The sequence below is a fragment of the Coffea arabica genome, chromosome 7c (assembly GCF_036785885.1).
Source record: "Coffea arabica cultivar ET-39 chromosome 7c, Coffea Arabica ET-39 HiFi, whole genome shotgun sequence".
Classification (NCBI taxonomy): Eukaryota; Viridiplantae; Streptophyta; class Magnoliopsida; order Gentianales; family Rubiaceae; genus Coffea; species Coffea arabica.
The window spans coordinates 17,154,823-17,226,911 of record NC_092322.1 but is presented as its reverse complement, the minus strand read 5'-3'; the positions used below and the strand labels follow the sequence as shown (position 1 = coordinate 17,226,911).

The 72,089-nt window shown below is 33.9% G+C and overlaps 3 protein-coding genes across 17 annotated transcripts; all 3 read right to left on the bottom strand.

Annotated features, from left to right (window-relative positions):
- Positions 1-18,489: 18,489 nt before the first annotated feature.
- LOC113699413 (uncharacterized) lies at positions 18,490-24,428 on the bottom strand. Of its 15 annotated transcripts, XM_027219777.2 has the most exons (7): positions 22,079-24,428; positions 21,357-21,571; positions 21,097-21,230; positions 20,290-20,379; positions 20,151-20,197; positions 19,001-19,438; positions 18,490-18,921 (listed from the first exon to the last, which is right to left on the bottom strand). In XM_027219777.2, the coding sequence occupies exon 1, from the start codon at positions 24,301-24,303 to the stop codon at positions 22,375-22,377; it is 1,929 nt and encodes a 642-aa protein (XP_027075578.1). In that variant the 5' UTR covers positions 24,304-24,428; the 3' UTR covers positions 18,490-18,921; positions 19,001-19,438; positions 20,151-20,197; positions 20,290-20,379; positions 21,097-21,230; positions 21,357-21,571; positions 22,079-22,374. The 15 variants fall into 15 exon arrangements, with proteins under 15 accessions (XP_027075578.1, XP_027075575.1, XP_071914432.1 ...); XM_027219774.2 differs by having other exon boundaries at positions 18,490-19,438; positions 20,137-20,197; XM_072058331.1 differs by having other exon boundaries at positions 18,490-19,438; positions 20,137-20,197; positions 21,188-21,230.
- Positions 24,429-37,214: 12,786 nt separating this feature from the next.
- On the bottom strand, positions 37,215-47,121 carry LOC113698400 (ammonium transporter 3 member 1). The gene is made up of 3 exons (XM_027218211.2): positions 46,351-47,121; positions 41,771-42,056; positions 37,215-37,926 (listed from the first exon to the last, which is right to left on the bottom strand). The coding sequence occupies exons 1-3, from the start codon at positions 47,002-47,004 to the stop codon at positions 37,406-37,408; spliced, it is 1,461 nt and encodes a 486-aa protein (XP_027074012.1). The 5' UTR covers positions 47,005-47,121; the 3' UTR covers positions 37,215-37,405.
- Positions 47,122-57,260: 10,139 nt separating this feature from the next.
- On the bottom strand, positions 57,261-70,184 carry LOC113697744 (ammonium transporter 3 member 3-like). The gene is made up of 3 exons (XM_027217320.2): positions 69,419-70,184; positions 63,313-63,598; positions 57,261-57,921 (listed from the first exon to the last, which is right to left on the bottom strand). Exons 1-3 carry the CDS (start codon positions 70,070-70,072, stop codon positions 57,410-57,412), a joined length of 1,452 nt encoding a protein of 483 aa, XP_027073121.2. The 5' UTR covers positions 70,073-70,184; the 3' UTR covers positions 57,261-57,409.
- Between the last annotated feature and the right edge of the window lie 1,905 nt (positions 70,185-72,089).

The window sequence follows — 72,089 nt, the reverse complement described above, 5'->3', positions numbered from 1 at the left end:
ATCATCAAAAAGGGGGATATTGTTAATTTTAGTCCCTAACTTTTGATGTTTACAAAACAAATGGATAATATTAATATCTCTTCAAGAAATACTTTCAGTTATGCAACAATTTGATTCTAAGAACAAGTGCAATTGAAAGAATACAAAGGTTACTGAAAGCTGTCGGACGTTTGGATCGGACATCCGATAATCATTGCGCAACTTCGGACGAATGAAGAACTCCACCACCGGACGTCCAAAGGAAATAAAACATTTTCTTGGCTCACTGACCTCGATCGGATGCAAGTATCGAACGTCTGATAAGATCGTTCAAACTCGACGAAACCTGTCAGACGCTCACAAAGATAATACCGGACGTCCGATAGAATTGAAGAAGATTTTGCAAACTTACTACCTGCTATCGGACGCATGCTTGGGTAGTACCGGACGTCCGATACTCCAACGGCTAGTTGACTGTTCAGCTACTTTCTATTCGTTGGAAGCATTAATAAAACACTTTCTTGGTCTGCTATAAATATAGCATGGTCAGAATCTCTTTGCATACCGAAGATACAAAAGATCTAGAATAATTTTAGTAAGAAAACACTCTCCAAGAAAGATTTGTAGTTTTAGTGGTGTGGATTCATTGTAAATTTTTTATTTGTGAGTGAATATTTCATGAGTGTAATTCTGTGAGGGTTGTCCTGAGAGATAGTAAAACTTCCTACCTTGACCGAGTAGAGTTCGGGGTAAGGAGGAGGTGAACCTTCCTTTGTACACAAGAGTGATTGTAATTCATCAACTTAAAGAAGTTTGTTTGAATTAATCTACAAACTCAAGAGGAGTTGGGTATTTAATTGGTTTGCAATTATTTCCTTTTTATTTACTTATTATTACGTTTGTGATTTTTACATTGCTTATCTCTTCTATTTCTCTCAAGTGATTTTATTTATTCTTTAATTAATTCATTATGTGATCACTTAGAAAAGAGGGTAAATTTCATATTGAACAAAAAATACCCATAACTTAATTAGGTTTTTAATCAACCTAATTCACCCCCTCTTAGATTGTCTTCAATCCTTACACCAAAAAATTCATATATAATTCAAAATTTAAATAGAAATCAAAGTCAAGTTCCAATGCTGTATTGTAGAAGGGTAGAAAATAGAAAAAATACTCAAGCAAGAGTTAAAACAAGTTCAAAAGAAATTCATGTATAACCGTAATCAAATCGTAATAAAATAATAAAAACAAGAAATAAGAGTACATAGGTACAGGAGAAATAAAACAAACTATAATACTAGCGCCTTAACCTTCGCAACGATCACAAATCTAGCTATCATCTACAGAAACCCTAACCAGACGTACACGAGACTAATCCACGACAACACTCACTAATCCACTTTTCTTAATAAATTCAATCTCAAATCCATTACTAGAACCTTTCACATCTTAAATTTTACTATCCAATTTTATCTTAAGTTCAATCAAGATATCGACCCTTATTCTAGTATTCTCCAATTTTGGTACTCAAATACAAGAATTCGAAACTAGGAGAATTCACATCACCACCCCCAAGTCCCTATCCAAACTTATCAACATCATATACTAGATAAACAACCATAATCAAGACTGAAAATTGCAAACCCTAACTAAACATTTCACTATATCATCACAACTAGGAATTCAACCATCAAAATCCAAGATTAAGAACTTCTATCTCCAACTTTAGCAAAATTAACAAGAGTAAAGTAAAGTCAAGCACGATACCTTCCCAAAGCCCCTTGTAAATGAGAAACAAATCACTTTCTCCCCAAATTTTTAGCACCCCTAGTTTTCCAAGCACCAAAAGGAAAGGTTAATCGGTTTAGTTTCGTCGATTCTGCTCAAACAAGCTTGATTGAAGGTAGAAGTTGCTAGTTTCTCTCTTGTTTGTTTTTCTCTTTTGAAGCTTGGCCACAAGAAGTTTCTATCATCTACAGAAACCCTAACCAGATGTGCACGAGACTAATCCATGACAACACTCACTAATCCACTCTTCTTAATCAGTTCAATCTCAAGTCCATTACTAGAACCTTTCACATCTTGAATTTTACTATCCAATTTTATCTTAAGTTCAATCGAGATATTGACCCTTATTCTAGTATTCTCCACTTTTGGTACTCAGATACAAGAATCCGAAACTACGAGAATTTACATCTCAGGCCGTACGCTCCCAAGTACAAATCTTCTAAGTTTAACATTTCTACCTAACATACATATTTATTTACCTTAAGTATTGTGATAAAAGTTTTACGCCTATTAATTTCAAAATTCACAACTTATGCTCATGAAGAGCACTTAGTCCTTTATACTTATTCATATAATTGGGACCATATCATCACTTGGCCCAATCTCACCTCGCACAGAAACCACGCAAAACAGCTCTGATACCATCTGTGACGACTCCTCCTCGCCCTAGGGCGTACTCTAGGGTTTAGCGAACCGTCTGTACAACTCTCGCCAGAACTCATTCATTTACTGGAAAAAAAAATAACTTACAACCATAGAAAGGAAATAAAATAACAATTTCTAAGCTTAAAATATACATCAGTATTTAAATCCAGCTCCAAGGTTCATATATGCCCAATACACAAAATATTTCAAAATCCAAATACATCCAACTCTAGTTAAGCACTAACACGAGTACAATCGCAAAAATTTAAAAACTACCAGACTTTGATAGCCTTTACCAATCCCCACGCCCTTGCTCGTATCCCCTGTAAAAAAAACAAATATCATAGAATGAGCTAAAACTCAGTGAGACTCCAAAACATCATGTAGACGCAAATAACAAGTTGACTAAGATTTAAAATCACATGTATTAAAATAGCAAGCTCATGAAGCCAAGAAATTGAGTAATAACGCTTTGTAAAATCAATCACTGGATATTTAACATGTCACGTAAAAAGATACAGTCGCTATTTCAAAATAGCTCTACCATAACTTGATCAAATAGTAGTTGACACTCTGTCAACTTTCAAATAGAGTAACCCGTCCAATAGAGCCCCTCTTGACGCCAACTCGTCCACCATTCAACCCCCTTACCAGGCCCGAACGTTCAGATAAACACGTGTGGTAATACTCGAGCATACCAATTAGTCGGGGAGGTATCACTCCACTCGACAAAACAAGAGACCCAGGGTTTGTTATCTAATCGACCAGGCCCTTGCCGGCTCGATTCGATTAACTAGTTTCAGGGTTTGGAATTCCAGAGTGCTCACGCATATACAAGTATATCAAATCACGTGCACTCAAGGTACATCAATAAATCATGTTTTGGACAAGTGCGATAAAGTACACCCTTGTCCGTTTAAACAAGTCAAATGTTGTTCAAGCATATTGGTAAAACATGTAACACAAGTATCAAGTACAAACATGTACTTAGAAGCACTCACCAAAGATCTAGTGCTTTTCAATGTCACGTTCAGGTGCAACTCCTTGGATGGAGTCCGAATCTGCGATAAAATATTATTCAAGAGTTTAAAATCAATTGGAATTTGAAACATAGGAGTTTCGCTTTAAGAAAATCAAGTAAATGAAACTCATTTAAATAGTATTCAAGTTTCTCATTAAACTCTAGAAAATTCATGCTCGTCCGTTTAGTTTCGATAAAGAAGTGATTTAGACTTTTGAAGTCTCACTTGGTATAAAAGATCAAGAAAATCATATTTATTTGGGTCGCTACTTTCACTTTTTAAAGGGTACGAGTTTCGGTAAAATATCAGCTTATATACCTTGACTAAAGGAAATTCGACTACTATAGATGATCCAAGTCCAATTCGACCTCAAAACTCCGCTCAAGTCGCGAGTACCTAAGACTAACCGTCAAGGGAAAATTTGGGCGGCATGCCCTTTGTATTTAGTTATTTTCCAACCATTTATGGCTTCATTATTTTTCTCAATTGAGCCCCAAAGTCACACATAAGCAATGTTAACACAATAGCATTTGAACTAGGCTCAATGTCCTCCAATTACAAGATAAGTGTAGCAATACAACTATCAAACTCAACGATAAAACTAGTATTAAAGAGAAATAACTAAGTATCAGGTTTGACATCTTCCGGCATTTTGGTCACAATTGAAGCTACGCTTATCGGATTGGGGTACACTTTATGCCGTTTCGAAGCTGAGACAGAGAACTACATTTCTTATGAAGGCATCAACATCTAGTTCATGCATTTTTAGGGTCAAAATGTGCAATTTCAGAGAAAATATAACACTGCCTGCGCAGTAGGGCATTTGGCAGTCAGGATATTTTAGTCATTTCATATGCTACAGTGCTCCCGATTGAGCTGAAATTTTACAGGCAGATTTTTAACTCCATTCCCTACAATTTTCATGTTTTGACCTAGATCTGATTCGGCCTCTATCATGGATGAACATGTAGGTCAGAAACATGGCAAATTCTACTACAATTGCTGGAATTTGATGATTAAATACTTAAAATAACATTCATGGCTTCAATAACCATCCCCAAGTCCCTATCCAAGCTCATCAACATCATATACTAGATAAACAACCATAATCAAGGCTGAAAATTGCAAACCCTAACTAAACATTCCACTATATCATCACAACTAGGAATTCAACCATCAAAATCCAAGATTAAGAACTTCTATCCCCAACTTTAGCAAAATTAATAAGAGTAAAGTAAGGTCAAGCATAATACCTTCCCAAAGCCCCTTGTAAGTGAGAAACAAACCACTTTTTCCCAAAATTTTCAGCACCCTTAGTCTTCCAAGCACCAAAAGGAAAGGTTAATCGGTTTAGTTTCGTCGATTCCGCTCAAACAAGCTTGATTGAAGGTGGAAGTTGCTAGTTTCCCTCTTGTTTGTTTTTCTCTCTTGAAGCTTGGCCACAAGAAGTTTCTATCATCTACAGAAACCCTAACCAGACGTGCACGAGACTAATTCATGACAACACTCACTAATCCACTTTTCTTAATAAGTTCAATCTCAAGTCCATTACTAGAACCTTTCACATCTTGAATTTTACTATCCAATTTTATCTTAAATTCAATCGAGATATCGACCCTTATTCTAGTATTTTCCATTTTTGGTACTCAGATACAAGAATCCGAAACTAGGAGAATTCACATCTCTGGCCGTACGCTCCCAAGTGCAAATCTTCTAAGTTTAACATTTCTACCTAACATACATATTTATTTACCTTAAGTATTGTGATAAAGGTTTTACGCCTATTAATTTCAAAATTCACAACTTATGCTCATGAAGAGCACTTAGTCCTTTATACTTATTCATATAATTGGGACCATATCATCACTTGGCCCAATCTCACCTCGCACAGAAACCACGCAAAACAGCTCTGATACCATCTGTGACGACTCCTCCTCGCCCTAGGGCGTACTCTAGGGTTTAGCGAACCGTCTGTACAACTCTCGCCAGAACTCATTCATTTACTGGAAAAAAAAATAACTTACAACCATAGAAAGGAAATAAAATAACAATTTCTAAGCTTAAAATATACATCAGTATTTAAATCCAGCTCCAAGGTTCATATATGCCCAATACACAAAATATTTCAAAATCCAAATACATCCAACTCTAGTTAAGCACTAACACGAGTACAATCGCAAAAATTTAAAAAGTACCAGACTTTGATAGCCTTTACCAATCCCCACGCCCTTGCTCGTATCCCCTGTAAAAAAAACAAATATCATAGAATGAGCTAAAACTCAGTGAGACTCCAAAACATCATGCAGACGCAAATAACAAGTTGACTAAGATTTAAAATCACATGTATTAAAATAGCAAGCTCATGAAGCCAAGAAATTGAGTAATAACGCTTTGTAAAATCAATCACTGGATATTTAACATGTCACGTAAAAAGATACAGTCGCTATTTCAAAATAGCTCTACCATAACTTGATCAAATAGTAGTTGACACTCTGTCAACTTTCAAATAGAGTAACCCGTCCAATAGAGCCCCTCTTGACGCCAACTCGTCCACCATTCAACCCCCTTACCAGGCCCGAACGTTCAGATAAACACGTGTGGTAATACTCGAGCATACCAATTAGTCGGGGAGGTATCACTCCACTCGACAAAACAAGAGACCCAGGGTTTGTTATCTAATCGACCAGGCCCTTGCCGGCTCGATTCGATTAACTAGTTTCAGGGTTTGGAATTCCAGAGTGCTCACGCATATACAAGTATATCAAATCACGTGCACTCAAGGTACATCAATAAATCATGTTTTGGACAAGTGCGATAAAGTACACCCTTGTCCGTTTAAACAAGTCAAATGTTGTTCAAGCATATTGGTAAAACATGTAACACAAGTATCAAGTACAAACATGTACTTAGAAGCACTCACCAAAGATCTAGTGCTTTTCAATGTCACGTTCAGGTGCAACTCCTTGGATGGAGTCCGAATCTGCGATAAAATATTATTCAAGAGTTTAAAATCAATTGGAATTTGAAACATAGGAGTTTCGCTTTAAGAAAATCAAGTAAATGAAACTCATTTAAATAGTATTCAAGTTTCTCATTAAACTCTAGAAAATTCATGCTCGTCCGTTTAGTTTCGATAAAGAAGTGATTTAGACTTTTGAAGTCTCACTTGGTATAAAAGATCAAGAAAATCATATTTATTTGGGTCGCTACTTTCACTTTTTAAAGGGTACGAGTTTCGGTAAAATATCAGCTTATATACCTTGACTAAAGGAAATTCGACTACTATAGATGATCCAAGTCCAATTCGACCTCAAAACTCCGCTCAAGTCGCGAGTACCTAAGACTAACCGTCAAGGGAAAATTTGGGCGGCATGCCCTTTGTATTTAGTTATTTTCCAACCATTTATGGCTTCATTATTTTTCTCAATTGAGCCCCAAAGTCACACATAAGCAATGTTAACACAATAGCGTTTGAACTAGGCTCAATGTCCTCCAATTACAAGATAAGTGTAGCAATACAACTATCAAACTCAACGATAAAACTAGTATTAAAGAGAAATAACTAAGTATCAGGTTTGACATCTTCCGGCATTTTGGTCACAATTGAAGCTACGCTTATCGGATTGGGGTACACTTTATGCCGTTTCGAAGCTGAGACAGAGAACTACATTTCTTATGAAGGCATCAACATCTAGTTCATGCATTTTTAGGGTCAAAATGTGCAATTTCAGAGAAAATATAACACTGCCTGCGCAGTAGGGCATTTGGCAGTCAGGATATTTTAGTCATTTCATATGCTACAGTGCTCCCGATTGAGCTGAAATTTTACAGGCAGATTTTTAACTCCATTCCCTACAATTTTCATGTTTTGACCTAGATCTGATTCGGCCTCTATCATGGATGAACATGTAGGTCAGAAACATGGCAAATTCTACTACAATTGCTGGAATTTGATGATTAAATACTTAAAATAACATTCATGGCTTCAATAACCATCCCCAAGTCCCTATCCAAGCTCATCAACATCATATACTAGATAAACAACCATAATCAAGGCTGAAAATTGCAAACCCTAACTAAACATTCCACTATATCATCACAACTAGGAATTCAACCATCAAAATCCAAGATTAAGAACTTCTATCCCCAACTTTAGCAAAATTAATAAGAGTAAAGTAAGGTCAAGCATAATACCTTCCCAAAGCCCCTTGTAAGTGAGAAACAAACCACTTTTTCCCAAAATTTTCAGCACCCTTAGTCTTCCAAGCACCAAAAGGAAAGGTTAATCGGTTTAGTTTCGTCGATTCCGCTCAAACAAGCTTGATCGAAGGTGGAAGTTGCTAGTTTCCCTCTTGTTTGTTTTTCTCTCTTGAAGCTTGGCCACAAGAAGTTTCTATCATCTACAGAAACCCTAACCAGACGTGCACGAGACTAATTCATGACAACACTCACTAATCCACTTTTCTTAATAAGTTCAATCTCAAGTCCATTACTAGAACCTTTCACATCTTGAATTTTACTATCCAATTTTATCTTAAATTCAATCGAGATATCGACCCTTATTCTAGTATTTTCCATTTTTGGTACTCAGATACAAGAATCCGAAACTAGGAGAATTCACATCTCTGGCCGTACGCTCCCAAGTGCAAATCTTCTAAGTTTAACATTTCTACCTAACATACATATTTATTTACCTCAAGTATCTTGATAAAGGTTTTACGTCTATTAATTTCAAAATTCACAACTTATGCTCATGAAGAGCACTTAGTCCTTTGTACTTATTCATATAATTGGGACCATATCACCATTTGGTCCAATCTCACCTCGCACAGAGACCACGCGAAATAGCTCTGATACCATCTGTGACGACCCCACCTCACCCTAGGGCGTACTCTAGGGTTTAGCGAACCGTCTGCACAACTGTCGCCAAGACTCATTCATTTACTAAAAAAAAAATAACTTACAACAATAGAAAGGAAATAAAATAACAATTTCTAAGCTTAAAATATACATCAATACTTAAATCCAACTCCAAGGTTCATACATGCCCGATACACAAAATATTCCAAAATCCAAATACATCCAACTCTAGTTAAGCACTAACACGAGTACAATCGCAAAAATTTAAAAAGTACCAGACTTTGATAGCCTTTACCAATCCCCACGCCCTTGCTCGTATCCCCTGTAAAAAAAACAAATATCATAGAATGAGCTAAAACTCAGTGAGACTCCAAAACATCATGCAGACGCAAATAACAAGTTGACTAAGATTTAAAATCACATGTATTAAAATAGCAAGCTCATGAAGCCAAGAAATTGAGTAATAACGCTTTGTAAAATCAATCACTGGATATTTAACATGTCACGTAAAAAGATACAGTCGCTATTTCAAAATAGCTCTACCATAACTTGATCAAATAGTAGTTGACACTCTGTCAACTTTCAAATAGAGTAACCCGTCCAATAGAGCCCCTCTTGACGCCAACTCGTCCACCATTCAACCCCCTTACCAGGCCCGAACGTTCAGATAAACACGTGTGGTAATACTCGAGCATACCAATTAGTCGGGGAGGTATCACTCCACTCGACAAAACAAGAGACCCAGGGTTTGTTATCTAATCGACCAGGCCCTTGCCGGCTCGATTCGATTAACTAGTTTCAGGGTTTGGAATTCCAGAGTGCTCACGCATATACAAGTATATCAAATCACGTGCACTCAAGGTACATCAATAAATCATGTTTTGGACAAGTGCGATAAAGTACACCCTTGTCCGTTTAAACAAGTCAAATGTTGTTCAAGCATATTGGTAAAACATGTAACACAAGTATCAAGTACAAACATGTACTTAGAAGCACTCACCAAAGATCTAGTGCTTTTCAATGTCACGTTCAGGTGCAACTCCTTGGATGGAGTCCGAATCTGCGATAAAATATTATTCAAGAGTTTAAAATCAATTGGAATTTGAAACATAGGAGTTTCGCTTTAAGAAAATCAAGTAAATGAAACTCATTTAAATAGTATTCAAGTTTCTCATTAAACTCTAGAAAATTCATGCTCGTCCGTTTAGTTTCGATAAAGAAGTGATTTAGACTTTTGAAGTCTCACTTGGTATAAAAGATCAAGAAAATCATATTTATTTGGGTCGCTACTTTCACTTTTTAAAGGGTACGAGTTTCGGTAAAATATCAGCTTATATACCTTGACTAAAGGAAATTCGACTACTATAGATGATCCAAGTCCAATTCGACCTCAAAACTCCGCTCAAGTCGCGAGTACCTAAGACTAACCGTCAAGGGAAAATTTGGGCGGCATGCCCTTTGTATTTAGTTATTTTCCAACCATTTATGGCTTCATTATTTTTCTCAATTGAGCCCCAAAGTCACACATAAGCAATGTTAACACAATAGCGTTTGAACTAGGCTCAATGTCCTCCAATTACAAGATAAGTGTAGCAATACAACTATCAAACTCAACGATAAAACTAGTATTAAAGAGAAATAACTAAGTATCAGGTTTGACATCTTCCGGCATTTTGGTCACAATTGAAGCTACGCTTATCGGATTGGGGTACACTTTATGCCGTTTCGAAGCTGAGACAGAGAACTACATTTCTTATGAAGGCATCAACATCTAGTTCATGCATTTTTAGGGTCAAAATGTGCAATTTCAGAGAAAATATAACACTGCCTGCGCAGTAGGGCATTTGGCAGTCAGGATATTTTAGTCATTTCATATGCTACAGTGCTCCCGATTGAGCTGAAATTTTACAGGCAGATTTTTAACTCCATTCCCTACAATTTTCATGTTTTGACCTAGATCTGATTCGGCCTCTATCATGGATGAACATGTAGGTCAGAAACATGGCAAATTCTACTACAATTGCTGGAATTTGATGATTAAATACTTAAAATAACATTCATGGCTTCAATAACCATCCCCAAGTCCCTATCCAAGCTCATCAACATCATATACTAGATAAACAACCATAATCAAGGCTGAAAATTGCAAACCCTAACTAAACATTCCACTATATCATCACAACTAGGAATTCAACCATCAAAATCCAAGATTAAGAACTTCTATCCCCAACTTTAGCAAAATTAATAAGAGTAAAGTAAGGTCAAGCATAATACCTTCCCAAAGCCCCTTGTAAGTGAGAAACAAACCACTTTTTCCCAAAATTTTCAGCACCCTTAGTCTTCCAAGCACCAAAAGGAAAGGTTAATCGGTTTAGTTTCGTCGATTCCGCTCAAACAAGCTTGATCGAAGGTGGAAGTTGCTAGTTTCCCTCTTGTTTGTTTTTCTCTCTTGAAGCTTGGCCACAAGAAGTTTCTATCATCTACAGAAACCCTAACCAGACGTGCACGAGACTAATTCATGACAACACTCACTAATCCACTTTTCTTAATAAGTTCAATCTCAAGTCCATTACTAGAACCTTTCACATCTTGAATTTTACTATCCAATTTTATCTTAAATTCAATCGAGATATCGACCCTTATTCTAGTATTTTCCATTTTTGGTACTCAGATACAAGAATCCGAAACTAGGAGAATTCACATCTCTGGCCGTACGCTCCCAAGTGCAAATCTTCTAAGTTTAACATTTCTACCTAACATACATATTTATTTACCTCAAGTATCTTGATAAAGGTTTTACGTCTATTAATTTCAAAATTCACAACTTATGCTCATGAAGAGCACTTAGTCCTTTGTACTTATTCATATAATTGGGACCATATCACCATTTGGTCCAATCTCACCTCGCACAGAGACCACGCGAAATAGCTCTGATACCATCTGTGACGACCCCACCTCACCCTAGGGCGTACTCTAGGGTTTAGCGAACCGTCTGCACAACTGTCGCCAAGACTCATTCATTTACTAAAAAAAAAATAACTTACAACAATAGAAAGGAAATAAAATAACAATTTCTAAGCTTAAAATATACATCAATACTTAAATCCAACTCCAAGGTTCATACATGCCCGATACACAAAATATTCCAAAATCCAAATACATCCAACTCTAGTTAAGCACTAACACGAGTACAATCGCAAAAATTTAAAAAGTACCAGACTTTGATAGCCTTTACCAATCCCCACGCCCTTGCTCGTATCCCCTGTAAAAAAAACAAATATCATAGAATGAGCTAAAACTCAGTGAGACTCCAAAACATCATGCAGACGCAAATAACAAGTTGACTAAGATTTAAAATCACATGTATTAAAATAGCAAGCTCATGAAGCCAAGAAATTGAGTAATAACGCTTTGTAAAATCAATCACTGGATATTTAACATGTCACGTAAAAAGATACAGTCGCTATTTCAAAATAGCTCTACCATAACTTGATCAAATAGTAGTTGACACTCTGTCAACTTTCAAATAGAGTAACCCGTCCAATAGAGCCCCTCTTGACGCCAACTCGTCCACCATTCAACCCCCTTACCAGGCCCGAACGTTCAGATAAACACGTGTGGTAATACTCGAGCATACCAATTAGTCGGGGAGGTATCACTCCACTCGACAAAACAAGAGACCCAGGGTTTGTTATCTAATCGACCAGGCCCTTGCCGGCTCGATTCGATTAACTAGTTTCAGGGTTTGGAATTCCAGAGTGCTCACGCATATACAAGTATATCAAATCACGTGCACTCAAGGTACATCAATAAATCATGTTTTGGACAAGTGCGATAAAGTACACCCTTGTCCGTTTAAACAAGTCAAATGTTGTTCAAGCATATTGGTAAAACATGTAACACAAGTATCAAGTACAAACATGTACTTAGAAGCACTCACCAAAGATCTAGTGCTTTTCAATGTCACGTTCAGGTGCAACTCCTTGGATGGAGTCCGAATCTGCGATAAAATATTATTCAAGAGTTTAAAATCAATTGGAATTTGAAACATAGGAGTTTCGCTTTAAGAAAATCAAGTAAATGAAACTCATTTAAATAGTATTCAAGTTTCTCATTAAACTCTAGAAAATTCATGCTCGTCCGTTTAGTTTCGATAAAGAAGTGATTTAGACTTTTGAAGTCTCACTTGGTATAAAAGATCAAGAAAATCATATTTATTTGGGTCGCTACTTTCACTTTTTAAAGGGTACGAGTTTCGGTAAAATATCAGCTTATATACCTTGACTAAAGGAAATTCGACTACTATAGATGATCCAAGTCCAATTCGACCTCAAAACTCCGCTCAAGTCGCGAGTACCTAAGACTAACCGTCAAGGGAAAATTTGGGCGGCATGCCCTTTGTATTTAGTTATTTTCCAACCATTTATGGCTTCATTATTTTTCTCAATTGAGCCCCAAAGTCACACATAAGCAATGTTAACACAATAGCGTTTGAACTAGGCTCAATGTCCTCCAATTACAAGATAAGTGTAGCAATACAACTATCAAACTCAACGATAAAACTAGTATTAAAGAGAAATAACTAAGTATCAGGTTTGACATCTTCCGGCATTTTGGTCACAATTGAAGCTACGCTTATCGGATTGGGGTACACTTTATGCCGTTTCGAAGCTGAGACAGAGAACTACATTTCTTATGAAGGCATCAACATCTAGTTCATGCATTTTTAGGGTCAAAATGTGCAATTTCAGAGAAAATATAACACTGCCTGCGCAGTAGGGCATTTGGCAGTCAGGATATTTTAGTCATTTCATATGCTACAGTGCTCCCGATTGAGCTGAAATTTTACAGGCAGATTTTTAACTCCATTCCCTACAATTTTCATGTTTTGACCTAGATCTGATTCGGCCTCTATCATGGATGAACATGTAGGTCAGAAACATGGCAAATTCTACTACAATTGCTGGAATTTGATGATTAAATACTTAAAATAACATTCATGGCTTCAATAACCATCCCCAAGTCCCTATCCAAGCTCATCAACATCATATACTAGATAAACAACCATAATCAAGGCTGAAAATTGCAAACCCTAACTAAACATTCCACTATATCATCACAACTAGGAATTCAACCATCAAAATCCAAGATTAAGAACTTCTATCCCCAACTTTAGCAAAATTAATAAGAGTAAAGTAAGGTCAAGCATAATACCTTCCCAAAGCCCCTTGTAAGTGAGAAACAAACCACTTTTTCCCAAAATTTTCAGCACCCTTAGTCTTCCAAGCACCAAAAGGAAAGGTTAATCGGTTTAGTTTCGTCGATTCCGCTCAAACAAGCTTGATCGAAGGTGGAAGTTGCTAGTTTCCCTCTTGTTTGTTTTTCTCTCTTGAAGCTTGGCCACAAGAAGTTTCTATCATCTACAGAAACCCTAACCAGACGTGCACGAGACTAATTCATGACAACACTCACTAATCCACTTTTCTTAATAAGTTCAATCTCAAGTCCATTACTAGAACCTTTCACATCTTGAATTTTACTATCCAATTTTATCTTAAATTCAATCGAGATATCGACCCTTATTCTAGTATTTTCCATTTTTGGTACTCAGATACAAGAATCCGAAACTAGGAGAATTCACATCTCTGGCCGTACGCTCCCAAGTGCAAATCTTCTAAGTTTAACATTTCTACCTAACATACATATTTATTTACCTCAAGTATCTTGATAAAGGTTTTACGTCTATTAATTTCAAAATTCACAACTTATGCTCATGAAGAGCACTTAGTCCTTTGTACTTATTCATATAATTGGGACCATATCACCATTTGGTCCAATCTCACCTCGCACAGAGACCACGCGAAATAGCTCTGATACCATCTGTGACGACCCCACCTCACCCTAGGGCGTACTCTAGGGTTTAGCGAACCGTCTGCACAACTGTCGCCAAGACTCATTCATTTACTAAAAAAAAAATAACTTACAACAATAGAAAGGAAATAAAATAACAATTTCTAAGCTTAAAATATACATCAATACTTAAATCCAACTCCAAGGTTCATACATGCCCGATACACAAAATATTCCAAAATCCAAATACATCCAACCCTAGTCAAACACTACCGCGAGTACAATCGCAAAAATTCAAAAACTACCAGACTTTGCTAGCCTTTACCAATCCCCACGCCCTTGCTCGTATCCCCTGTAAAGAAAACAAATCTCATAGAATGAGTTAAATCTCAGTGAGGCTCCAAAACTTCATGCAGACGCAAATAGCAAGTTGACCAAGATTTAAAATCAGATGTATTAAAATAGCAAGCTCATGAAGTCAAGAAATTGAGTAATAACGCTTTGTAAAATTAATCACTGGATATTTAACATGTCACGTAAAAAGATACAGTCACTATTTCAAAATAGTTCAGCTATAACTTGATCAAGTAGTAGTTGACACTCTGTCAACTTTCAAGTAGAGTAACCCGTCCAGTAGAGCCCCGCTTGACGCCAACTCGCCCACCATTCAACTCCCTTACCGGGCCCGAACATTCAGATAAACACGTGTGGTAATACTCGAGCATACCAATTAGTTGAGGAGGTATCACTCCACTCGACAAAACAAGAGACCCAGGGTTTGTTATCTAATCGACCAGACCCTTGCCGACTCGACTCGATTAACTAGTTTCAGGGTTTCTGGAATTTCAAAGTGTTCACGCATATACAAATATATCAAATCATGTGCACTCAAGGTACAGCAACAAATCATGTTTAGGACAAGTGCGATAAAGTACACCCTTGTCTGTTTAAACAAGTCAAATGTTGTTCAAGCATATTGGTAAAACATGTAACACAAGTATCAAGTACAAACATGCACTTGGAAGCACTCACCAAATGTCTAGTGCTTTTCAATGTCACGTTCAGGTGCAACTCCTTGGATGGAGTCCGAATCTACGATAAAATATTATTCAAAAGTTTAAAATCAACTGAGATTTGAAACATAGGAGTTTCGTTTCAAGAAAATCAAGTAAATGAAACTCGTTTAAATTGTATTCGAGTTGCTTATTAAACTCTAGAAAATTCATGCTCGCCCGTTTAGTTTCGATAAAGAAGTGATTTAGACTTTTGAAGTCTCACTTGGTATAAAAGATCGAGAAAATCATATTTATTTGGGTCGCCACTTTCACTTTTTAAAGGGTACGAGTTTCGGTAAAATATCAGCTTATATACCTTGACTAAAGGAAATTCGACTACCATAGATGATCCAAGTCCAATTCGACCTCAAAACTCTGCTCAAGTCGCGAGTACCTAAGACTAACCGTCAAGGGAAAATTTGGGCGGTATGCCCTTTGTATTTAGCTATTTTCTAGCCATTTATGGCTTCATTATTTTTCTCAATTCAGCCCCAAAGTCACACATAAGCAATGTTAACACAATAGCACTTGAACTAGGCTCAATGTCCTCCAATTACAAGATAAGTGTAGCAATACAACTATCAAACTCAAAGATAAAACTAGTATTAAAGAGAAATAACTAAGTATCAGGTTTGTCATCTTCCGGCATTTTGGTCACAACTGAAGCTACGCTTATCAGATTGGGGTAAACTTTATGCCGTTTCGAAACTGAGACAGAGAACTACATTTCCTATGAAGGCATCAACATCTAGTTCATGCATTTTCAGGGTCAAAATGTGCAATTTCAGAGAAAACAGAACACTGCCTGCGCAGTAGGGCATTTGGCAGTCAGGATATTTTAGTCATTTCATATGCTACAGTGCTCCCGATTGAGCTGAAATTTTACAGGCAGATTTTTAACTCCATTCCCTACAATTTTCATGTTTTGACCTAGACCTGATTCGGCCTCTATCATGGATGAACATGTAGGTCAGAAACATGACAAATTCTACTACAATTGCTGGAATTTGATGATTAAATACTTAAAATAACATTCATGGCTTCAATAACCACCCCCAAGTCCCTATCCAAGCTCATCAATATCATATACTAGATAAACAACCATAATCAAGGCTGAAAATTGCAAACCCTAACTAAACATTCCACTATATCATCACAACTAGGAATTCAACCATCAAAATCCAAGATTAAGAACTTCTATCCCCAACTTTAGCAAAATTAACAAGAGTAAAGTAAGGTCAAGCATGATACCTTCCCAAAGCCCCTTGTAAGTGAGAAACAAACCACTTTCTCCCCAAATTTTCAGCACCCCTAGTCTTCCAAGCACCAAAAGGAAAGGCTAATCGGTTTAGTTTCATCGATTCCGCTCAAATAAGCTTGATTGAAGGTGGAAGTTGCTAGTTTCTCTCTTGTTTGTTTTTCTCTCTTGAAGCTCGGCCACAAGAAGAAAATGGAGCAGAATGGAAGCCAAGAGAGAGATAAGAAGAAAGAAAATTGGTTTAGTCAAAGTTGGGTAGATTTTTGCCAAGTGTCATTGTAGGATTAAAGCTCAATTTTTTTCTTTTTCCTCTTTTCTTTGGTTAAAGATTGTGGCTGGTTTAAGGGATATTTTAGGGTTAATTAGCTGAAATAAAAGCAAGGATATTAAGGTAGTAAAGTAGCGTTCAAGTGGTGCACTCAATCGGTAGCAAACGGTGCACGTCGGTTCGAGCCGCTTTTCCCTAACTTGCGCATACTAGTGGTTTCATTTAGGATTCACTCACTTATTATTAACACTTCTAATCACACACTTTTTCTTATATAAAACTCACTCTTAACCACCAAAAATTTAGTATACACACCTCACCAAGTGATCACATGGTCAAAATACGCGAAAACCCTAATTTACCCGAACTCTAAAACTAAGGGTAACACTCTTAAATCTCTTATTCATTACAACTATTGAGGGAGTAAATGAGTAGTACAACTATCATAAGTAATTGAGTCGAAATAAAAGGGAATTTTAAGAAAATATGAGGGATTTATAAGAAAATATGAGCAAATTATCGAGTCGTCACACTCTCTTCTTCTTACACAAAATCCGGGGTGTCGCATGACTTGCTCCAAGTGTCACCAAAAAGGCCACACTAAAAAAAGATGTAACTGAACAATCAAGGAGATGATAGCGGTCAAAGAAGACCACTTACAGGTGCGAAAAATGTAAGGTGCTTGGTCACAATGCCAGAACCTGTCCAGTGGTTGCTAGAGAAAGTGAAAATGCTCAGGAAGTTTCTGGTATGGTTTTAACTCACTTCTTTAGGATTGCACATTACTTGTTACCTCATCTACTACTAACCTTGGATGTTTTTGTAGATCCTACTATGATTGGAAACACTAGCATACCACAAGAAAATGAGATAGTGCAAGAATCTGTCAAATGTATGTTTAGATTGCTTATTTTGTAATCTTAGTGCAATAACGCCTATTTCTTTCTTTTCTCATATTAGTACTAATGTTCTTGTTGTTTATTTGGTTATTGAACGAAATGCAAGTTGCTGAAGTGTCTGAACCTTTCAAACCTAAGGCTAAAAGCAAGTCTAAACGAATCGGAAAGAGGTATGTCCGGCATTGGTTTAAAAATTAAAAGGAATGTCTGAATTTGACTTGTGTTTGAAAATTTTTTGAAAGAAACTAATAGAGTTTGACTTGAAATTTCAGATGTATATTAATGAAAAGTTTGGCTTGGCTTGTTAAAGTATCGGGTTCAAGCACATATCATTAAAGCTTGGCTTGGCTTGAAATTTTAATTTTATATAGAGATTTTCACCCTAATTTGTTACTTTTTCCCTTTTTGTTCTCTAATATCCAAGAAATCCATTATGATGAATTAGGGATGTGATTAAAATCAATTATATTTATTCAAGAGACAAGACTATTATATGCTTGCTTTTTTAGAAGATAAACAATACAGTGGAAGGAAATGAACGGAGTTAAAGAAGAAAAATATAGGTATATTTTTATAAAATTTACTTGCCTGTTCCTAAACATGTCAAGTTGGACAACATAAAAATCATGATTGGGTCATTAATATTTTCGAATTTGAAATAATGTTCAGATTTATATTGATACCTAAACAAACAAAGCTTGAACGAGCTTGATTCAGGACGAATTCAAGTTGAATACCATGCTGCTTGGTTCGATGTACAACCCTACTCAAACCTGTTTCTCCTACTTTTGTCCAATTTTTGTATGGGTCATTAGTTGTGGAATTCTTCCAATTCAGTCAACAATGACGAAATACATTGAAATTGTCACCAAAAACTTTCTTAACTAAACTTCGAACTCATAACTATTACAAATACTGAACAATCCAAATCCAAAACTTATCATTACCTAGATGAAAGGTCAGGAATTACTTCATTTTAAAAGTATGGCATTACAACTTCCAGAACATATGAACCGCAAAGTTTTATACAGTGTCCAAAACAAGTGCAACATCTTCAATTCTAGCAAACCTTGCTTTGCTTACCTCCAAGTATAACAAGAACCAAAATGCAGCAACAGACACAAGCCAAAAACAATATTTACACTTTAGCCTTCAACTTGTTGATTTCAATCTTCAATTATGCATTTTCTCTCTCAACACTTCTCAAGTCTCTCAAAATTGCGTCCATTATAATCTTCATTTTTTGGGGTATGGGTAGATCATACCACAAAAAACATTTATGGGCACCATGTTTCTGCATTCACTACCATTTCATAGTCACAATTCAACCAATATTTCAACAAATCCTAAACTTAGCACACACAAAAAATTACCCCATAATTTCTGCATCCATGAAACCTTCTTGATGGGCTTGCCTCCATACATGCAATCACAATTCCACATTGTTCAAAACAGTGGCATCACACAATTTTGTCTCCGTTGTAGTATTCCTCATTTCCTTCATTAATCAAGCTTCCTCTTTTTGAACCATTTGAGCCAACGACGACGATGTTTAAAACTCAATCGCTAGTTGAGCTTGAGCCTGCTTTGTCCCAACTCCTCAGATGCATTTAATTGCAGTCATTTTTGTACAGAGGTTTGAAAAATTGGGCAGATCTCCCTTTTTTGGGTGGAATTAGGTTTTTTCATTGATTTACTTCTTTTTGTTACCACCCCAAAACTGAAGTCCCCAAAATACCCTTCTTGGTTGCTCGATTAAGAGCCCTATCAAATTTATGCAATAGTGCCACCATTGAGATCCTTGATTGGAACTGCAATATAAGTTTGGGGATTAAATAGGCTAAAAATAATAGTAGGGACAAAATCAATGGAATAAAAAAGTTAAAGAGACTAAATTGGCCATTTTCCGAAAAAGTAATTGTGGTATAAACAGGCCTGCTGAGCATTATACAAGCAAACAAGTTAGTATTTTTCTCCGTCAGCAAAATAGAAAATTGAAATAAGGACTTAAATAAACTAGATCCATACAGCATTAGGAAAAAACCAAGACGGCAGGAGTTTTAGCGACGTGAGTGAGGCATCACTTTAGAATATGTGGACAAATTCATGCTATCACTAACAATTCCATGCATACCTATGTTCCATCAATCATTTCTAAACAAGAGAAATATTATATAATTCGTACAGATTTGCTGTTCTCATGAACATTGTTTAATTTCCCGTATCGGTACAAGTTACTGATCAACAGTTCAAGATCAAAGACATTGCACAGCAAAATTGGTCATAAAACATAAATGAATTCCAAGAAGTAACAAACTAACAATTGGAGCATGGAAGTTCGTTTCCCAATGAAGACATCAAAAACTTGGCAAGCAAAATTACTTGAGAATAACATCAGTGTCGATAAGATTCCTTTTATCCTTTTTAACTTTAAGATCTTATACTCAACTAACATACAAGCATTTAAATGACAGTTATTAAGGGAATCAGAACCAAAAAAGTGGGATACTTTATAATGCTAACTTTGGTCACTTTGAGATATCGTTGAACCTTTATCCTGGCTGCAGGGCCTGTAACGCAATGTGGATGACCATCAGTATCACCATTTGCTCTCAGATATATCACGTCCTTTTCTTCAGAAGATAGTTTGTACACAACCAACCTTGTGTCATACAGCATAAGACAATCGCACCCCCAGCTCCACAACAGATTAGCCCTGCCTTTCATTTGCTGTTTTCAAATTCTATAAAACCTGCATCTCATATACCAGAAAACAGTTAATAAAAAATGAGCACCCATATTCCATAGGCAGTAAAATTAACGTGTCAAGCAGTAAAATGAGGGGAAAAAATCCCACTAAATCTCTCGATTCATAAGACTCAAAGAGCATTCTCTTGCAGATTAATATGATGGCATGTGAAAATAATCCAGCTTAGCAGTAACTACAAGCAACTAATAAACCATAGCTTTAGTTCCTAACCATACTTTGTTCATAAGCTCATGTCATAGACATACCTTCCTCTGAAAACATGATCTAATCACCCAAGACTTATGTGTAAGAACAAGTGACTAAAAATGCAATATAAATCACACAGACAGCAAAAAATTAAAAAAAAAAAAAAAAAAAATCAAACTAGTACACACACCACAAAAAAAAAAAGGCTTCTTCTAAATTTAATCAGGAAAATGCAGCAAAGTGAGAAAATAAATAGCATCCAAAACAGCTTTGCAAAATATATAAACCTGTAAAGACAACAAGAACCAGATATGAAGGATCAGCAATAAGGTTTGATCGTTGCAGGAAAATCAATAGCAGCTCAACAGAATGTAAGCATCAAGGTAAAAGCACATAATGTAGGGCAAAGTCTACATTATTTTCAATTCTAGAATGCAACCCACGCCTTTTAGTACACCAATATTACTTCAAGCAATGGCTTAATATTGCTTTCAAAGAGGTTGCGAATGTTACATTGCAACAACTTGTACAAAACAGGGGCCCTCTTCTCTCTTCTCTCCCCCCAACTTTTACCATCATTGCTGCCAGTTCATCCTGCTCATACCTTTTACTTGTGTCATTGCTTCCCACATCATTACAGAGGAGTACTGTATATTAAAGAAAAAGGAGATAAAAGTCAAACCGAAGAGGATCTAATGCAATTTGTTTATTTATCATGGAAAAAACTTAATTGTGTATATATTGCATTCAAAGTTCTGCATCCTTGTTCTTACCAAAAGCTCATGCTCTTTGGTCTAAATAGCTCATGCTTTTCCAGAGGGGTTTTAGCTCCCCTCCAGTGGAGAATAGCGAGCTCTACTTCACCCGTCTTATATGTAGAGGCCACTTAATTGTCTACTCCACCTTGGCCTCTTAGCTTGAGTGAAACGACACTTGACAGGCTCTGTTTCATGTACTCTGTAGTTGTATGACTCCACTAGTGTTGGTTCTAGTGTTCAGAAATTACTTACAAATCAAAAGCTAAAGGAAAAAAAAATTGTAGTGCAACAAAATGCAGATATGATATGGTATACACAGAAGAATAGCAACGTTAAGTATTAATTACTCACCCTCTTTTTACTCCCTCAAAGCTAAAGATTGACTGAAAACTGATTGCACAAATATAAGTAATTATAACAAGCATTCATATGTAACCACAACTATCCATGGGACCTCAAAGTTCAAATCGAAAGCAAGACAATGGTCTAAAAAGTTTTTACACTTGTAAATTGGCTGCTTGGTTCCATTTAGAAATTGAAATGAAAGTAATAATTTTATCCTACTTACAAGAAAACCCTCCAAATTATAAAAGTCTGAAACTTTTCTGTAATTTCAAAATCACAAACTATATTTTCAGATGTAGTTTCATTTCATGTTTCCAATAAATTCAAACATTACATTCAAGCCAAAGTACCAAAACCCATTGAAAAAGAAGAAAAAGGCCTGCACAAGTTACCTCTAAAGTGATATGCCACATGGAGGTTCTCCATGAAAGGATAAACAAGAAGTCTCTCAGAAGAAGTGTTAGCAATCCAATTAACAGCAGCAGATTTCTGTAAACTGCAACACTTATCAATTGGACTTTCCGAGGGACTTTGGCTTCTTCACCAGGACTCAAGATCTTTGAGAGATTCCACAAAATATGACCAACATAGCTCCTCCAAAGCCCAGTTCAAAAGTGAACTCAAATAATGTTAGTTCTAGCAAATTAAAGTTTAGGGGCCAAACATTAGCAGGATCAAAAAGTTGCAACTAATGTGAAGGTCCTCTATATCCCGCATCCCCGAACTTCATGCTATCTGGATCAATCTTCAGCATCGACATAAGTAGAGAAGGATTGTTCTGTTTTCCAGCAGATGAATCAAGCAAAATGGAAAAAGTAGTTGAATCCATCAAGAAACCTTTACGAACCATTTCTTCGTGATAGACTATTGCGTCATCATAATGGCCCCCTTTAAGGAGTTCCTGCAGAATTACATTGTACATAACACTATCTGCCTGGCAACCACTCTCTTCCATTTTCTCAAAAAGCTCTTTAGCTTCAGAGATGAAACCTTCTAAAAGTAGGCCAGCAATCATTATGGTGTATGTTTTGACATCAGGGTCCAATCCTTTGAGGGAGAGCTTATTGAAAAGACCTCGAGCACTAACGAGCCTACTGCTTTTGCACAACCCATCAAGGATAATATTGTACATTTTTATACAAATATCTATTCCATCAGCTTCCATTGCGTGGAATAATTGTAATGCTTCATCGACATGTCCAGTCTTGCACAATCCATCCAACACCACACAGTAAGTGTAAAAATCAGGCTTCATGCCAGCAGCTTGCATCTCATCAAAAATTTTTTGTGCAATAGGATACCTTCCTGCACTAAATAACCCTTGCAGGACAGTGCTATAAACAACGATATTAGGAGTTAAACCTTTATGTCGAATCTCATGGAAGAGATTCATGGCTGCTTCCACTTCCTTGTTCTTGAAATAGGCATTTATTAGAATAGCATAGCTATGGAGATTCGGAGTAAGGCTGCCAGCAACCATCATATCAAAAACTCTCCTTGCTTCATCTATTCGGTGCTGTAAACAGTACCCATCCATTAAGGAATTGTATGTGACGAGGTCGGGATTCTGACCTTGCTGAATCATGATACGCACCACCTCTTCAGCATCTTCTGCATATCCTTCCTTGCACAGAGCATCCACCACTATACTAAAAGTAAAAACATCTGGAACAATTTTATAATCCTTCATCTCAGAGAAAAGCTCTTTAACCTCCTTCCATTTGCTTAAATTGCACAAACCCTGAATCAAAGAACTGTAAGTGACAACATTTGGGGGTATGCTCTTTTCAATCATCTCCTGGAAGAGGGCAAGAGCTTCATCGACCATTTTATCCTTGCACAAGGTGTCAATGATAGCGTTGTACATAACTGTATTAGGTTTACAAAATCTTCCTTGTTTTTCCAATGCTCTGAGCAAGTCAATGGCTGTTCGAGTGTTTCCCTCTTCACAAAGTCCATGTATCACAATCCCAAATGTAACTTCATCGGGCTCACAAAGCTTTTCATATATTATCTTTTTGAACAATTCTTGTGCCTGGGGAACCCTATGTTTTTGAAAGAGTCCTTTGAGTAGAGTATTGAATGTGAATACATTGGGCATAATGCCACGCTTAAAGAAGCCAGCCAACACAGTAAACCCCAAATCCACTCGGCCCACGAGGCAGTAACAATTAATCACTATAGTAAGGGTGTACTCATCAACAGGAATGCCCTTGACACACATATCTCTAAAAAGGAAAATAACTGAAGAATAATGATTCTTCATCTTAACAATACGGTCCAGCAATTGAGTGAAATCAATAACGGAAGGCAGAGGACTCATCCGAGCCATCTGCTTGTATAAGCTCAGAGCATCATCGAGACTGTTTATATTAATAATATCATTCCTCAATTCCGATTGTAATTTCAGAGCTTTTCCAGAAGACGACCTAATTTTACTACTACTAGCAGAGTAAAAAGCTAATTGAGGTTTAGGGCTTGGGAATGCAGAGAGAAATAAAGCAAGAGCAGTACAACTAACTGTAGCAGCAGTACCTAACGAAGCAGCTGCTTCCTCGGACTGAGCAATGGAAGCAATCACCGCAGAAGAAGCTCTTCTCTTCATCATCATCATCATCGTCTTCTGGTCTGAAATGAATTAATCACTGGGATTTTTCGTGCAAAATCTGAAGCTGGGTTGTTGAATTGTATTTTCAGAGCTAACTTCAGGCAAATGCACTTTTTTCGCTTTTTCTCTGTTTCGACGTCGTCACAGTGTTAACCAATTTTTTTAAAAAATTTTTTTAAGGGATAATTTCAGAAACCTCCCTGAGGGTTTGCCTTAATATCACTAAATACCCTAATGGTTTTTTAAAAAAAATCCCTCTTACCTCCCCTTGATTGTCACCCCTTGTACGTTAAAAAATTCATGGCAGTGGAGAGATAACAATTTACTTCCATTTGTAACATTGTCACACCTTGTGTGAATTTTAGTTTTTCATTTTGGGGTTTTTAGTATGGTAATATCGATAATTTATCACACATTTTGTTTTATCAATCTAATATGATAGAGGAAATAAGAGAGATTTTTGAAATTATAGAAGTACTAAGGGATATTAAATCAAACCTTAGGAATGGTTTGTGAAATTATCCCTTATTTAATTGCTATCCTGTAAAGGCGAGAGGGATGCATGTAGTTATTGAACTCGATATTACTTAATTACAGTTGGTTACGATGATATTGTTGTTAGTAATATAAGAAATGCCACCCTATGTTCTTACTGATTTGGAAAAATTACTACTCCCTTCGTTCCTTATTAGATGTCCTAATCCATTGTTTCTTTTTATCTATCATTTTATGATATCAAGAAAGCATTTATGAACTTTTTTCCAAATTTACCCTTGCTTACCCTTTCAACTTTCTTGAATTGGAACTCTAAATAATTTTATCTATCATTTTATGATATCAAGAAAGCATTTATGAACTTTTTTCCAAATTTACCCTTGCTTACCCTTTCAACTTTCTTGAATTGGAACTCTAAATAATTAAATGCAGTATTTGTAGCATTAACAATAAAAGTAGTTGAAGAGATGAAGAGAGATAAAGGGTAATTTTGAGAAGTAAAGTTAAACTTTTGTTGACTTTTAGAAAATAACCAACTTTTTTAATTTAAGAGAATTAGTTATTCAGGCCATCTAATAAGGAACGGAGGGAGTATGATTTACCATTTGATATTACAGTGCAAATGGCAATGAGAGTTTGTACCGTTAAGATGAAAAAATGAAATTACGGTGATGAATATTGTATTTAATTATTGCGTCGTAACTTTTCTACTTTTATTAGTTTTTTTTTATTTCAACTGTAATTTTGAGTTATATTGTAACGTTAATGATAATGATTTAAGATGAATGGTGAGGATTAATTAGAAGCAGCAAAACTTTCTTTTTACCTGTTACTCTAGAATAGATTTGGGTCAAAAGGCCTCGAAGCCAACGTTACAACAATTATCAGCTGCATTTTTCAAGATTCACGCGTAATTTTCTAAGAATATTATTGTTAAATTCAAAAACTATCTCAATTTTGCTGTTGTATGGGAGTTAATTCTCTCTTTTCGATTGCTGCATCTCGAATATGTGGCTACCAGCCACCACCTAACTTGGTGGGGTGGGAGGCAAGGGTTCAAACCTTGCCTTCCACTAAAAATGCCACATTTAAGTGGTTTGCTTCAAAAAAATTTAGGCAGATGTGTTGTGCATCCGTTTGGTCCGATGGTAGTTCAGTCTCCTCCGAGTTATTCCTGAGTCTTCTTAGATCCGTCCCCTCCCCCTTAATGTAGAATAGAGTAGACTATACAACGTCTCCGAAGAAAAAAAATCTATGTGGCTACCACGAAAAAATATTTTCATTTCCATTTTTTTTCATTTCAGACGGACTAAAAAATTTTTTTGTTTTTGCAACGAAATTGAGCTGTCCTCACATCCACCTTTTCATAACGAAATTGGAAGCTGCGACAGACGTGTCAACGACACAAATGAGATAGCAGCAGTTGCCTTGTACAAACGAAGAGAATTGTTTTTTTTTTTTTTTGTCGACACGATAGAATTTCTATAACCTAAGCTAGCCTATTCTAGGGGGAAGAGAATTGTATTGAAATGATAGAATAATGGTCTATCTGTTTCTTCTCACCGTGATTTCATTATTCTTTTTTTTTCGGAGACAACAACAATTGTATAATCTAATTTATGTTACATTAAGGGGAGGGAGCGGACCTAAGGAAGCCCAGGGATAATGCGGAAGGGACTGAACCACCACCGGACCAAACGGGTACATAACACACTCGTCTGAATTTTTTTGAAGCAAACCACTTAAATGTGACATTTTTTGTGGGAACCCAAAGGCTGGTGGTTTTCACTATTCTCATTATGGTGATTTCACCATTCTCATTGTAACTTCTTTTCTTGTAAAGATTGTTCCGTGTGAAATTATGCATAACAAAGATTAATATCTACCATTAATCTTAGCTGAGGCTAATTAATAGTAGAAAGCAACACGTACGTTTAATTTAGCATCTAAGAAATATCCACAAAATTATTCTTAGTAAAATAAGAAAACTTTAAGAAGTCATTCAAATGAATAATTGTTAGATTAGTGTACATTTTTTTGCAGAGAATCAATATTTGTGTATCAGATTTTAGTCATGATTTACCTAAAAAGAGAAGTACCCTTTTGTCTAATAATCAAAGTTGTTTCATTTCTGTGATAATGCTAATTATATAAATGAAATGTTACCAACCGATTCAAAAATGTTAGTAATTAAAATGAAAACTGAAACATTACCAACTAATTCCATTTAAAATTATTTACCATTCTTTACACTCTATCACCCATTATTTCTTGTGCTTAAAACCTCTTGCTCAAAGCAATGGTAAAATATTAAATAGTCACAGTTTTAAGATGGTCGAATATCAATGTCAAAATATACATGCTCTTGTGACAACTGAAAACATGCTATTAGAGTAGGATTAATCAAAGCTGAGCTAATTCGTATTTTGTACATTAAATAGTTAATCTAAACTTCTGAAATAATAACTTGAATGAAAAATAGAGACTTGAAAATTCTTGGCTTGCACAAAACGGAGACCGGGATTAATTTAGAAATGCTTTTATCAAGAAATTGATCCATGCTTGCAAATAAAGTACTTGTTTGAGATCGTGGTCTGGTCAAGATTCCTAGACCAAAAAAGTAAAATGAAGAACTTGGTGAATATCACTAGACCAAAAAGCATTAGTGATTAATGTGGCGACAATTTCGTGACAATAAAAAAATATATTTCACAGTCGTCACATGTGGCGACCGTGAAATTCTCTGAAAAATATCCTTTTAAAACAAGAAAAAGAAATGAAAAGTATACTTTGTTGTCGCAGTAATTTTTAAAATGCAGCGATTCTAAGTGGAGAAAACGGCTCTACACAATGCCAAAATTGAGATTTTTTTTAATTTAACAATATTTCTAAAAATTCGCCACTATATGGTTTCAGAATTGAGATGGTAATTTCAATGGATGCCTTTAGAGTTCATTGCAAATGCGTTACAATAATTACTTGTCATTAACATTGTAAAGTATTTGTTAGCAATGCACTTTTAGGGTTTAAAAAGGAAACACATACGTGTTTAGGGTGTAAAGAGGAAAAGATGGGGCAAAAGAGGATTCTTTATTTTGCCCAAACAAGAAGAATATGCAATGAACACAGCAACTCACAATTGTAGCCAACGAGGTGGATTAATCTTATAAAGCATGATTAGATTTATGGTAACATATTGGCATTCTTTTCTAGGAATTCTCGATAATCTTGAAACATTCAATACTTGAATCATGTAAAATATGATTGATTTCAGACTTACAAATGTTCTTTCTTTGGCATATTCGTTGAGTTTAAAGTATTCAAAATTGAAATCAACATTATATGTATATAGAACAGTAGACACTGAAAACCACCCAACTCAATGACTGAATAGTATACTTATGCACCAGACAGTTACAAGTTTATTATCAAGCTTAAGAAACAACTTCAATTGAAGCTTTTATTAACTTTTACTAGTAAGGGTTGATGTGCCCGCCTTGAATCGTTTAAGGTTAGCAAAATTTGATGGAATGTTTGTTAGTAGAGTATCATGTGTGAAAGTATATGTAAAGTATGTATATTACTGAAATGGAGAGAAATTGGATATCAGTACTTAAATTTGAACAAATGAACTTTGTCATTTTTTTGTCAATTTTCTTTTGAGTGATTAATACATTAATATTTAATTAAAACATGAGTCATTAATGCTAACTGAAATTACCACCAAGTATAGCATGCAAATTTGATGAGAAAAATATATATGTATTTATTAAATTTCATTAAGATGCTTTTTTTTTTCCTCTTTTAATGATAGCTTTCAAATATACATTTTTTTGTCATTGTCACTGGATTTATAATTGTCTACATTTTCATTTTACAAATTTAATTTAGTGTACAAATTAATAATATATTTATATACTTTTTTGTTTTAAAATTATATGTATAATTTGTACAGCAAATATACGCAGAGAAATTGAAAAATAGTAGCATTAATAATGGTTAGCATTTTTGCAGAAGTTTTTTGTGCTTGATAGAGGGACATCTATATATGAATTGGATTTGTAGTTTATCAGTAAATTTGCTTTTCAAGGCAAAAGAGATTAAATTGAAGTACATTAACATAAATGAAAGACAAATACAAGATAACAGAATTAAAAACACATGTAGTTCAGTTATGAAGCACATAAGCATTATATTGTTGGAAACTAATTTTATGCATAATCATTGTGAAGGTTCATTTAAGTCTGCTGGCCAGTTGGGACTTTGTTCAACTTCATAGCTTGTGACAAAGGTAAAAGTTGTTCTTTTGATTGCTTTTTCTGTTGGAGTTGCTTTCTTTACAAAGCACATGAGTCTCTTTCCTTAGAATATATTAAGTGGCAATGTTAGTTCAACTGTATAACTTTAAATGACAATAAAAACATGAATAAACATAAAGTCAAATATTACTAAATATTTGAACATGAACAAATCAAAATAAAATTGACACAGAAAAATATACATTGCATTCAGCAAAAATAATAATCTTGTTCTTTATAATAGGATATGATAAATTTTAAATAATCTTTTATTTTACATTAACTTTAAATGATAACTTATTTTGACAAATATAATTTTAAATGATAAGGTTGAAAACTCGAATAGAAATAATTAAATCTGAAGTTAATTTGTCAAATATAAGTTGAAATGTTAATGTAAATAGTAATAAATATAAATTCTAATTGAATTACATATGTTCAAAATATAGAGATTGAAAAGTCTACTCAAAATAATTCAACCTTATAAAGAAATGATAAATGCAATATAATTTGGGTCATTGAGCACATTTAAAGCAATGCAAGTCCATAAAGAAAGCAGCCCCCGCGTGAATGGTCCAGCGGTAGCGCCTCTCACCGGTGACCCTTAAGGTCCCAAGTTCGAGTATTCGCTCCGCTGGGTTCCTCTGCGCACTTATCGCATTCGGGTGGGGTTGGGGCGTCGGGCCCGAGCCGCAGGGGATTAATCGGACCCCGTAAACATTGACCCGGACACCCTTGTGTCGACAAAAAAAAAAAAAGTCCATAAAGAAAGCAAAAGAGAACGCTCAAAATTCAGACAATAAAAATATGAATAAACATAAATGACAGTTGTCGAGTCTGTGCAATAATAAAAACCTACTCAACGAAAATATAGGTTTGCATATAACGATAAGCAAGATCGATTCCACAGGGACCGGGGAAAATTTGCTCTTCTTCAAGTTAAAGTGGAGTGGTGGGGGGGGGTTTTCAAGATTTAATGACTAGTAAAATATCACAAAGGTAATAAAACATGCAAAAGAATTTAAGGCAACCATTAAAGCAACCAAGAATTTAAGGCAAATAAGTTCAAATAAGAGTTATAAAGACAACTAAAATTTCGGGACCTCATAGAATCACTCTTCACGCTGATATTACCACAAATCATTTTGGGCAACGGCACCAAAAATATGATGTGCGCAGGGTATGCATACAATAATAAAATTCAATCAGCAGTTCAGTTTTAAATTTATGATCTACAAAACTACCCTACACGTGATTTTTCACAAGTATATAAGTCATGAGCGAGTATAAGGCAATTAGGATTGAAGCCACACGAAAGATAGACAACTACCGGCACTACTAAAATTTCTCTATTATTTAAACTATCAACAAATTAAACAAACAAATCTAAACTACTAATTGATAGAAAAGTACAAATGAAAGCTCCTCAGGCATTGGAATCCTTATCTACTCTTATTTGTGTAATTTTTCGACTAAATCAGTATTAAAATTTTGGTGTTATGGCGTAATTTTCTTATGTAGGTGATACCCGCTTTTGTCGGTATACCAACTATATCTAGAATTAAATCATACCTACTTTTGTGGTTATGAAATTAATTACAAACTCATTTACTTCTATTAAATTACTACAAAATAAGTCACAAAAGTGTACCTCTACTTTCATGAGTATACTCCCTATATTTAACACTCCAATAAACTAGTGTCAAATTCTAATTTTTATTGCAAATCTAACACCTTGATATTATCACAATCAATAACCAATTAATCATGATTTTGATATCAAAAGTGCTAAATAACTTAATCAAAATAATATGTCAAAATAATCAAGAAATCAACATATAACACTCAACCAAATACCCAAGGCATAAATTTTAAAACAAAATCAACAATATAGCATCCAAACTAGTAGATTCACTAAATATAGAGTTAAATATAAGATAAAAAATTTGAAAAAGAGAATGACCCCTGTCACTAGAACCTTCCACTGTGCCCCTTTTTCATCCCAATCTTTCTTTTTACTTAGCTTTTATAAGAATGTATACATAACACAAGTTCTAAACTAATCCTACAAATTAAGAGAAATAGAAAAAATTATGGATTCAGGCAAGACACAACATCTTTGTCCCTTTTCTTTCTTTCTTTTGCTCCAAAGTTCTTTCTCTCTCTAAAGTAACTAGAAACTGAAAACTCTTTCTAAGACTAAAGGCTCCTCCATTTATAATTTTCAAATCTTCTCCAATCTTTTACAAAAATTTTCTTTGTGTCTTGAAGAATAAAAAAGGTGCAATGGAGTGACATAAAGTTGACAAAAATTGATGTGTTGGATCCAAAAAGAGACTACAAAAACGTCATGGGTGCTACAAAAAAGAAAGATGAAAAGCTAGCTGCAAGTTGTACAAGTTGCATAACTTGTAGATTTTTTTCGCTCAAGTATACGATGCTGTATCCGAAACGAATTTAACTATTCGGCCCCATATACTGCTAAACACCTTTCTTCAAAAAGCTCGCTGATGAGTATCTAGCACAATTGTCTTGTTTGACTCGCTCAATCCAACGTCGTATATTACTTAATACTTTTTCTCTTGCAAAATTTTCTAGCGGGTATCCAATTTGGTATCTGATACAAAATTCATTGTCCGGCCCTATATATTCTCATTCAATCCGGTGATGACTTTTTGTAACTGGTTTCGGATTGTCCTTGCTCCTTCATCCCTACCAAAAATGATAAACTCTAACAAGTAAAACAGAATGAATTCACAAGTTTTCTCAAAATTACTCAAGAATATCAAATATTGTCAAAATAGTCACCTATATTGTCTTAGGAACTCAAAATTAACTATAATTAAATTAAAATATGTACAAATTATTGGGTAAAATGGACACTTGTTGCTACACAATTACAACCCTTATTTATAAAATTAATAAGAAAACTAGTAAAAAGACTACTAAAACTACTACTAAAAATATTATGACTACCCAATTATTCAACCTAATTAACTTTCTAGGCACCACTATTGATACGGAATGATGGATTGAAAAATAAAGGATTCTTCGAACTGTATCATACTCTCCCATTTAATAAGAACTCGCCCTTGAGTTCTATAGAGAATTTCAACACTAGGATGGGATAATAAGCCGATGATTCTCCCACGAATCTTGTAAGGCCCGAACAATAATGTGATCTCCAACACCTAGTCACGAACAAAAGAAATTGCAAACAATCTCAAGAAAACCTCGAACCCAACAATTTCCCCATCTTCCATCGTTAACACAAATTTCACTATTTTTCCCTTATCAATAAGGAATTGAACATGTGTGGCCTTGATAGGAGAAATCTTGACAAAAGAAGACTTATCAATAGTAATTTTTTCAACAGGAATAATAATTTCCTGACTTAGGAAAGCATCTACATCCATCAAATTATTGGACAACAAATCTTTCGGGTTGAAGGTGTTGATGGCTCATCTGGGAAAATTTCATCTCCATGTCTACAAATTTGTCCAATCCCATAAGGTCTATGATTGTTGCATATTAGTAGGAAAAAATGGAACAAACTCGGCTTCTTCACTATCAAGTTCATTGTGGGGGTCTTTACCGCTTAGTAGCAGCGGGTCCAATGGGCTTGGCCCCTGTCGGGGTTTCTATCCCACATCGGCTTTGGGGGGGTTGGGATTTGGGTAGTTAAGTCCCTGGGAGCAATCCAAGAGTTGCCGGCTTTTGGGTTGACTTCTGGGATTAGGTTTAATTTCGTTTCTCGAAAGAAAAAAACTATCAAGTTCACAAATGAATTTCTCCATCTTTTCCTCCTCAAACTTGGGCTCCGGTGTTTTTGGTTCAAGTTTTACTATAACGATTGCTGTTGTAGTTGGATGGATCTGATATTAATGTTGAGCGTGTTAGGTCAAGTTCCAGAAAATTGATAAATGAAAATAGTAGATTTCTTACCAACTCAATAATGACAATAACAAAATAAATAAACCAAACAGAGAAACACGGAAATTTACGTGATTTGGTCCAATTGACCTACATCTACGGCAAAGGAGTAGCAAATTTACTATAACAGAAAGAGAGTACAAAACCGTAGGAAATAATTCCTAAGTCCAAAAGGCACCTAAAATTGAAAACACAAAAATGCCTAAATAGCACTAAATGCTTGATGGCTCAAAAGCCCATGACTTGCTCTTTTGGTTTGATGCCAAACCAAAACCTCTCCTAAATTGGGGCATGAGTTCCCTAAAAAACTTTCTTGGGTTGGTGCATATGGCACTTGGGCTGGTGCCTTGAGCACTTTTAAACTCACTTAGGTCCATTATATTTATAACTACTAAGAGGAGATACTTCTTTATAAAAGTCCCGATGTGGGATACAAAGACTAACTCAACAGAGGGATCTCATATCAACAACTCTCATAGATCTGACAAATATGAGAATTTGCTGACTGCATGATCACCAATGTTGTCAGGAGTGAATCTCCCGATTGCACATCTATGACATATAGGTCTCTTGAAGTAACCCTTCACTTCAAGTCCAAGATATAGATCATAGAGAAGATGTACCATACAATCCCTATGTATTTCGATACAATCTATGGTAGACTTGAGGCGATCCAGGCTAGCGCTAAAATGATCATAGTTAGGGCAAAGTGCATCAAAGGTCATCACAGAAGAAGTCTACTCAAATACCACATGATGTTGTAGCGAAAGCGTGTAAGAAGGATTCGTTTCATGAATGAAACCCATAGAAGAACAATGGGTTGAATCTCGTTCAAACTCCAGAATATGAATCAAAAATTCGATGATATCGAGAGAAAATTCTCAATAATCGGAGCAACCATTCAAAGTTTCATTGAAATTTGATAAAAGAGGAATCAATTACAAAAACTCTAACTACACCTAATTATAGACTACAACAAGTCCTACTCTAAAAAGGGAACAAAGCATAGGTAAAACCCTAAATGAATACATTGTTTGGCTAGGATGATGCCCAGTAATGTTTGGCTTTATGTCAAATCCAATGCTCACCACCCATCTTAAAGGCTCTTCAAGTTAAATAGGAAGCAAAATATGATGGGCCTTATGACAGGTTTTATGTCTGGTGTTCAACTCGACTTGACTCAGTTTCATTCACAACCTTTCTCTTTTGCCACACAATTACAACCCTTATTCATAAATTAATAAAAAAAACTAATAAAATGACTAATAAAACTACTACTAAAAATACTATGACTATCCAATTATTCAACCTAATTAACTTTTTTAGGCAGGCCTATTGATACAGAATGATGGATTGAAAAACCAAAGGTTTCTCGAACCGTATCATAAGAGGGTATCTATAGGTGTAGCTTAACTCTAAAATTCTCTTAAGAAATTGTTGTGGGACTTACGGGATTTCTCATCCCCCAATCTTTCTATAAGCTTCCCCTCTCCATATCCTTTCCATCGCAATACTCTGCGTACCCTATTTTTATCCTAAAACAAGCAATGGTTCAAAGATTAACCAAATAAAGGAAAGAGCCTGTAAATGATAATGGAGATGAAAGCATTGAGTTAAAGGAGTAAAATAGTCAATACAACTAAAAATTTTGGTTCTTACTTTTTTATGTTTCTTGTTGAAGGAACTAGATGGACTCAAAATATATTTCAATATAATCTAGAAATTGCTAAACATACCACTTGGTTCATTCAAAATAAATAGATTGTAAGTGGATTCTTAAAGAAAATAAAAGTTGGTCAATTGTTGACAAATATAAGGCCAGGTTAGTTGTCAAAGTTTTCATACGAAAGGTAGGAATTGGTTGTTCTTATACAGTCTCCTGTGGTATGAATAGCCACAAAAAAAGGACTACTTACACTAGTTTCAATTCAAAACTTCATTCACTATGTGGATGTTAAAATAACATTTTTAAATGGTGATTTGGAATAAGAAGCATAAATGGAACAACCTGAACAGTTTGCGATATCTAGACAAAAATATGAGATGCCAAAACTTGTTAAATCCATTTGCAGAATTAAATAAGCACATACATAATGGTATAAAAAATTTGACTTAGTTATACTTGCTTCTGTTTTCAAATTCATTGAATAAATGTATGCACCGCACAATTTAATGAAAGTAAAGGTGTCATTATATTCTTGTTTGTGGATGGCATATTATTATTTGGAACAGGCTTGAAGCAAGTCAAAATTTAAAAAAGAAAAGTGTTTTAGCACGTTTCTTGTGAAAGATATGGGAGAATCAGTTGTCATCCAACGAATAAGAATCTCAAGATATAAAGGTAGTGTTGTGCTATCACAGTTTATTACATTGAAAATTTTTTTGAGAAATTCATTCAAATTTGATTATATAGCTGCCTCAACACACTTGGATCCCAAAGTGAAATTTGTGAAAATTGTTGGGTATTTAATTTCTCAATTGGAATGCGATAAAATAATTGAATTTTTGATTAATGGCATATAATGGAGAAAACATAGCATATGTTCTTGGCGTATAGGGTAGATACACAAGCAATCCAAGTAAGATGTATTGTATAGGTATAACAAAAATTTTAAAGTACTTGAAGGTCACAAAAGACTATGGTATATGCTATAATAGTAATCCTTTTGTTTTGAAAGGATACTTTCATACAAGCTAGGTAGCAAATATAGAGATGGCGGCTCATTGCAAGTGATTGGATCTTTATGCTAGGCGATGAAGTTGTTTCCTGGGATTCAAAAAAAACATGTACCATGAAAGGTGGAACCTCAATTAAATGTTAGATACAATGTCTAGTCCTGAAAATGAGTGAGAAGCACATCATCCTAGTGGTTGAAGTACTATATCTTAATCCATAACAAGGTAAAATAGTGCTTAGTATATTCCTACAGGCTAGAAAAGGTTGAGTCATTGACACTTGACAAACCTTGGAAATGCTACAAATAGCAGGAGCATGAAGAGTTTGCCTATATATAAATATGGAAGTAATACATCTCAATAGCTGAAGGGTTTGGCCTTGAAACATTCATAAAAATGATAAGGCCTATGAGGCCTAAAAATGTACCGTCATATAGAATTACTAGTTATTTATGAAATACATATGTGATATGTTTATGTAGCATACTCAGTCCATGTATAGTTCAAAATTTTTCTAACATATCATACAGATTTGTTAATAGAACTTTGTCTAAGGTTTTGGTTTGATTAAAAAGATCATTACTTATGCATAAGATTTTTAGAATTTGCTAAAGATCTTTTAAAGTGCATTTTCAACCGTTGAAAGTGGCAAGAGATTGTTCGATAGTTTTTAAAAGTGTGAGTTGCGACTGTTCATTTTAGATTGGAGTGATGCACTACTCTTGGCAGTGAATAAGTATGACTAGAAATGGTTGTAATTTGTAACCACCGTAACCTATAAAATATCAATTGAGGGGATGAATTGCTATAGAAAATCATTCTGTCAATACTACGAAATTATGTAAAAATCCTACGAACACTTTTTTCTTGGGATCTTGAAACAACAGTTCAAAGTGTTATCATGACCATTTTATTTTATTCTCAAAGAAAATTATCCATTTTGATTTACACTAGCAAATTTAGTCTAAAGGAAAAGTGAAACTAAGTTATGACTTGAAGCCTGATTCTCATATTTTCCTCACTAGTGGTCATCCCTCAAGTGTATACACTCACCTAAAGTAAATATGTAAAAGGTGTATAAACAATTGCAAAATTCATGTTTCTTCTATACTTGCAAAAATATCAACATGCCTTGACATGGGACGGAATAGTTTCATTGACATAACAAAGACAAAATTCATGTTTAAACAATTGCAAAATATGTAAAAGACAAAATATGTAAAAGGTGTATAAACAATTGCAAAATTCATGTTTCTTCTATACTTGCAAAAATATCAACATGCCTTGACATGGGACGGAATAGTTTCATTGACATAACAAAGACAAAATTCATGTTTAAACATGTGTGTAAAAGGTGTATAAACAATTGCAAAATTCATGTTTCTTCTATACTTGCAAAAAAATCAACATGCCTTGACATGGGATGGAATAGTTTCATTGACATAACAAAGACAAAATTCATGTTTAAACAATTGCAAAATATGTAAAAGACAAAATATGTAAAAGGTGTATAAACAATTGCAAAATTCATGTTTCTTCTATACTTGCAAAAAAATCAACATGCCTTGACATGGGATGGAATAGTTTCATTGACATAACATAGACAAAATGCTAGTTAACAATCTAAAAATGATATATAAATATAACTTGAGTAGTTAACATAGACTATTTGAGGTTTCAAATTCTAAACTATCTCAGTATTTATACTATCAAACAACTTGAGTAGCACCACTAGATGTTTTTCCGTGCATTGTATCATCTGAAGAGAAACCATGCCTCGTCATATCATACTTCTCCCCATCACCCCACAAAGCATATGCTTCTTCTCCATGGACTGCATCATCTCCAATCTTCAGTTGTTCCTCAGACATGCGTAAAGGTATAACTAAGCTTATCAAGAAGCAAATGATTGATGTGGCTACAATGTTCCACCCGATGACGAAACCGCCACCAACAATTTGTTTCAAGAATTGGACACCACCAACACCTCTATACACTGCACCCCTAGAGTTTGCAACAGGTAGAAAAAGGGAACAAAGTGTAGGTTCTGCAAAGAGTCCAGTAAGAATGCCTCCAAGAAAGCCAGCCACAGCATGAGTGTGAAATACAGCCAGTGTGTCATCAATTTTTTGAAGCAAAGTCCATCTTTTGTGAACAATCATCATGGTGAACCATGGAACACTGCCTGAGAGAATACCCATCACTATGGCGGCCCATCCTTGAACAAGGCCTGTAACACACATTTTGGTATGTTAGGGCATGACTCAAAAAGACACAAGGGTTTTTTTCTAAACGATATTCACTACTCGTTAATGCATCTAAATCAAACTCAAAATACTATATGAATGCACAATTAATTCTTCAAATTACATTTATACACTTTTTCAATTCAAATCTACATTTTTAAAAATTAAATACTTGAACTCTATCTTAACAAATGTCCACTAGACACTTCGTTATAGGGTATAACGCAAAACAATTTGTTCATAAAAAGAGTTTAAAATTATCATTGCTTGGCTTAATTACAGTACTAAACTTCCCTACAATTAGTGGAGAGTTGCAAATTGTTCGGGGCTAGTTCAGTTAATCGGCAACTAACCTTTCCAAAACTCGCGATCAATTATTGTGAATTAAATTTTCCAGTCAAGAATACAAAAAGAATCATCCCTTCAGTTATGAGCTAGTCTTTCCTTTCTTTTTTCTTTTTTCTTTTTTCCTTTTCCTTTTCCTTGTTTTTCTTGTTTCTTATCAAATCTATTGTGCCATCACTTCCTAACTCTCTTATGTCTTAATCTCACTTTAACATTTCTTTATTTATTCTAATTGGTATTTCGCTATTCATAATTTTTGGAATTGACTCATCATATGCTCTGCTTTATTGTATGTTTCATCAACATTGTTATGTTTTATGTAATTACTATAATCTTACAAAAGTGATTGATACCAGTAGTTGGTGGTTACCAATTTCAATCACAAAGATTCTATTTAAAGGCTTAAAAAAAGACATAAATTATTTTTTCTGAATTTTGCCTTGCAGGAAACGTGGTTTTTCTTTTTTCCCTTTGGAATTTGGAGTCAGGGGAGAAGTCTTGATCAACTTAGATTTATGTGGACTAGATAATAATGCTTACCTTCTAAAACTTATTAAATCAAGTAATTGAACTATTTAAGTACTCACTGATGAATCAATTATTAGCCAAGCTGTGGCATGTCGGGATAGAGAAGAAAAGGAAAGAAAAGAAAAGAGGAAAAGAAACAGTTGGGCAATTAAATTAAAGTAGAATAGAACCTACTGTTATAACTGCTGATGAACTCAAAAAGGAATAACCAACAACTCCCTGGTTGTGAGGGAGTTTGTGTAATTAAGGCCCTTTGCTTTGATTGTGCAATTGACAAACTTTTACAATGACCTATATGTGAATGTCAACATCTTCTAGTCCTAGCAAGTTATGTATTTTCCCCTTGAAAATATAAAAAAATTTTCCAAAATATTCTCAATAAACCAAACTTTTTGCTCCATAGAACTTTTCAAAAAATTTGATATTGACTCTAAATTTTACACGTATATGAAGTTCATCCCTTCAAAGCAAATTATCTGGGCCGTCCTTGAATAGAATAATAAAAATTAGACTCAAGAATTGCTCAACTACAGGGGCGCTTGGTTCTTGGTTTGGATTTGAAAAGGGAAATGCAATGATGGATAGAGGGTCTACTAATGAGGGTTTTGGTCAACTCCTCCTAATTTGGTCGGGAATTATGAATGATCAAAATTTAAGGCATGATTTCAATATTTCAATTTCCATTGCATTGGACCAAACGCGAAGTATTAGAATTATTGTAATTTCAAGTACCAAAACCCCTAAACCAAGCAGCCCCTAAATCAATCTAACTAGTAACTATGAACACAGCCACATGATTTGTGAATTTACAAACTGTGGAACAATTTCATGTGCATTTGTATTTGCAAGTACATAGATGTATAGTTTCTGTGTACACATACATACATACATATATGTATATATATATAGAACATATTTCTAAAAGATTTCAAATTTGCTTGTTCATATTACTAAAACACAAGGTATAAAGCAATGCAAATCCACTTATGTACACATTGAGATTAGGCAGTCCAACAACCATCTTGCTGCAAATAAATAGCTTTCACATATACCTTAAAAAGCTTTTTGGGAACCCTTTGAATGTCTCCTTCAGTGTGTAATCGAGAAATATCTTAAATTTCTATGTAATCTCAGCATTACATAACAATTCAGTGTATTTTTACTGTTTTAATGAGTGATTTTGTTTATAATAAAGTCATTGTCCAAAAGATGGAATTACTAGGCATTCTTGAATTGCCTTTATTCATCATGACCTCTAGAGAACATTGAATTGGTCAACCTATGTTATGCTTGGTTGTTAAGCCACTCAAAGTAACATCATGGAGATCTTAACATAGCAAGAAATCTGCAAATTGGGGTTTCCATCCCACATCGGTGTTGGGGAGGGTTTGGGGTTAGGTTATAAGTCCCCTGGACGCCTTCAAAAGTTGCCGGCTTTTGAAGGTTGTTCGGGGATTAGGGTTTATTGCCGAAGCACTGAGTCTTACTCGGTAGTTGATAAAAAAGAAATCTGCAAATTCAACTTGTCGTGATTACTAGTCCACTATAAAGCGGACCAAATTCATCATTGATTTAAAAGGAAAAAACAATTGACAATTAAATGAATAAGCTAATTTTATCTAGAAGTACTTACAGCCTCCAACTTTGACTTTTCTTCCCAAATTCATCATGCAAACCTTGGACTGCCCACCTTTCAAAGGGTTGGACACTTTGCCAATAAAATAAGGGGAAACATGGTGGAGCCACATGGATCTAAGTGGCAGCAAATTGCCCCCACTTAAATTCGAGAAAATCAACTTTTAGGTTCAGAAAATTTAAAACTTCTAAAAATTACTTCTTATTTTGACCCCACTAAAATTTTATGTATTCTTTTTTCTTTGAATATATAGTAGTCCCCAAACAATTAAAAATTCATAATTATTACCGTCAACATGAATTTTGGATCTCCTTAAAATTAGTTATGGAAGTTATTTTAAGAATAAATTCTTTCAAAGTTTTTAAATTAAAATAGAGAGAATGATTTTCACTTCTAAATTCAAGAACAATATGAATTTCAAAACCTATTAATTTTAAAAAGGGAACATATGTTTAACAAAAACATCCATTAATTTTAATTACACTATTACTTCATTTCATGTAATATCGAAAATTTACCCTAGGGTTTTGACTCCGCCATTGAGGAGAATCAATTTTCAAACGCATATAAAAAGTTACATCTAAGTGAGCTTTTTCAGGGTAGTTGCTTCATTTGTTTTCATTTCCTGTGCGAGCACATGGTTTGGTTTGATTTGATTTATTCCAGGGTAGAATCCGTGAAGGGGAATTTGAGGACCCTCCAATTTCATAACTTTAGAAAATTATATCATAACTTCAGATGTATCAACCCCAATTTCTTAGACATCTAGTTTTCTAAAATTTCATATGCGATTTTTATTGTGTGTATAACTTTTAAAGCTAAAGCATATTTTATATTGCTACTAGTCAAATATTTCCTCCCATCTCCTATCATTACACCATTTGATCATTACAAAGCTATGATTTGAAAAAAAAAAATTAAATATTTTTATTAATTAAATGACCATGTTGAATGAAAAAAATTTAATGACCAAAATAAAGAATTTTAAATAGTTTAATGTCCATTTGCACAAACGAATTTCGCAAACTTTTTAAATTTAGATTTTTCTTCACGACGTGCACATGTTGACCAATTTTAGCCTTAATTGGAAAGTAAGAAATGCGAAATAAAAATCCAAAATCTCTAATTTCTGAAATCTCAACGTTAATTGTTAGACAAAGGCTTTCTCGACCTAGAAACTTTTTTATATTTACGTCTTTCTTCACATGAACACGTCGCAGAATTAACCAATTTTAGCCTTAATTGAAAAGTATGCAGTGTCCAAGTGCGAAGTAATGCTCAGAATAGTTGGAGAGGAAATAAAGATAGGGCAGACATACCTGCACCGGGAGTAATACAAACAAGGCCAGTAATCATGCCTTGAACAGCTCCAATTACGGAGGGCTTATTGAAGAATATGACATCTAACCACGTCCACACTAGAAGGCTTGTTGCGGCACAAATGTTGGTGTTGAGGACGGCCATGGAAGAGTCAATATTGGCACTATACGGGTCTCCTCCGTTGAAACCTGCCCATCCCATCCACAGTAACCCTGCCCCAGCTAACATTAGTAGCACATTGTTTGGTGGAAACCTCTCCCTGTCATTTTTTGATCTTGGACCAACCTGTAAGAAATATATAAATATATATATGATGTTATTTTAATATTTTCATATTGTTTACTAAATTAACATTTTTTAACTAAATTATCAGTCAAGATAAGATGATAATTAAGGTTGAGGCTACAGAACGTATAGGTTTTGAGTTCGAATCCTCCTTTCCCCTCCCCGTTTCTTAAATCGCACGTCTCCCGTGCTGGAAAAAAAAAATTAAAAGAAGGATGATAGTTCAATTGTAGTTTGATTTTGGATTATGTTGTTCATTTCTGACATGCGCAAGCCAAATACATTCACCAATTTACAATCTGTCCACACCATATGAGAACCAAACTAAAAACATGAAATCCACGCTTTCTTAATCATATCGTGCTTAACTTCTATTAATCATCTTTCATAAATTGACGTTCTTCCTCAAAGTTAGAAAAAATTCTTTTCTACATCTATTATCCACATTCCATCCTAAATAAAGAAAAAATCTGAAAAAGGAAAAAGGATTTTGGGACCTGAAAATACATCTAATGCACACCTAATTTGCTACTTCAATGTAAGCACTCACATTTATTGTCCCCCTTGCAATATCTCTCAGATAATGATTGAGAGTTGAAAGCGTGTGCCCATGAAAAACATTTAAAGTAAAAATGTAGAATAAGATTCAAACTTGTTTGGAAATTCATTTTTCCTCAAAAAAAAATTTATATTTTTTAATTACCTTTTTATCTTATATATATCAAATTATTACAATATATTTTCTTACAAAAACTTCAGAAAATACATAAGTGGTCTCTAGTCGAAAGCGTGGACCCATTATATAAGGTCTTTCTCTGCAGGGAGACAAGTCAGAAAGTCTATTTCATGAGAAGGAATGTTAAACGCCTAATTCTGTGGAATGACTAGAGACGACTCATGTATAGAAGCTTCTATTGGCCCTTCCTGTCATCGTACAGAATAATGTGATTCTGTCAATGCCCACATTTTTCACTGCCTCTAATGGACACCAAAATTAGACTATGGGACAGAAAAGTCAAAATGTCAACTACACAAATGTGAACAAAATAAAGAGCTATCTTCCCACCACCATGAGTTAAGAATTCCTAATGGGTCGCGGTTGTATCTGGTAATTTATGATGTTCAATTTAGGTTTGAAGGACACAAGATTCAATAGGCGTGAAATAACCTTTCAAACTTTTCGGCTGATTTGGTAGAAGGATTTAGACCTCAATAAAGTGAAAAAGATATAATAGTTAATAGAAAAAAATGTGTCAAGTTCATATTGTAATTAAATCCCTCCCAAGCATTGGCTGTAGTGTATTTGTTTAATAAGAATTTTTTTATTAAAAAAGTTTTCAACAAGGGAGAGGTGGGATTTAAGAAGTAAGGAAGGGAAAGGGTAAGGGAATTTGAATCCAAAATCTTTAATTTCTGAGATCTCAACCTTTAATAAGAATTAATTAGTTCTAAGTAAAAGTATCATAGAGAAAACACTTACAAATACTTTATAAGTATACCAAGTGTTACTACCAGCTGCATAGACTTATATGTTGATTCATCATCCCAAAATATATAATAACTCCATTTCAATGGTGTGTTTTTGAAGAGATTTTAGAAAATAATATCCTAACAATTCTTCAGATAAATGGGTACATGACATAAAAATAGGCTAAAAAATGGGGAGTTTTCAATAAACAATTTTTTTTAGGGATAAAATGTAACAAAAGAAGTTTTTCTCCTCTCCATGCTATGTACCTCCTACTCAACATTTTTTTTTACAAGAATTATGTCAAAAATCTAATCTTAAGAAAGAATAGTCAAACGTCAATTGATAACCATCTGTTGAAATAATCAATTAGTGACCTCAATTAATTTTGTTTCACAAAGAAAGGGTCTGACCCACTCAAAATTTCCTCTAGGTCCAAATCCTTCTAGTCTATTTGACGTTAGTATACAGCATATGGCTTTACGTAGTGCAGCGGGAAAAGTAGGAAGCATACGGGGGACATCGTCCATTTGTCATTGTCGGTTGTCTTATTCATAGTCAAAGTCTTCATGAAAAGCTCCTGAATAGTGGTGGAAAAATTAATTGCAAGGCCTTGGAACCTAGTAACCTAGTATATGAGCAACTTGGAAAATAACAAGAGGATGGTGACTGTCTCAAACTTTTCTCTTTTTTTTTTTTTGGCATAATTTCAGAAACCTCCCCTGAGGTTTCTAACTATTTCACTATCCTCCCTCCAATTTTTGAAAATTACATTAACTTCCCTTGAGATTTATTGTCTTGTAACATTTAAGTCCAACCAATAATTAAAAAGTGATATTAGAAGAGAGAGAGAGATAATATGATTCCATCATTGTCCTTATCTACAAAATTGTTTAATTAATCTAATAGCATCCCAAACATTCAAGAAAACACTAGAATTTGTTGTTGATCATGAGGAATTAAATCACATACGGTATCAAAAATAGTATATCATTCTATATATTTCACTTAATGTGAGATTTAAAACGCTCTTTTTAGTTACAAACCCATTGTCAAATAAGATCAACAACAAATAATTAAAAAAATCTGTAACCAAAATATTACAAAGAGCGAACTTTAATACCTAAAAATCTCAACAACTAACCTTAATATGTTGACAAGAATATTTATGATGTCAAAGTTTATTCTTTGTAGTTTTTGGTTGCAAATTTTTTAATTATTTGTTGTTGATCGTGTTTGACAACGGTTATATAATTGAAAAGTGTAATTTGAATTTTATATTAATTGAAAAATATAGAATGATATACTATTTTTTATGCTATATGCGATGTGATCCCTAATAATAAACAGTAAATTTTAGTGCTTTCTTTAATGTATCAGTTGATATTGAATTAATTAAATAATATAGTAGAAGAGGGGCAATGATGAAATCATATTATCTCCTCTCTCTTAATATTATTTTTTAATTGTTGGTTGGACTTAAATGTTACAAGATAATATAGTAGAAGAGTATTGACTGGTTTTTTGGTGGTCTTAGAACTCTTCCCCCGCAAATTAACAACCCCCCCCCCCCCAAACAACAAAAACAAAAATAACTTTCTTTTGTTGTTGTGGTAAATATAGCGGTAAAAATAATAAATTAAACCGAAATTTTATAGTTCTTATATTCAGAGATTTAGTAATTCAATTTCAGGATAGCCCTCCCAAGCTGTTGCATGGCCTTTTGCACTGTTATATGAAGTTGTGATCATCACTCAAGTAAGTATATATGATTTAAATATGATAAAGTCCACACATAAATTTGTCTTTGCAACAGAAAAGAAAAACTCACACGCATGTAAATTGTTTTACATTGTAAATTCCAAGAAAGTTTTGACCGCTATTGATTTAGGAATTTCAACATAATCACTTAACCATATAGTATGTGATTTAGGAATTCCAAGAAAAGGCAAGGCCTCATGATGCAGGAAACATCAAGGAAGGACAAATGACGCATGTATCACCATAGAAAAATGTTCCAAACACGTTACTATTGGCAGCCTTAACTTTTCTCTTGCCACTATCGATCAATTTCAACTAAAAGTAAGAAGTTGGTGAGATGTATCTCAACTTAGGAAGTCCTACAGGGAAAATTAATCTCAGATTTCTTCCTAGGAAACCTTAATAAATTCCTTGCCACAGAAAGAAACGTGCATATTGCTGGACCTGGACCACACAAGGAAATGTTTATAAATAATGGCATGTTTTGTTGGTTATGAAGTTTATACTAAGCAAAACTTGACCAAATATTCCCTAAAATATTTTATGGAAATGGACATTGAGCTATTGCTTTTGTATGCCTTAAAAGATAAAAATTCTCCAGTTCCACTATATGAAAAGAATAAAAGACTTGAGAGAATCTGATCCTAAGCTAGGGATGGATTAATATTCCAAGATCCAATGGGTTTGTATTGTGTAATTACTCGTGGTTTAAATATTTTTACTGCCAGTAAAATGAGATTTTGAAAGTTACCGACCCACCTAACTCTTTTTTTTTTTTTTTTTTTTTTGGCATGTTTAACCACGTAAATCTAAAGTTATTTAAAATCCAACAAAACCTCAATTTATATTTTTGCTTAATTCTGAAATCTGAGACATTTTTATAGACTTGTAAGACCAAAATATATCTACATACCAGCGCCAATAATTACAGTGTTTGTGATACTGTCAAAATTCCGGCATCAAATGTATAAGTTTATTATGCAAATTCGGTCATCGTTGCTGAATTCAACAGTAAAAGGGGGGGGGAAAACAAAAAAGGCAAAATCAAGAGAAGAAAATACTAACCCAATAAGCAGCAGTAATGCCGGCAATCCCTGAGGAAAGATGAATGACATATCCACCTGAATAATCAATCACACCCCATTGGAACAAGAACCCTCCTCCCCAGAGGCTAAATGCACCCACAGTATATGAAAATGTAAGCCAAAGAGGCACGAAAGCCATCCAAGCCTTGATATTCATCCTCCCAAGAACAGATCCCGCAAGAAGTATCACCGTTATGGCCGCAAAAACACACTGAAACCACACCATCGACGCCATGGGATAGTAAGGAGTTGCCATCGCCGTCTCAAGAGTGCCATTTTTATGGTAATGAACAGTAGCCGGAAGTGCAGCTTGTTCGATGAGAAACTTCTGACCCAAAGCCGGTCCAGCTTTTCCCCAAAAGGGCAGGAGTTTTTCGCCGAAAGACATCTTGTAAGCCCACGTTACCCAGCAGATGACCACGGCCGCGAAGGCGTAAAGGGCCATGAAAGCTGAGTTTACTGCCCATTTCTTCTTGACTATGCTGCCGTAGAGGATGACCAAACCTGGCACGCTTTGGAGGCCAACGAGCGTGGCCGATATCATCTGCCATGCGTTGTCACCTTTGTTTAGCCAGTCAGGAACCGCCAGCGATGTGTTGGCCTGGTAGGCTCCGGGGACTACTGTGGCAGCCATGGCCGGAAGGATTGATGGGTGGAATGTGGTTTTGGTGGAAAACCGAAGAGTTGAGATTTGGTTTTGCTTATGTCAGAAGTAGACCAAGACTTTAGTTTGCTTGGTGCCTTGGTCTATATGCTAACTTCATCACATATAACTTCAGATATTAGAAATCTAGAATAATAAATGTATTTCTGTACTATCACTCTAGTAAGTGCACGTGAGAAACGACAGATTAGTCTCCCCTTCTTTTCTGTAGAACACAGGATAGATTACATTATATAAATATTATCATTGTCGAAAAAAAATAAATACACTCGAAAAACGAAACCACTATCTTTGGCTTAATGATCATAAAAAAAAAGACTAAATTTTGCTTTGGACTGTAGATCACGGATTCAAACCTCATTTATAGTAAAAAAAAATTCAAAGAATGTATCAGAACACCCCTTTAATCTAATCAAATATGTATATCTGTTAGTCCCTTATACAAGCTCTTTATGCTCCGCTCCCTGTAAAATAGGATAGATTATATTATATAAATGTTATTGTTATTGTTGCCGGGAAAAAAAAAAAAAGGAACACATGAGAAAGGAATAAGTGGTTGAAAAAGGAGTTGAAAAGGAAGTAAATGTCATTAATTAAGTCATAGATCCTGGAAGTGATGAGTGTGACATGGGGAACTCGTTATATGACGCCCGGTTGGCAAATTACTCCTATTCAAGTTGACTTGTAAGAATCGAATGGCTATGGATCCGGAGCTCTCGTGTTGAGATTCCATCTAGTTCTATAAACTGAAATAATTTTGGTATAAACTAAGGGTTTATTTGATAAATAAGTTTTTGGCCAAGTTTGTCTTCTACAAATTTTTTAATAACTTTAATTACAGTAATTTCTCAAAATTTTTAAACTATACACTTTAAAATACCCAAAATTTTACATATTTCAAAAATTTTTCCTACAACTTTTATAGTAAATTATAGTAAAGTTTTAAACAAACAGCAAAAAAAACTCATTTACCAAATGGGGATATATTTTTGATGTAATTGTGAGCTTTACATCAACTTAGATATAGTTCATATTTACGCTAAAATTGTACTAATTTACATCAAAATTCTATTGGTTTATAAAATTGGAGAGAAATAGAACTGGAGAGACCCCATTTCCCCTATAATTGGGGCTTTATGCGAATAAAGTTTCTAATTGTAAGAATTGGAGATGAGGGCTCTTACTTTTTACATGCACTATTTTGTAATGAGTTTATGATTTGAAATAATATAGATTCAGTCGTTTTGTTATTAAAAATAAAAGAAATGACGAGACTCTTCATCTTATTTTTCCAAAGGAACTAAAATAGTAAATTTTGTGAAGTAATAAATGAAAAATGTAAGACACATTTTGAAGCTAAATAGAATAAAAAATTGGACTCACAAACAAATTAGTTAAAAGTTTCTATCGAATATCACTCCGTAATTTAATTTTTTTGCTCACCCTAACCGCAGGGGTAAGGCAACATGTACGAGAGCGACGTATATATTACAATACATGGCTACCTTTTCTCCAAAACAAAAAATAAAGAGAATGAATCAATAAGCGAAAACATCTAAAGGGAAACAAAAAGCTATCTGAATCAACGCCATGGAAACATCGTTATGAAAAAAGAGGTAATTGACTTGCATCGCCTATATTGAACTTAATTGGTTTTAAATGAAAATTAGCAACTAAAGGAAAATGATTCCCATAGTTCATTTCAATGTCCAATAATATGGAAGAAATTTGTCGGTCTTGCTAATTTACTGCACAAGCCCTCCATCTTTAATTTTTTTCCGAGTTGAGTGCTAGAACTATGGTAATTACTATTGATAAGTCTTCTGGCATAAACAAAAAGAAAAAGAGTTAGTAGGACAAAACGGGTAAGACTATTTCATTGATTCAGGCTTCTTAACTAGTTGATTGATTCTTGGTAACGTTTTATGTAAATAAATTTTTATGCATTTTTCCCTCAAAACAAAAAAAAAAAAAAAAGAAAAGAAAAGAAAGCAAAAGAAGTAGTGGATTCATACTCGTTAGATACAAAATGATGTGGATTGTTAATTTGTTGCATTTATTGGCGATGATTGATTTTTGAACACAATTCCCAAAATCATAAAAAGAATACTACTATTGTTTCACACTTGTTTAATTCTATGATTTTGTACTTCTTGTATTTCGATTGGTAAAATTTGAACATATTTTGCACCCTACGGTAGTCAATTTTTTGCACTAACAAATTGTCAACTTTGTGAATCTAATAATTCTTTGTACATACATAGGTTGCATTCTACAAAGTTGACAGTCCATTTGGCAAGTAGAGACGAAGCAAACGAGTTTCCATATGATGAGGAGGTGAAGATTCTTGAAATTCGGCAGTAGAGATCTAATCATAAGTATTGGCATTTGGCAAATAGATAGAAACTAAACTTGTGTGTGATATTAGGGTTCCAGATTGTAAGGAGAAGATTCTTGAGGGCTTCAAAAAGTCAGCAAAAATGACAGAATTTTGGTGAGATTCCTACTCTTATATAGCAATAAAAAAAAATGGTTTTGTACGGATTGGAGTCACAAATCACCAACAACACACCTCATCCAGATCACAAATTAAACATCGAAGATTTTTCTGTCATTTCTTTAATCCAGCTCATGCGTTGAGGATTAGTAATGCTAGTAAGATAGTTGTGCTTGAAAGTCTTTAACTTATGACTCCGTTGAATTTGCTGAAGTTTCATAATAAAGCTGGAAATATTTAAATGAATCGCCCGTTCTTTTTTTTTTTTTTTTTTTCAAAATTTCATAGGCGGAGAAGGGATGTCAACCCTATCTTTATTAATTAAGAAAATATTAAAATCTTAGGAGGAAGACTTTAGCCTTACCTCTAGTTTAAGACAAAGAAAAAAAAAAAAACGTAAATAAGGAGTACTGTTTCCTTACAAGCTGTGACCTAATGTAAGGCATACTATTGCTTTCTAAATCAATAAAAGCTCTAAGTTTCTGAGGGAGCTGCAAGAATTATGATGTTTTTTTAGCAAAGTGTAAAGGTGTCCAAGACAAAATTAGAATTTGTTTAAGATGTGCACAATATATGTTTAGGAAGGTGCTGTTTGCTGCCACTCGTCACTAATAAAAGGTATCAGCTGGTTATTTTGGTTGATGATACACTCCTTCATCTGATGGTAATATAAGGGGTTTTTTTTTTTAGTGTAAGTAGGAGAAATCGAACCCGAGACCCGAACCCAAGCCTCCCCCTAATAATATAAGGTTTATTAGGGCAAACCCTTAAATTAATCCTTCAAATTTTGTACTAAAACACATTTAGATCTTCATCTATTTTCTCCGACTAATTTGACTAACTGATCAACTGTCATCATTTGTGTCAAAAACAGAAGTTCGTTGTTTTTTTTTTTTTTTTTTGGCTTTTAAGCAAAAGCAGAACTTCCCAAAAAAAAAAAAAAAGCAAGATGGTTTCACTTTTTTTTGGTGTAAAAGTTCCTAAAAAATAATTTGGGTCAACTTTTCAGAATTTATTCAACCATTTTCTTAGGAGACTCATTGTCTATATTTTGACATAAATTCCCTTGATAGATTGTTCAGCAGTGGTATAGAAGTTTTCCTACTGGAGACTAAAGGACTATTTTAGTGCCAAAAGTAAAATTTTCAAGGGCCAAATTGGTGACAAAAAGGAAAAAAGATGAAAGATGAAGAACCTTTTTTTTTTTTTTTGGAAATATTTTAAAGTACTAAAATGACTAAAACTTACTGATTTGTTAACTGCGTTATAAAAGTTCTCCTTTTTATCTATGGTGCAAAGCTGAGTCAGCTGTGTGTGGTAGGGAGAACCAATGAGATGAGGACAACACATCTCTGTGGACCAAGGAAGGGCCAGCAAAGAAAAGAATTACTTAGAACTGGGCAGACCCAGTATTGAGTGAGGACCGACTACATAAATGGGACCGTATGATTGGGAATAAACATCTGAGCCTGGAGGCCCTGGACTACTTGTGGGCATTAGCTACGTACCCAAATTTGGAAGTAATTTAGGAGTAAACTCCTGCAAATTTCTGGAAATATTATTGAAAAAAAAATCACAAAAGTGGAATTCTATGGGAGGCTTTTCTAAACTTAAAGTCGCCGCATGGGTCAGATACAATGGCAAGGTGAATTTTTTTATTGTTTTAAAAGAATTATCCTCAATGATTTTTTAAAAAAATCTTGTATCGCCGCATCTTACTGAAATAAAAATTTCTTTCGAGACAATTTTAAAAAATTTAAAAAAAATCACCCTGTCGCAGCATTTGATGAATGCAGCGACATGAAGTTTAGAAAAGCCCCTCACATAACTCCTCAAGAGTGAATCAAAATTGAAATGTTGTTAATGAAATCGAAGTTGAGATTGAAACAGATAATAAGTAATGATTACAAGTGTAAACTTTAGTTTAGAATAGTAAATACAGAATTGAAATAGTCTTAATTAAAATTGAAATCAAGAATTCTATTTTGCAAATTCTAAATTGGAATCGAAATTGATTAAGTTGGTCGATTATCATAGATGAATGATCATAAACATAATTCACATATTCGAAACTAAGATAGATATCATAAAAATTTTTTTTTGGGGGGAGGGGGGTTTGTGTAGTGCGGAATTGAATTTTTTACATTGAAAATCATAAAAGTTATGGATGTTAGATTGAAAAGATTTGAAAAATTGGCAATCAATTAATCATGAAAAATGTTGCAATCAGCCTAGTGCATGAAATTCTTGGAGAATAATTTCAAATTTGAAAAGAAAAATAAGAATATGAGTAAATGTGAGTTGATTGAACAATAAATTTGGCTATTTCATTGTTAACCATTTCCTTAGTTTATATTATCTTTGTATGTCAACAATTTCATTGTTTTATTAGAAAAACAATTTGATTTCATATTCACCAAATCAAAGTTGAATTGAATTGAAATCGAAATTCAATATGAATCTTTTGACAAAATTTATCGATATTGAAATTTGGTTAAAACACCAATCTTGGTTCTAGTTAACCTTTGTATATTTTTTTCTAAGTAAAGTTAGTAATTGATAATAATGTCATAGTGTGTTCATGTGTGAGTAGCTAGCTATTAAGTGACTAGGCTATTAAGTATTGTGATTTTAATTAGAATGTAAAAGATAATTAACACTATTCATAATCCACAGTACTTATTTTTTTTTTGGCAAAAACCATGTACTATATTGTGGATAATATAGTATTGTGTTGAGAATATTTTGGCATTCAATTTACACAAAATATTTGAATGGAGAAAAGATTGACTCGCTAATTTTCATATATCCAAACCATAAGATAATGCTTTTGTATGGGTTTTACTACGCATGCATTACACTAATCTTTTAGAACTACATCTTCAATGTATTATCCTACTCAAGTTTTGATTAGTAGTTATAGTAAGGGTTAAGATAAATTAATGTTGCAAGGTTTGACAGTGTTCTAAGGTAAATCTCGAGGTGATACATTCTTTTTTTTTTTGGGTTAATTACAATTTATCCCCTTAAGGTATATCCTATTTTTTTTAACTTTTTGGTCTCTCTTCTCTTTTTTTTTTTTTCAAAATTAGTTGTCTTTTTTTTAATTTATCCCTTTAAGTCAATTGCCCATTTTGACAATCATGTATTCTTTCTTTTTGCAAACTAGAGGGTGATACTTATCCATTATAAATAATGTTTTTTTTTTATTATTGTCACTTAAGTCTGTCTAATAGTGAAGTCTAATTATATCAATCCAAGTAATTTTGGGTGAAATTTTGTAGGCTGGTAGTTGGCTGACTTTAGTTGACTTCCGCAATTTCACCCTTCCACCAATACCCGTTGCTGAATCTTGAAATTTTTGATTTGCATGTACCGCTACTATTCGGAGAATTGTAGTTGGCGGCTTCATCGGTGGGGATTTCCAGATTCCATCCCCCACAAAAGCCTTGTATTTGCTGTTCACTCCCTCATACTAAACCCCAATTTTTCTTTTAGTTTTGGTCGTGGGTAGCCATGCTGAATTGTCTTGTTAATATCCTTTCTGCCTAGGGTGGAAAGTAGAAAGAAACTTCCACTCTAGAAGCGAACTCAGAAAAACTTGTCGGGTATGACCAACTTGGGTCCAAGTAAAACTTACCACTTCAATAGAAAAACTAGTCAAATTCATAGCAAAATATACAACCACCGTATTGGCTCTCTTTAGATTCTCCATTTTTTTAAAAATAAATTTGTTATATACAATATTATACTAATACACAAACAAAAACAATTTCAAAAATATCATATTCATAAAATATATCAAAAATAATTTCAAATAAATTAAAAAAATTAAAAAATAAAATCTATATCATCTTCTTTTTTCATCTATCACCACCACCATTACCCACCACCGCCAACATCACCTCCGTCCTGCTCTTTCCTCTCCCTCCCTCTTCCTCCTCCCTCCCTTCTCTCTCCCTCCCTCTTCCTTCTCCCTTTCTTTCCTCCTACCTTCCTCTACTCCCCTTCACATCCCCTTCCATGCCATACTCCACCTCTCCCCTCCCCCCTCCCCATCTGGGCTTGACCTGCATGCAGTTTACACCTTGATCTGGTCAAGCCCAGATGGGGGGGGGGGGGGTGGGGTGTAGCGAGAAAGGGGAGGGAAAGGGGAGGAGAGAGGGGGTGTGGTGGTTAGTGGTGGTAGATGGTCGTATTATTTTTTTAAAAATATTTTAATTTTAAAAATATCTCAAAATATATTCCAAAAACACCTCCAAAAATACCATCAAAAACATCTATAGTGAAAATTTTTTATATAAGTTGCTATAGTCATGAAACTATTTTATTTTCTAGTTCAGATGTGGAAGAATATAAGAAAAATAATTGGTTTTTGGATTCTGATTGTAATAATCATATGTGTGGTGATAAAAATATGTTTGATGATTTGGATGAGTCTTTTAGATCTTTTGTTAAATTTGGCAACAATAAAAAATTGCATGTGCTTGGTTTTTATAGCATGAACAAGTTGGTCCTACCAAAATCCATTGTGATAGCAAGTCTGCTATTGAGTTGTCAAAGAATTCAGTATTTCAAGAGAGAAGCAAGTACATTAATATTAGGTTTCACTTCATTCATGAACTAGTTCAAGATCGGGAGATCGTCATTCACTACTATAAGAGTGAAGATCAACTGGTGAACATTTTCACGAAACCATTGAAGGTGGAGCTGTTTCTTAAGTTAAAAAAGATGCTTGGTATGATGTGATTTGAAGATATTGGTTTAAGGGAGGCAATGTAGGATTATTATTAAATCAAGTCTTTTTAGGATTTATGTATTTGTTCAGGAAACTACTTATCTTGTTGTTTAGTTGTGATTTCCTATAACTAGTATGTTTTAGTAGTTTCAATCCCAATAGGATTTTGGTATTTGATAGTCTATATAAAGACCATAACTTTTGGTCTATTGATGTAAGAGAGAAAGAAAATATTCATATTATAATAAAAAAAAAAGACCTCCTAATCGTCTGTTTTGTGTTCTGGTCTGAAGATTTATTTTGTCTTCTTGTGGTTTCATTCCATCTAGAAAGTCTTGTGGATTATATTGAATTGTTTGATTAAACATTATTTGCGGGCCTACAATTCTTAATGAAGGACTTACTAGATTGTCAGTAATGCTGCTTTTATTTAAGAAGAAGTCACTACTAATCATTACTCTTAGAAATCTCCCGTCACGCTCAAGATTCAAACGTTAATTGGATCTGACAGTTGCGTGTAGAAAGGGTGCGGGGAAAGATACCAAAAAAATTGATAATACCCTAGCAAATTTATTACTAACTAACAGATACCCTTGCTACTATCTTTGTAAAAAGAACTTTGCAATTTGCAAAGCATAAGAAATTCAAATTCCAAGGAAAGTAAAAAAAAAAAAAAAAGAGTCTTTAAACTACGTGAAACTTGAAATTCGCGATCTCAATGCTCCATAAATACTGCATAAATTTCCATTATCTGAGAAATCACTAGGTTTCGCTAGAAACCTACTAAAAGAAGATTCTTTACAACTAAAGAGCAATTTGTCACTTGTTAAATATTAAACCAGGGGCTGAGATAGGCTGGGGGCTAGGGCGGTCACGGTTCTAGGACTATCAGTTTTGATTTTTTTAAAAGGTGGAACTGGAACTGACCTTTACAGGGATAGTTATATTTATGATTCTAGAATCTCTAGTTTTGGATTCAATTTTGGAACCTTTATGGTTACCGTTCTAGTTCTCTCCAATTATGATTCTAGATGTTCCTAATTATACTTAATCTTTTATTATTACAAAATTAAAAGTAAAACAATATGACAATGAATGTAGAATGAGAAGAAATTAAAGAACAGGAATTTAAAAGAAAAATAGCACTTTTATTATATTGTTAGCTTATTGAAAACGAAAATGACATGAAATTATTGAGAAAATACCTCATATCTATTGAACAAATTAAACAAAATAAAAGATAAATAATATTTTTTTTATTGGAATTGAAATGGAATAGGAAAAAACTTGCAGATTCTAGTCCCAGTTCTAGTTTATTATGAACCTGAATCATAACCTATAGTCACTGTTCTAGTCCTGGTTCTGATTCCAATTTCCGTTCTGTTTTCATTTTTTCAATTCAACAAACCGCCAGTCTATTTCTGATTCACACTTGAACCGTTACCTACTATGTCTACCGGAGCCGGGGGAAGCGCAACATACTGCTCCCGGAAAGTTCCACTCGTTTCCCTATAGTTCTAAAAATATTAAACTTCACCCCCCCCCAAATTTTATTGAGACTAATAAAGGTACAAATGACTAGTTTTGTAATTTGATCAATATAGTGTTAAAAAATCCATTAAAAAACTCTGTAATCCAGTCATTTAGTTCCCGTGGAATTTGTTGTAAGTTATTACCTATTAATAATTGAGATTAATTTACTTTTTTCGACCAAACAAAAAATACATGCTTTTAAAACGCCTAAAAGTAAAGTGATTGCTCAACTTAAAGATAAAGAAGATTGACCTTTTTTTAAGTAAAATAGAAGGTGAAAACAAAAGGTTTCATCTACTTCAGTCTCTCAAATTGTTTGCAAGCGATTGTAAAAGGTTCCACATTCTTTTTTAAACAAAATCAATTTTGATTTTAGTGAATTCATGTATGTCGTATTATGCTATATTATTTATGAAAGATATGTATGAATTCCTTGTTATGTGAATATTGTTGTTATGTTTTACTCTAAGAAAAGCCAATGCAAAATTCTCATTGTGTCTTTGTCCTTGCTGGAAAATTTTCACTAAATTAAGCATAAGTAATCTCATATATAATCTGTAGTTTGCATATATATACAAAATGAAGAATCAATTTATTACGATTCATTTAGGTCTATGACATTTAAGGAAAAAAAAAAAGAGGAGCAAATCACCCTATTTCTCACTAAACTTTTAAAAGTGTATACATCTAGCCATTTAACTTTTAAGAGTACGTAGTTACTCGATATTTACTTAACTTACAAATGTGTATATTTTGAATTATTCTATCTATTTTTGCCGTTAACTCATTTGTCAGGCGAAAGGGCATGCACGAGTCACGAGACAAACGTCAAGAACATGCACGGAAGTACCGAGGACAGTGCAGTCATTTTATTTTTTCTCTTTTCTAAACAATGAATATAGTTTATCAAACCCAAAAATCAAACAAGTGAGAAAAGAAGAAAAATAGAGCCATTGTGAGTAAAGGTTCTTGGTAGATTCAAAGTTAAACGTCTTGTACCACCACCACCGTTGGAATCGCCACCAGAATATCAAACTTCTTCAGACAATGATGATTATAGCTGCTGTGATCCAGACTTGTTGCCGCTATGGAACCATGAGGTTGATAAGGGTTTGGTCTGTCGTTCATGGTGATGATTTGTGTAATTCTTAGAAAAATTTTACAGTTTTTCATAAATTTTTCTTTTATATATTTTTCAATCAACTTTTTATCTTATATATACCGTATCTTAAAAAAGTGCCACAATAATTTTTGAAAATACAAGTTTAGACACTAGGATTCCATACGTCGTACCCTACCACAAGATTGTGATTCTACAAAACAAGTTCAAGCAGATAAGTCGTCGAGTAAGCATCAGTTTTATGTTTAACATAGCGAAATTGGTGAATTATGAGGAGTAGAAAATGTTCGATGGCTGGCAGCACACATAAAGATTTGTTCCATAAAGTAAAAGCTGCATATTGCAATGTTAATGTTTCTTATAAGATTTTTTGAAAATATTTGACACGGGATGAAACTTCACTAACATAATATACACAGACAAAATACAAGGGAATAAAACACTTAGGAACACTTCCAAATCATCAACTTTCTCAGAATTTACACTATCAAACAACTTGAGTAGCACCACGAGATGTTTTTGCATGCATTGTATCTTCTGAATGCTTTGTTGTATCGTACTTCTCCCCATCACCCCACAAAGCATATGCTTCTTCTCCATGGACCGCATCATCTCCAATCTTCAATTGTTCCTCAGACATACGTAATGGTATTACTAAGCTTATCAAGAAACAAATTATTGATGTGACTACAATATTCCACCCAATTATGAAACTGCCACCAACAATTTGTTTCAAGAATTGGACACCACCAACACCTCCATATACTCCACCCCTAGAGTTTGTAACAGGTAGAAAAAGGGCACAAAGCGTAGGTTCTGCAAAAAGTCCGGTGAGAATGCATCCAAGAAAGCCAGCTACAGCATGAGTGTGAAATACACCAAGTGTGTCATCAATTTTTTGAAGCAAGGTCCACTTTTTGTGAACAATCATCATGGTGAACCATGGAACACTACCTGAGAGAATTCCCATCACAATGGCTGCCCATCCTTGAACAAGACCTGTATACACATTAGGCATATTGACTGATGTTTCAGAAAAACTGAACAATTCTTTCACAATAAGGAATTTAGCATTATTTTTGTTGGCTTAATTGCAGTACAAAATTCCTTTAAAACTAGAGATAAGTTGCAATTTGTTCAATTTATGGAGAAATGCAGTTTTGGTCCCTAATGTTTAGCCCATGTGACAAATTGATCCCCAATGTTTCTATTAAAACAAATCTAATCCCAAAGTTTGTGGTTTTAGGATTTTTTTAAAAATAGCTAAAGGAAAATTATCACGACCAACAGTCAACGTTATATTGGCGTTAGCCATAAGTTCTGAATTTGCATTTCTAGTCTCTAATGTTTCAATTTTCAAGTGTTATGGTCCCTTGGGTTTTAAGTAGTTATAACTAGGGTTTTTAAGATAAAATAATATGTGAACTGAATTAAATATATGAAAAATATGATCCTAAATCTATATAAGATTTCCTAAACTTTTTTGTAAACTTTTTTGTATTGGCATAACATGATCATAGTCTAAATAATATATCTTTGTTAAATAAGTTATAATTAGATTATAATATACTAATAATAAATAAAATATAAAGTAGTGGGAGAAAAGATGAATTCTAGCTTTATAATCTAAATTTATCATAGTTACTACTACAAAAATTGTTACATGTTTTGTGCACTTAGGTTTCAAATTCTTGTAGGTAGCCATTGTACTTATAAAAACTAATGAAGGTAAGTATCAATGTGAAGTAATTTTAAAAATTCTTAAGAAAAACATCTTTTATTTTTTATTGTCTTTCCTATCAATTAAAAACTAACGCTCTAATATTGTACCTTTAAAGCATTTATTTTAAAATCTATGTACCTTGATTTCATTTCATATTCAATTGAAAAACTATTAAAATGCCCCAAAAGAAAGATCAACATAATTTATAAAAATTATATATTCTTTATAATTTAAAAAGATATTTAATTAAGTTTTTTAAAATATCATTAGAAATAAGAATAATAAAACTCATGGTCAATTAATTATTTATAGTGAGAAACAATAATATACATATATTATATCAAATTCGAGACTAACTATGCAAAAGAAAAGAAACATATGATATATTATTAGAAAGAATAAATAAAATAAAAAAAAGAAGAAGTTTAATTAGAATTCTTATTATCCATTTAATACTATTTTATTCTAATTTACATCTCAATTCATGATAAATATTAATATCACTATTTAAAATTTAGAAAAATATAATGATTCAAACTTAAAATATTGGGGACCAAAAGTACAAAGTCAAAGTTGTTGACTAACGGTAATTTGATGTAGACTATTAGTCATTATTCCATTTTTGTTAGTTATCCTAAATCTACCAAAAATCACAAATTTTGGAGGCCTAAATTACCTTTCAGTCACTAAGGTTTTGTTTTATAGATTAGAAAAGAAGAAGATAAATAACTTTTTTTTTCTAAACTTTTTTTTGTTATAGACGTCCTATCCCCACCCAAAATATATAATAGATAAGAATCCATCTACAAAAAATGATTTAAAAACCTGGCTAAGTGATAACAGACATGCAAACTTCTAAAAATAATAAAATTGGTCATCTTTTAGTTTGTATCTATCATATAAATCATATGTTGAAACTTTTTGGTGCTTATGTGGAGTCTCCTTTTGTATATAAAGCCTTGGTTTCTAATTTTTTTTCCCCTTAAATATAACTTTCTCAATAGAATAATAACACTATACAAAATATCAAGAGCACAAAGTCAATATTTTATGTCACTTTATTTTGAAAAAATTACTTATTTTTGTGCGCCAGTTACTTGTGATTTTTTAAGCTTTATAGTTTGTAGTTTTATTTTACAATATTACATATATTAAAATAAGTATGATGTATAGCACATATTTTTTGGTGTGTTGGAATGACATGTCAATTTTTTGCCTACAATATGAGAAAATCAATTAGCATGAAAATATTTTATTGCTTGAAATTTGGAAAAACAACTCTTTTTGCAAAATTTCTTTTTCAGGATATGTTAGTATCTTTGAAGCTTTAAAAATCCTATCATGCAAACTTGTTTGACAATCTTAATGTATTAAGATAAGCACGTCATACTAGCATATCCTTTTTTTTATCTGTTAGAACGAGATACCCTCACAAAAGATCAATAATTTTACAAAATTAATTAGCATGAACTAGTTAGATTTAATTCCATTAAATACACAATCTTGTTACATCATATAAATAATGAGCATTGTTATTTACAGTCACGAGTAATAGATTAATGATTTGAAACATTAAATTTTCTTGAAAGAATAACAAACTTGATGAAAAGCAAATATATGTATGGTTTTGGACCAAAAAAGTTTGTTAGTTGGGTGGAAACAAATATGCGTTCTCATTAGTTGAGTGACCAAAGTTATATGTTTTTTTATCAATTAAATGACCGTTTTGATTGAAGAAAAATTTTAGTGACCAAAATAAAGAATTTTAAATAGTTTAATGTCCATTTGCTCAACATGCTTTGAAGTCTAAACAGGAAACGAACTTTGCAAACTTTTTAAATTTACATTTTTCTTCACTATGTACACATGTTCGCAAAATTAACCAATTTTGGCCTTAGTTGAAAAGTATAAAATATGAAGTGTAAAATAAGAGTTAATTTTATACATACTAACAGTTGTTAGGAAATTGGTTTAATTTCTTTTAATCAAGATTTCTATTTGGTGTGGGAAGTAACTAGTTTCCTAATTGGATTTAGTTACTTGAAGTAGTAGTCAAATAAATTCCTATTTAGCTAGATACTATTTTTTACTCTATATGAGTTTAGGAAATAGTATTGGTTTCCAATTGTTATTTGATTTTTTGGCAGTAATATTCTCTATAAATAGGTAGATTGGCATACTACAAAGACACACAAGAAAGGAGTGAAAGAGTTCTTAGTGGGTGAGAGGATTATACAAGAGTTGGGGCTTGGGAATCAAGTTGTAATCTTGTGGTGTTTTTCCTCATAGTAAGAACAAGTTTTTCTCTCCGTGGACGTAGGTTTGGTGATTAAACCGAACCACGTTAATTCTTGTGTGTTGTTCATCATTCGTGTTAGATATTGTTTTCTATTAAATTGTTGATTTTTCTTTTTCAAATAATTGGCCTGATACCCTAACAAGTGGTATCAGAGTTTCGTTGGGATTTTGGTTAATTATTTGAAATTGAGTGGGTGGTGGTATACTATGGGATTTGGAACTATACAGTTTCCAATTCAACCGTTTAATGGAACTACAAGTTTCACTCTTTGGCAAAGAAGAGTGAAGGATGTTCTAGTTCAACAAGGTTTGGCAAAAGCGTTGAATGGAAAGAGCAAGAAGCCAGAGAGTATGAATGATGATGAGTTTGAAGAATTGGACGCAAGGTGTGCGAGAACGATTCGATTTTATGTGGCGGACAACATCATAAATAATGTAATAGACGTGGAAGATTCTGTAGCAGACCTCTGGAAAAATTTGAAAAAGATTTATCTGGCTAAAAGCTTATCCAATAAGTTGCATCTAAAGCGGTAACTTTATGCACTAAAGATGGTGGAGGGTGGCAGCCTCATGGATCACATGAATACGTTCAACGGAATTTTGGATCAACTCCAAAAGGTTGGCGTAGATATTGAGGAAGAAGATAAGGTTCTTTTACTTCCCTTTTACTTCTTACCTCAGTCTCTGATTCTTACGAAAGTGTCGTGACAACCCTGTTGCATGGGAATGACACTTTAAAGTTCGAGAATATGCAGTCTTCTTTGTTGGATCATGAAAAACAAAGGAAGGCAAACCAAGATGTGACACAAGAAGCTGCGTTAATTGCTCGAGGTGAGAATAAAAGAGGAAAACAATTTGGCGGTGAATCTAAGGCAAGTGGTTCAAAGGCCAAGAGAAAGGGTGGAATCCAGTGTTTTGGTTGTCATGAGTTTGGCCATATCAAAAGATATTGCCCTCATCGAAAGAAAAATGATGAGAATGACTATGATAATGTTGCTGGATATGCATCGGGTAGAGATATTCTCACAATCTCCAAAGGTAATAATACTTTTTCTCGTGATGGTTGGATTTTAGATTCTGAATGTGTTTCACATGTTTGCTCCAGGTTAGACTATTTTGATGCTCTCCAAAGAAAGAAGGCATGTTTTATGTTCTTGGGTGATGGATCTACTTGTCAAGTCAAAGGTGTTGGAGTGGTGAAAATCAAAATGTTGAATGGAGAGATTTGTCTTTGGGTGGTGTGGCTTATGTCCCAAAGTTACGAAGGAATCTAATTTCTTTGAGCCAATTAGACTCCGAGGGTTACCATTTTTCCGCTGCAGGTGGAGTTTTGAAAAATCACACATGGTGATACGATCTTGTTGATGGGGAAGAAGTATGGTAATTTGTACCATTTAAATACCTCAATGGATTGGGAGCGGAAGGGGATCCAGGAATACTCTCAAATTGCAAATGGTGGTGAGAGGAAAAATCCTGCTATGGGAGAGGGTGAATTGAGTCCTCTCTCGCCGAGTCAACTAGATGTTGGACTCGGTTAGCTACACACGTTCATTTGCCGGTTGAATCAATTGAAAACAAGACCGTATTGATTCGGGTGTGTAGCTAGGCACCAAGGTATTTGGTGGGAAAAGGCAAATGGAGTTTTTTGGATGGTTTGCTGTGTTTGCTAAAAGAAATTTTTGCCAAGGTGGAGATTTGTTAGAAAATTGGCTTAATTTCTTTTAGTTAAGATTCCTATTTGGTGTGGGAAGTAACTAGTTTTCTAATTGGATTTAGTTACTTGAAGTAGTAGTTAAGTAAATTCCTACTTAGCTAGATACTATTTTCTACTCTATATGAGTTTAGGAAATAGTATTGGTTTCCAATTGTTATTTGGTTTTTTGGCAGTAATGTTCTCTATAAATAGGTAGATTGGCCTACTACAAAGACACACAAGAAAGGAGTGAGAAAGTTCTTAGTGGGTGAGAGAGTTATACAAGAGTTGGGGTTTGGGAATTAAGTTGTAATCTTGTGGTGTTTTTTCTCATAGTAAGAACAAGTTTTTCTCTCCGTGGACGTAGACTTGGTGATTAAGCCGAACCACGTTAATTCGTGTGTGTTGTTCATCATTCGTGTTAGATATTGTTTTCTATTAAATTGTTGGTCTTTTCTTTTTCAAATAATTGGTCTGATACCCTAACAACAGTATATATACTATTATCGTTAAATACTTAAAAACTAAAAAAAAAAATTTGAAAGTCAATTTAAATTTAGACTTGGCATCAAATATCCAATAATAATATCATATACGCATTATCAGTGTATATAAGATTAACTTATAAAATAATGCTTAGAATAGTTGTAGAAGAAAAAAGAGGGGGCAAACAAACCTGCACCAGGAGTAATACAAACAAGGCCAGTCATCATGCCTTGAACAGCTCCAATTACAGAAGGCCTATTGAAGAATATGACATCTAGCCATGTCCACACTAGAAGGCTTGTTGCAGCACAAATGTTGGTGTTGAGGACAGCCATGGAAGAGTCAATATTGGCACTATATGGGTCTCCACCATTGAAACCTGCCCATCCTAGCCACAGTAACCCTGCCCCAGCCAACATTAGTAGCACATTGTTTGGTGGAAACCTCTCTCTGTCATTTTTTGATCTTGGACCAACCTGCAAAAAAATGTGATGTTATTTCCATATTGTTTACTAAATTAATATTTCTATTAAATTTCCCATCCAGATAGCATAACAATTCAATTGTCGTTTGATTTTGGATTATGTTCTTCTTTTAAATTCTGAGATCTCTTTTAGGTCATTTTGCCAGAAAAGTTTCCGGGGTTGTTGATTGGGAACGTGAGATACCTTTCTCTGCTCAATCTGATTCAGAGCACTTCGTAAAGATTTATCCAATTTGTGGTAATGAGATTTAGCAGTCATTTCCATAAGGGTTAACTGCACTTTGCACCCCTCAACTATTAACAAATGAAACCTTGCACCCTAAATTTTTAACTTCAGCAACTGACTACCTTGAACTTGAGATTTTTAGCAATGCACTACAATAATCCAAATTCTGGCTACCAAAGCAGATAACTTCCGGCCACTAATCAGTAAAAGAACCATTTCAACCCTTTACCTTCTTTTGTGCCAAATTGCCTTTGTTATTAGGACAAGGGCCGAAACTAATGTAATTAAGATGCAAACTTGGTACAAAAAATCTGCCCTCAGGAAGCAAATTATGAAAACAAAGTAGGTATTATAATCATAGTTGTTTCTGACTGGCATGCCTAATTGAAAAGAATTAACAGGTTATAGGTCACTAATTTTATCTTAATGATATCTGCTTTCCATCATATTATTACATAAAACTATAGTAAAACCTTTTTCAAATCACAATTATTAAAATCTTATATATCCCATAAATTACTTCCTTTCACCACCATATCGCTGATTAGCATTCAAATTATTCATCATCTCTTTCCTTAATTTTGAATTGACTTAGTGTAAAAAAAAAAGAATTAACTGTTACACCGATAGATTTACCAATCTTATTGAAAATTGAGTGTTTATTGATGATGAAAAATGGGTTGCCAGATCTTTTCTACTTAATTAAATATGAATCTATAGTTCTAGGTTTCTGATCATTAGAAAAAAATTAAATTATCTAAAAAAATATTTACTAAGTTTTTGATATGAGGTACATTATTTGACGTATGCTATCATATTATAGTGAAACTATGCAAACAAATTTCTAAAAAATTAGTAAATAATTGAACATTTAGAATACATTAATTCTTTTAAAGTTAATATGAATGAGCATGTAAGATTATTGTTAATTTTTGTATTTAAATTATTTATATTTGTATAAATTCATAATAAATAAAAAGGACCATGTTAAGGCACGAACAAAATTCTAGTTTGTAGATGAAAAAATACAAATCAGACCAAAGAATTACCAACAAAAAAAGTATCTCACTGACGATCAAAAGATTGTAAAGAAACGGAAGAGCATTATTTCTTGCCTAAAAAAAGGCACCATATTCTTGATTAAAGGCAAAATGAAAAGAAAATCAAATCAAAGAACTAATTCTAATTTTTAAAAACAAAAGTAACTTGGTGGGTACAGCTACTAGAAAATGAAATAAATGGAAGAACATTAGTTCTTGCCCGAGAATTTTAAAACAAAAGAAAGAAAAGAAAAGGATAAACACCAGATTCTTGAGCAAGAAATAAATATGCTAGATCGTCAGTGAGCCGTGACTAATAACATGAAATCCTCACTTCCTTAATTGTATCATGTTCAACTTATTAGTCTATCATTCACAAATTGACTTTCTTTCTTAAACAATGAAAAAATTCATTTCCACATCTATTAGCCATCTTTTTTTTTTATTGTCAGCAACGATACATTTGTATAACCTACTCTATTCTAATCTAAGGAGGGGGAGCCTAAAGAGATTGTGATAGGTTGTGATAGGGGGAGTATTCTGGCACAACCCATAGATTTTTTTCGCTGTAGATGAGGTTTGAATCTTCACCTACAGCCTAAGGAAGGAATTAAACCCCTCCCTGGTAGCCACTGAGCCATTGGCCCAGTGGTTATTAGCCATCTTAATAAGGCAAGAAAAAAATGAAAAATGAAAAGGGCAAATGATTTGAAAACACTGTAATGCGTCTAACACATTTGCTATTTAAATGTGTACACCAACATTTATTGTCCGTACGGAAAAAACGTGTTCCTTATAGTCTAAAAGTTTAAATCGCGTTCCGATACGCTTCCGTTTTTGTTCGTCTACAAAATGCCCAGTTAAAAAGCTACAAGTGTTCCGAGCGTTCCGTGACTTCCACTTGTGTTGTGCCTCGTACTTCTCCATTTTATTATCCAAGGAAAGAAGAGCATATAATGTACTCTTGAATTGCTTATACTTTTTTTTTTTTTTTTTAATTTAGAATTGTTCTACTATGTAGGTATTGATACTTATACTAAATGAAAGTTGTTTTTAAGTTTTAAACTCAAATTTATTATCTAGTATGTGTTTATTTAGTAAATTTATTTTAGTATTTTAGCATAAAATAGCCAAAAAGTTGGAAAATTTGATATATGTATACATATACACATACACATATAATATCAATAGTTTGAAAAAAATAACAATTAATTAAGTGTGTCATAAAAAAAATATACAACTAATGTCAAATACCATAAATCATAGGAAAGTAACATGTATTTTTAGTTCATAGGAAATTATAGGAAATTAACATGTATTTTTAGTTCTATAATTTTCAAACATAGTCTATAATTTAGTTCTATAATTCACATAAAGCATTTTGTGCATAATTTTGCCCAACTCATATTTTTCTACCAAATTTTTATTTGTAATTTTTTTTAAAAAAATAACATGCGTATGTATAATATTTTGTATTATTCCTATACCATATTGTATTAGCTATGCTTTGAGATAATAATTGAGAGTAGGAAGCGTGAATCTATGAAAATATTTAAGAAGGGGCTAACTCTACACCCTTCCATACTAAATCTATACCCTAAGCACCGATAAGACATTAAAGTCCCTAATATCAATAAGCCAATTATTAACATTTAGCATGCTCTAAAGTTATTCCTTCACACAATAGAAATAATTGCCCTTATAATACTGCTATTCTTGCAATTATATCCTACTTTTTTTTCTTTTCTAAAATAAACTCCATGTTTGGCCTAAAACTTATGCCACATAGAGCATCTTCTAAAAGATGATCATAGTATGGAACAGTTTTTCCACATGAATTAACCACAAAAATCTCATCATTAATGCTCAAAAAATACAAAAGGATCATCCAGTAAGCCATCAAAATAGTACTTCTACATCAGATGATTATACAATGATCAAGACTTGAGTAGGATTTACATAGATATCAGAACATTAGACTTTTCAAAAAAAAAAAATTCATAGTTTGTATAAAAACCGATTATTACACGATGAAAAATTAAAATCTCATATAACACACATTAGACAGGCCCGAAAAAAATCTAAAAAATTGGAAAAATTTTGAAAGATAGAATATCAGAATAAATAGTTTTAAAAAAAATACTACAAGGCAAATTATTTTTATTGTGCGAAAGCATAAATTTGGAACGACGAAAAGTTAGAAGGAAACACACTAATGTCAAGGGCTTTAGTGTCATATTGGTATTTGGGGTGTAGATTTAGGATGCAGGGGTGTGGAATTAGCCCCTCGTTTAAGAGAAAATGTAGAATAAGACAGAAATGTAAATTTCAAATGTCATTCTCCACAGGGAGACGAAGCCAGAAAGTCTTTTTCATGAGACAAGAATATTAAAAGCATAATTCGATGGATTGACCGGAGACGACTTATGTATTGGGGCATCAATTTGCTGTTTGCACTGGTTTTCTACATGTCTATGTCACAGAAAAGTCAAAATTTCCACTGATAACAAAATCAAGAAGTTTCTTTCCACCATCATGAGTTAAGAATTCCTAGTGGGTTGGCTGTATTTGGTGATTTATGATGCTCAATTTTGCTTTCAAGATTTTATTGGATATGAATTTTAACCTTTCAAACTTTGCGGCTCATTGGGTACTCTAGAAGGATTTGGAAAGGGGGAAAAAAAGAAGTTTCAATTTCATATTATAATTAAAGCGATTCCAAGCATGATAATATATTCGATTTATCATGAATTAATTAGTTCTAAGTAAAATTATTTTCATAAGAAAATACTTCAATACTTTGCGAGCATATCAAGTGGTGCTACCAACATAGAATTATGCAGATTTAGTATTCTAAGATATAATAACTCCATTTCAATAGCGTGTTTTTTAAGGGATTTTAGAAAATATGTATTGTAGTAATTTTTTTTTTGAGCGAACGTGTATATGAGATAAAAATAGGATACAAGAACATGTTTATAGTTTTCCACGAAAAATTGGTTTTGAGAAAATAAAAAAGTTACAAAAGAAGTTGTTGCTCCTTCCCATGCTGAGTACCTCCTAACACATATTTGTTGCAAGAATTATAGACAAATATATAATCTAAAAAAAGAATAGTCAAATGTAATTTGATAGCAATCCCTCAATTGAATTTTAGTCACAAAGAAAGAGTCTGACCTATTTAACAGCTCCTTAGATTCAAATCCTCAGCCAATGAAATTCTGTTTTTTCCGAAAAACAAATTAAAAATTGTATGACATATGGCTTGATGAGGAAATTTTCATTGTCAATTGTCATATTCATAGATAAAGTCTTCATGGATAGGTCCTGAAAATTGGTGGAAGAATTAATTCCAAGGCCACGTAACCTAGTTTTTGGTGGTCTAACAACTATTCCCTCTTTTTTTTTTTTCCCCTTTGGTGTGATAAACATAGTTCTAAGCATAAATTAGACCAAAATATTTACTTTTTATTTTTAGAGATTTACTAATTCAATTCTAAAAGCATAAATTTGTCTTTGCAACAAACAAAACTAGAAAAAAAAAAAAAGAGTAAAACCCATATACTTACAATATTTTTTTTTACATTGTGAACTCTGAGGAAAAAATTGACAGCCATTTATTCTTCCCTCATGATTACAAGACCTCAGGATTTACGAAACATCGTAGATGGAAAAATGATGCATGGATCAACATCGAAAGACACGTTGCTATGGTGGCGTTGACTTTCTCTTACTACTGGAAATTTGAGCCAAAGGCAGGAAATTGGTGATACATGTGTATCTCAACCGAGGAAGTTCTAGAAAGAAATGTGTCCTACTAGGGAACCTTAATAAATTCCTGGCCACTAAAAAGGGTGCATGTTTCGAGTCCACACAAAGAAGTGTTTTTGAGTAGGATGGTTTGTTAGTCATAATGTTTACCACGTTAAATTGTCCAAATATTTTGCAAAAAAAAAAAAAAAGAAAGAAATGGAAAGTGAAGTATTGTGTTGATACTCCCTCCTCATAGATGCCACCATGTTAAAGAAATCAAAGACTTGGAGAACGTAATTCTAGGCTAGGGATTGCCCATTCTTTCAAGCTTCAATAAGTGTATTTTTTTTTTAATTATAGTTCAATTATTTCTTTGTCTATAATTATTTTTTTGGTGAAATGGAATTTAAAAAACGGGAAGGAGAAGAAAGGATCTGACCTTTAATTCCTTAGGTCTCAACCTACTACTTCTGGTTAAATTATTCTATTATACGTAAAAAATTAACGAAGTTTTTGATCTTGTATTTTGTAAGTTATTCGCTTCTCTTAATCATTTTAACCTTATCTTCATATGACTAAAGTACTTGTTTAACTGCTTCTAAAAAATTCCACACTTATTCTCTTAGCTTTATGCCTAAATAACTGGCATTTTCATCTTATAAACTGGACGCTAACGCGATTTTCTAAAATGTCCAACTCTGTATTCATATTTTGTCAAAATTATTGTGTTTGTGATGCTATAGATTCAGCCATAATGGCTGAAATTAAGTGCAATAGAAAAAGAATTACTAACCCAATAAGCAGTTGTGATGCCGCCAATCCCCGAGGAAACATGAATGACAAATCCACCTGAATAATCAATCACACCCCATTGGTACAAGAACCCTCCTCCCCATAGGCTAAATGCGCCCACAGTATACGAAAATGTAAGCCAAAGAGGCACGAAAGTCATCCAAGCCTTGATATTCATCCTCCCAAGAACAGATCCCGCAAGAAGTATCACCGTTATGGCTGCAAAAACGCACTGAAACCACACCATCGACGCCATGGGATAGTAAGGAGCTGCCATGGGAGTCTCAGTAGTGCCATTCTTAAACAAATGAACAGTGGCCGGAAGTGCAGCTTGTCCGATGAGAAACTTCTGACCTAGAGCCGGTCCAGCTTTTCCCCAAAAAGGCAGGAGTTTTTCGCCGAAAGACATCTTGTAAGCCCACGTTACCCAGCAGATGACCACGGCCGCAAAGGCGTAAAAGGCCATGAAAGCTGAGTTTACTGCCCATTTCTTCTTGACTATGCTGCCGTAGAGGATGACCAAACCTGGCACGCTTTGGAGGCCAACGAGCGTGGCCGATATCATCTGCCATGCGTTGTCACCTTTGTTTAGCCAGTCAGTAACCGCCAGCGATGTGTTGGCCTGGTAGGCTCCGGGGACTACTGTGGCAGCCATGGATGGAAGGATTGATGGGTGGAATGTGGTTTTGGTGGAAAACCGAAGAGTTGAGACTTGGTTTTGCTTATGTCAGAAGTAGACCAAGACTTTGGTTTGCTTAGTCTATTTTTTTTTAGTGCAAAATGCAAGTGTGAGGGTTCAAATTCGAAATCTCTCACGTACACTCTCTCTCCCGAGTCACATGACTCATCTCTTCCCCCGGTTTGCTTAGTCTATATGTTAACTACACATATATTTTCAGATATTAGAAATCTAGAATTATATGTATCCATATGTATGGATCAAGAGACCTTGTTACCAGTGCTGACAATACGATGCAATGTAGACACTAATATAACATATGTATGTTGAAGCGAATTTTTGTAAATATCATTTTTGATATTTTGAATTCTAAATGTATATCAATTAGAAATTAGATATTTAGGATAGTTACTATTGGAATGATTATTTTGGTTCATTCTATCTTGTCAGTCTGTATATAGACTCACACCATAATAATTAGGGATGATTTCAGAAACCTTCCCTGAGGTTTCTAACACTTTCATTGATCTCCCATGAGATTTCCAAAATTATACTAATTTCCCTTGAACTAAAAGTTTTGGTAACAAATCAGTCCTATTTAGAAAAAAGTACTATTAAAAAAGTATTTTGAGGAGTACGATGATAGTTTTCTTCCATATATGACCTTTTCTAATTGCCCTCAAGTTGTATTAGTAAAGAATAAAATAATTAATAAAAGTCAAGGGATATATGTAAAATTTAAAAAGATGTAGCAACTATAACTTGAAGCAACAATGGTCTCTGCACATAGCTAGTGCAAATTGTAATGGCCATAATTTTTTGTCATTTGCAACTACATATAAAAGGCACAACTAACTCTATAATGCTATTAAATTATTAGTATAAGCATCTAAATTTGGGTAAAAAAATTAATCTTTTTATTTTAGTTCATGAGGTGAAAGTAAAAGTATTGGTGCAGAAAACATACAAGTCTTAATAAACAAATCAATAACAAAAGGCATGAATAGTTTTGTCTGAACACAAGCTTCAACAAAATAAGTCAATCAGAAAATTCTTCTATTTCTTTTGCTCATAAGATCTATTGTACAGATTATATAAGGTTGTATGTCCTGACAATTGTCAAGTGATATCAATCACAAAATAGCGCCATCTTAGGATAGCAATTGATGCCATTTTTTTTTATTGTAATTATGGTTGCTAATTTGAGATGAAATAATCTTTTTTTTTTGGTTTAATTAGTTAATCTTATTTATTTAGTGCCCTAACCTTCTTTTGTCAAATATCTATTTGTAATAATGCATAATATCTTAGGGCAAAGTAGTGCTTTCACTCTATCTTATGTAAATAATGGGCCCAAATTTCTGACAAGGGAGGTTAGTGTAATTTTAAAATCTCAGAGGAGGTCATGAAAGTATCAAAAACCTCAAGGGAGGTTTCTGAAATTATCCCTAATAATTATGGTGAGAAATATAGAAAATGTTTTTCTAATCTTTTCCTTCTTCTTCTTAACATGGTATCAAAGTAAGGATTTTAGAAACACAATTCTGATAGAAAAACTTGAATTCGAAACCATGGTGGAATTATTTGAGACTGTGCAAAGTGAGAAAAGACAGACTGACCCAATTCTAAAAAACTCAGCCATGAGGATGGCAAAGGTCTTGACCAGAAGTTAGAGACCTAAGCTTAGCAATGATTCTTCTGTGGCTCAAATTGGCATTAAGTTGAATGACACCAATCATACCTTATGGTCCCATATTATCTAGATGTATATCACAGGCAAAGACAAATTTGGAATTTTTCACAACTTTTATGGACAGATCCTACACTCCAACAGTGAAGGACTAAAGAATTGATCGTGAGAGTATGATTGCCAAATAACATGGACCCATCCTTGATCGGCAATTTTAGCTGTTTTCCAACAGTGAAAGCGGTATGGGATTCGGTTGCCACAACATATATCGATGGGCCTGATAAAGCCCAAGTATATGATCTA

Coding starts and splice junctions, on each gene's coding strand:
- LOC113697744 (XM_027217320.2), bottom strand. CDS start 70,072: ATGGCTGCCACAGTAGTCCCCGGAGCCTACCAGGCCAACACATCGCTG. Junction 63,599..69,418: donor GCATCACAACTGCTTATTGG/GTTAGTAATTCT, acceptor ATTTTTTTGCAG/GTTGGTCCAAGATCAAAAAA. Junction 57,922..63,312: donor TTGTATTACTCCTGGTGCAG/GTTTGTTTGCCC, acceptor ATGTGTATACAG/GTCTTGTTCAAGGATGGGCA.
- LOC113699413 (XM_072058323.1), bottom strand. CDS start 24,303: ATGATGATGATGATGAAGAGAAGAGCTTCTTCTGCGGTGATTGCTTCC.
- LOC113698400 (XM_027218211.2), bottom strand. CDS start 47,004: ATGGCTGCCACAGTAGTCCCCGGAGCCTACCAGGCCAACACATCGCTG. Junction 42,057..46,350: donor GCATTACTGCTGCTTATTGG/GTTAGTATTTTC, acceptor TATTTCTTACAG/GTTGGTCCAAGATCAAAAAA. Junction 37,927..41,770: donor TTGTATTACTCCCGGTGCAG/GTATGTCTGCCC, acceptor TGTGTGTTACAG/GCCTTGTTCAAGGATGGGCC.